Raw genomic sequence first — 71,446 nt, forward strand, 5'->3', positions numbered from 1 at the left:
GAACAGTATCAGATTTTTCTAACTCGATTCTTTTTTTGCATAAGACGGTATAAGTTTTGAAATGATTTTGCAGAGATCAAATAAGTGACAAGAGAGAAAACAATGTGAAGATGTTTGATCCATTTCTTACTCTCTTAATTATTCTATGACTAGTGGGTATTAAATGAACCGATATAACTAATAAAGATAAAAGAAAAATTAAGACGGAAAGCCTTTGATGAAAAGGGGCAACACATAAAGATAGAATTGTGCTATAATACAATTCATGTAAAAGGCATGTATTCGTGACATCAATAGCAAAAATGCAATAAGCGTAGATCAAACACACGACCTTTAGATTTTCAATCTGATAATATCCCAACTATGCTATCCAAGCTAGATTATCCATTTTATTTCAAGTATATAACAATATTACTAATACTCTCTTTTGGGGTAGGTTATACAACTAATAAAGATATAAAATGATGCGGTGAGTAACTTGATTCTTTTTTTGACAAATACAGAGGTAAAGCCTTTGATGACATATAAAGATAGAATTGTGCTATAATACAATTCATGTAAAAGGCATGTATTCGTGACATCAATAGCAAAAATGTAATAAGCGTAGATCAAACACACGACATTTAGATATTCAGTCTGATAATTTCCCAACTTTGCTATCCAAGCTAGATTATCCATTTTATTTCAAGTACATAACAATATTACTAATACTCTCTTTTGAGGTATGTTATACAACAAAAAGATTTTCTTGAATAATATTTGTGTCAAAAGTTAGTCGATACATGAGATTAATGACCTGATAATCGAGTATGATGCGACCAGATTAATGTGAAGATCGATGTATGAGATAACAGTATCATAGGGAATCATTTTTAATTAAAGTACATAACAATATAACTAATACACTCTTTTAAGATAAGTTATACAACAAATATAGATAAATAAAACAAAATAATATTTTTACTCAATAATGATAGTGTCTAAAGTCAGTCAATACAAGAGATTAATGACTTGATAATCGAGTATCATACGACTAGATTAATGTATGAAGGAGTCAGACACGAAAGAAGATGTCAATGTGGAGATAAAACTTTAACACGAAAATAACGAGCGATCGATGTACCTCTAAGGTACTCTTGAAGTACTTATAAGAGAGAACAGTATCAGATTTTTCTAACTCGATTCTTTTTTTGCATAAGACGGTATAAGTTTTGAAATGATTTTGCAGAGATCAAATAAGTGACAAGAGAGAAAACAATGTGAAGATTTTTGATCACTTTCTTACTCTCTTAATTATTCCATGACAGGTGGGTATTAAATGAACCGATATAACTAATAAAGATAAAAGAAAAATTAAGACGGAAAGCCTTTGATGAAAAGGGGCAACATATAAAGATAGAATTGTGCTATAATACAATTCATGTAAAAGGCATGTATTCGTGACATCGATAGCAAAAATGCAATAAGCATAGATCAAACACACGACCTTTAGATTTTCAATCTGATAATATCCCAACTATGCTATCCAAGCTAGATTATCTATTTTATTTCAAGTATATAACAATATTACTAATACTCTCTTTTGAGGTAGGTTATACAACTAATAAAGATAAATATAATAAAAAAAAGATTTTCTTGAATAATATTTGTGTCAAAAGTTAGTCGATACATGAGATTAATGACCTGATAATCGAGTATGATGCGACTAGATTAATGTGAAGATCAATGTATGAGAGAACAGTATCATATTTTTCAAACTAAAATGCAGTGAGCGTAGATCGAACACACGACCTTCAGATCTTCAGTCTAACGATTTCCCAACTGGGCTATCCCCGCAAGTAAATTATTTTTATTTAAAATACAGAACAATATAACTAATACACTCTTTTAAGATAAGTTATACAACAAATATAGATAAATAAAATAAGAAAATATTTTTACTCAATAATGTTAGAGTCTAAAGTTAGTCGATACAATAGATTAATGACTTAATAATCGATTATCATGCGACTAGATTAATGTGTGAAGGAGTCAGACACGAAAGAAGATGTAAATGTGGTGATAAAACTTCAAAACGAAAATCACGAGTGATCGATGTACTTCTAAGGTACTCTTGAAGTACCTATAAGAGAGAACAGTATCAGATTTTTCTAACTCGATTCTTTTTTTGCATAAGACGGTATAAGTTTTGAAATGATTTTGAAGAGATCAAATAAGTGACAAGAGAGAAAACAATGTGAAGATTTTTTATCCCTTTCTTACTCTCTCAATTATTCCATGGCTGGTGGGTATTAGATGAACCGATATAACTAATAAAGATAAATGAAAAATTTAGAGGTAAAGCATTTGATGAAAAGGGGCAACACATAAAGATAGAATTGTGCTATAATACAATTCATGTAAAAGGCATGTATTCGTGACATCAATACCAAAAATGCAATAAGCGTAGATCAAACACACGACTTTTAGATTTTCAATTTGATAATATCCCAACGATGCTATCCAAGTTAGATTATCCATTTTATTTCAAGTATATAACAATATTACTAATACTCTCTTTTGAGGTAGGTTATACAACTAAAAAATATAAATATAATAAAAAAAGATTTTCTTGAATAATATTTGTGTCAAAAGTTAGTCAATACATGAGATTAAATGTGAAGATCAATGTATGAGAGAACAGTATCATATTTTTCGAGGATCGAACACGCGACCTTCAGATCTTCACTCTGACGCTCTCCCAACTTCCCCGCAGGGCAATCATTTCTAATTAAATTTTAGAACAATAAAACTAATACACTCTTTCAAGACAAGTTATACAACAAATATAGATAAATAAAATAAAAAAAATATTTTTACTAAATAATGATAGTGTCTAAAGTTAGTCGATACAAGAGATTAATAACTTGATAATCGAGTATCATGCGACTAGATTAATGTATGTAGGAGTCAGACACGAAAGAAGATGTCAATGTGGAGATAAAACTTCAAAACGAAAATCACGAGCGATCGATGTACCTCTAAGGTACTCTTGAAGTACCTATAATAGAGAACAGTATCAGATTTTACTAACTCGATTCTTTTTTTGCATAAGACGGTATAAGTTTTGAAATGATTTTGCAGAGATCAAATAAGTGACAAGAGAGAAAACAATGTGAAGATTTTTTATCCCTTTCTTACTCTCTCAATTATTCCATGGCTGGTGGGTATTAGATGAACCGATATAACTAATAAAGATAAATGAAAAATTCAGAGGTAAAGCATTTGATTAAAAGGGGCAACACATAAAGATAGAATTGTGCTATAATACAATTCATGTAAAAGGCATGTATTCGTGACATCAACAGCAAAAATGCAATAAGCGTAGATCAAACACACGACCTTTAGATTTTCAATCTGATAATATCCCAACTATGCTATCCAAGTTAGATTATCCATTTTATTTCAAGTATATAACAATATTACTAATACTCTCTTTTGAGGTAGGTTATACAACTAAAAAATATAAATATAAAAAAAAAGATTTTCTAGAATTATATTTGTGTCAAAAGTTAGTCGATACATGAGATTAAATGTGAAGATCAATGTATGAGAGAACTAAAATTCGGTGAGCGTGGATCGAACACGCGACCTTTAGATTTTCAGTCTGACGCTCTCCCAACTGAGCTATCCCCGCAAAAAAATCATTTTTAATTAAAGTACAAAACAATATAACTAATACACTCTTTTAAGATAAGTTATACAACAAATATAGATAAATAAAATAAAAAAATATGTTTACTCAATAATGATAGTGTCTAAAGTCAGTCGATACAAGAGATTAATAACTTGATAATCGAGTATCATGCGACTAGATTAATGTATGTAGGAGTCAGACACTAAAGAAGATGTAAATGTGGAGATAAAACTTCAAAACGAAAATCACGAGCGATCGATGTACCTCTATGGTACTATTGAAGAACCTGTAAGAGAGAACAGTATCAGATTTTTCTAACTCGATTCTTTTTTTGCATAAGACGATATAAGTTTTGAAATGATTTTGCAGAGATCAAATAAGTGACAAGAGAGAAAACAATGTGAAGATTTTTTATCCCTTTCTTACTCTCTCAATTATTCCATGGCTGGTGGGTATTAGATGAATCGATATGACTAATAAAGATAAAGGAAAAATTCAGAGGTAAAGCCTTTGATGAAAAGGGGCAACACATAAAGATAGAATTGTGCTATAATACAATTCATGTAAAAGGCAAGTATTCGTGACATCAATAGAAAAATGCAATAAGCGTAGATCAAACACACGACCTCTCTTTTGAGGTAGGTTATACAACTAAAAAATATAAATATAATAAAAAAAGATTTTCTTGAATAATATTTGTGTCAAAAGTTAGTTGATACAAGAGATTAAATGTGAAGATCAATGTATGAGAGAACAGTATCATATTTTTCGAACTAAAATGCGGTGAGCGTGGATCGAACACAAGACATTCAGATCTTCAGTCTGACGCTCTCCCAACTGAGCTATCCCGGTAAGAGAATCATTTTTAATTAATGTACAGAACAATATAACTAATACACTCTTTTAAGATAAGTTATACAACAATTATAGATAAATAAAATAAAAAATATTTTTTTACTCAATAATGATAGTGTCTAAAGTCAGTCGTTACAAGAGATTAATAACTTGATAATAGAATAACATGCGACTAGATTAATGTATGTAGGAGTCAGACACGAAAGAAGATGTCAATGTGGAGATAAAACTTCAAAACGAAAATCACGAGCGATCGATGTACCTCTAAGGTACTCTTGAAGTACCTATAAGAGAGAACAGTATCAGATTTTTCTAACTCGATTCTTTTTTTGCATAAGACGGTATAAGTTTTGAAATGATTTTGCAAAGATCAAATAAGTGACAAGAGAGAAAACAATGTGAAGATTTTTTATCCCTTTCTTACTCTCTCAATTATTCCATGGCTGGTGGGTATTAGATGAACCGATATAACTAATAAAGATAAATGAAAAATTCAGAGGTAAAGCCTTTGATGAAAAGGGGCAACACATAAAGATAGAATTGTGCTATAATACAATTCATGTAAAAGGCATGTATTCGTGACATCAATAGCAAAAATGCAATAAGCGTAGATCAAACACACGACCTTTAGATTTTCAATCTGATAATATCCCAACGATGCTATCCAAGTTAGATTATCCATTTTATTTCAAGTATATAACAATATTACTAATACTCTATTTTGAGGTAGGTTATACAACTAAAAAATGTAAATATAATAAAAAAAGATTTTCTTGAATAATATTTGTGTCAAAAGTTAATCAATACATGAGATTAAATGTGAAGATCAATGTATGAGAGAACAGTATCATATTTTTCTAGGATCGAACACGCGACCTTCAGATCTTCAGTCTGACGCTCTCCCAACTTCCCCGCAGGGAAATCATTTCTAATTAAATTTTAGAACAATAAAACTAATACACTCTTTTAAGATAAGTTATACAACAAATATAGATAAATAAAATAAAAAATATATTTTTACTAAATAATGATAGTGTCTAAAGTTAGTCGATACAAGAGATTAATAACTTGATAATCGAGTATCATGCGACTAGATTAATGTATGTAGGAGTCAGACACGAAAGAAGATGTCAATGTGGAGATAAAACTTCAAAACGAAAATCACGAGCGATCGATGTACCTCTAAGGTACTCTTGAAGTACCTATAATAGAGAACAGTATCAGATTTTACTAACTCGATTCTTTTTTTGCATAAGACGGTAAAAGTTTTGAAATGATTTTGCAGAGATCAAATAAGTGACAAGAGAGAAAACAATGTATAGATTTTTTATCCCTTTCTTACTCTCTCAATTATTCCATGGCTGGTGGGTATTAGATGAACCGATATAACTAATAAAGATAAATGAAAAATTCAGAGGTAAAGCATTTGATGAAAAGGGGCAACACATAAAGATATAATTGTGCTATAATACAATTCATGTTAAAGGCATGTATTCGTGACATCAACAGCAAAAATGCAATAAGCGTAGATCAAACACACGACCTTTAGATTTTCAATCTGATAATATCCCAACTATGCTATCCAAGTTAGATTATCCATTTTATTTCAAGTATATAACAATATTACTAATACTCTCTTTTGAGGTAGGTTATACAACTAAAAAATATAAATATACTAAAAAAGATTTTCTAGAATTATATTTGTGTCAAAAGTTAGTCGATACATGAGATTAAATGTGAAGATCAATGTATGAGAGAACTAAAATACGGTGAGCGTGGATCGAACACGCGACCGAGCTATCCCCGCAAAAAAATCATTTTTAATTAAAGTACAAAACAATATAACTAATACACTCTTTTAAGATAAGTTATACAACAAATATAGATAAATAAAATAAAAAAATATGTTTACTCAATAATGATAGTGTCTAAAGTCAGTCGATACAAGAGATTAATAACTTGATAATCGAGTATCATGCGACTAGATTAATGTATGTAGGAGTCAAACACTAAAGAAGATGTAAATGTGGAGATAAAACTTCAAAACGAAAATCACGAGCGATCGATGTACCTCTAAGGTACTATTGAAGAACCTGTAAGAGAGAACAGTATCAGATTTTTCTAACTCGATTCTTTTTTTGCATAAGACGGTATAAGTTTTGAAATGATTTTGCAGAGATCAAATAAGTGACAAGAGAGAAAACAATGTGAAGATTTTTGATCCCTTTCTTACTCTCTCAATTATTCCATGGCTGGTGGGTATTAGATGAATCGATATGACTAATAAAGATAAAGGAAAAATTCAGAGGTAAAGCCTTTGATGAAAAGGGGCAACACATAAAGATAGAATTGTGCTATAATACAATTCATGTAAAAGGCAAGTATTCGTGACATCAATTAGAAAAATGCAATAAGCGTAGATCAAACACACGACCTCTCTTTTGAGGTAGGTTATACAACTAAAAAATATAAATATAATAAAAAAAGATTTTCTCGAATAATATTTGTGTCAAAAGTTAGTTGATACAAGAGATTAAATGTGAAGATCAATGTATGAGAGAACAGTATCATATTTTTCGAACTAAAATGCGGTGAGCGTGGATCGAACACAAGACCTTCAGATCTTCAGTCTGACGCTCTCCCAACTGAGCTATCCCCGTAAGAGAATTATTTTTAATTAAAGTACAGAACAATATAACTAATACACTCTTTTAAGATAAGTTATACAACAAATATAGATAAATAAAATAAAAAATATTTTTTTACTCAATAATGATAGTGTCTAAAGTCAGTCGTTACAAGAGATTAATAACTTGATAATCGAATATCATGCGACTAGATTAATGTATGTAGGAGTCAGACACGAAAGAAGATGTCAATGTGGAGATAAAACTTCAAAACGAAAATCACGAGCGATCGATGTACCTCTAAGGTACTCTTGAAGTACCTATAAGAGAGAACAGTATCAGATTTTTCTAACTCGATTCTTTTTTTGCATAAGACGGTATAAGTTTTGAAATGATTTTGCAGAGATCAAATAAGTGACAAGAGAGAAAACAATGTGAAGATTTTTTATCCCTTTCTTACTCTCTCAATTATTCCATGGCTGGTGGGTATTAGATGAACTGATATAACTAATAAAGATAAATGAAAAATTCAGAGGTAAAGCCTTTCATGAAAAGGGGCAACACATAAAGATAGAATTGTGCTATAATACAATTCATGTAAAAGGCATGTATTCGTGACATCAATAGCAAAAATGCAATAAGCGTAGATCAAACACACGACCTTTAGATTTTCAATCTGATAATTACCCAACTATGCTATCCAAGCTAGATTATCCATTTTATTTCAAGTACATAACAATATTACTAATACTCTCTTTTGAGGTAGGTTATACAACTAAAAAAGATAAATATAATAAAAAAAGATTTTCTTGAATAATATTTGTGTCAAAAGATAGTTGATACATGAGATTAAATGTGAAGATCAATGTATGAAAGAACAGTATCATATTTCGAACTAAAATGCGGTGAGCGTGGATCGAACACAAGACCTTCAGATCTTTAGTCTAACGCTCTCCCAACTAAGCTATCCCCGCAAGGAAATTATTTATAATTAAAGTACAGAACAATAAAACTAATACACTCTTTTAAGATAAGTTATACAACAAATATAGATAAATAAAATAAAAAAATATTTTTACTCAATAATGATAGTGTCTAAAGTCAGTCGATACAAGAGATTAATAACTTAATAATCGAGTATCATGCGACTAGATTAATGTATGTAGGAGTCAGACACGAAAGAAGATGTAAATGTGGAGATAAAACTTCAAAACGAAAATCACGAGCGATCGATGTACCTCTAAGGTACTATTGAAGAACCTGTAAGAGAGAACAGTATCAGATTTTTCTAACTCGATTCTTTTTTTGCATAAGACGGTATAAGTTTTGAAATGATTTTGCAGAGATCAAATAAGTGACAAGAGAGAAAACAATGTGAAGATTTTTTATCCCTTTCTTACTCTCTCAATTATTCCATGGCTGGTGGGTATTAGATGAACCGATATAACTAATAAAGATAAAGGAAAAATTCAGAGGTAAAGCCTTTGATGAAAAGGGGCAACACATAAAGATAGAATTGTGCTATAATACAATTCATGTAAAAGGCAAGTATTCGTGACATCAATAGAAAAATGCAATAAGCGTAGATCAAACACACGACCTCTCTTTTGAGGTAGGTTATACAACTAAAAAATATAAATATAATAAAAAAAGATTTTCTCGAATAATATTTGTGTCAAAAGTTAGTTGATACAAGAGATTAAATGTGAAGATCAATGTATGAGAGAACAGTATCATATTTTTCGAACTAAAATGCGGTGAGCGTGGATCGAACACAAGACCTTCAGATCTTCAGTCTGACGCTCTCCCAACTGAGCTATCCCCGTAAGAGAATCATTTTTATTTAAAGTACAGAACAATATAACTAATACACTCTTTTAAGATAAGTTATACAACAAATATTGATAAATAAAATAAAAAATATTTTTTTACTCAATAAAGATAGTGTCTAAAGTCAGTCGATACAAGAGATTAATAACTTGATAATCGAATATCATGCGACTAGATTAATGTATGTAGGAGTCGGACACGAAAGATGTAAATGTGGAGATAAAACTTCAAAACGAAAATCACGAGCGATCGATGTACCTCTAAGGTACTCTTGAAGTACCTATAAGAGAGAACAGTATCAGATTTCTAACTCGATTCTTTTTTTGCATAAGACGGTATAAGTTTTGAAATGATTTTGCAGAGATCAAATAAGTGACAAGAGAGAAAACAATGTGAAGATTTTTTATCCCTTTCTTACTCTCTCAATTATTCCATGGCTGGTGGGTATTAGATGAACCGATATAACTAATAAAGATAAATGAAAAATTCAGAGGTAAAGCCTTTGATGAAAAGGGGCAACACATAAAGATAGAATTGTGCTATAATACAATTCATGTAAAAGGCATGTATTCGTGACATCAATAGCAAAAATGCAATAAGCGTAGATCAAACACACGACCTTTAGATTTTCAATCTGATAATTACCCAACTATGCTATCCAAGCTAGATTATCCATTTTATTTCAAGTACATAACAATATTACTAATACTCTCTTTTGAGGTAGGTTATACAACTAAAAAAGATAAATATAATGAAAAAAGATTTTCTTGAATAATATTTGTGTCAAAAGTTAGTTGATACATGAGATTAAATGTGAAGATCAATGTATGACAGAACAGTATCATATTTTTCAAACTAAAATGCGGTGAGCGTGGATTGAACGCAAGACCTTCAGATTTTCAGTCTAACGCTCTACCAACTGAGCTATCCCCACAAGGGAATTATTTATAATTAAAATACAGAACAATAAAACTAATACACTCTTTTAAGATAAGTTATACAATAAATATAGATAAATAAAATAAAATAAAAAATTTTACTCAATAATGATAGTGTCTAAAGTCAGTCGATACAAGAGATTAATAACTTGATAATCGAGTATCATGTGACTAGATTAATGTATGTAGGAGTCAGACACGAAAGAAAATGTCAATGTGGAGATAAAACTTCAAAACGAAAATCACGAGCGATCGATGTACCTCTAAGGTACTCTTGAAGTACCTATAAGAGAGAACAGTATCAGATTTTTCTAACTCGATTCTTTTTTTGCATAAGACGGTATAAGTTTTGAAATGATTTTGCAGAGATCAAATAAGTGACAAGAGAGAAAACAATGTGAAGATTTTTGATCCCTTTCTTACTCTCTCAATTATTCCATGGCTGGTGGGTATCCGATAAACCGATATAACTAATAAAGATAAATGAAAAATTTAGAGGTAAAGCCTTTGATGAAAAGGGGCAACACATAAAGATAGAATTGTGCTATAATACAAATCATGTGAAAGGCATGTATTCGTGACATCAATAGCAAAAATTAAATAAGCGTAGATTAAACACACGACCTTTAGATTTTCAATCTGATAATTTCCCAACTATGCTATCAGATTTTCTTGAATAATATTTGTGTCAAAAGTTAGTCGATACATGAGATTAATGACCTGATAATCGAGTATGATGCGACCAGATTAATGTGAAGATCAATGTATGATAGAACAGTATCATATTTTTTGAACTAAAATGCGGTGAGCGTGGATCGAACACGCGACCTTCAGATCTTCAGTCTGACGCTCTCCCAACGGAGCTATACTCGCAGGGGAATCATTTCTAATTAAAGTACAGAACAATAAAACTAATACACTCTTTTAAGATAAGTTATACAACAAATATAGATAAATAAAATAAAATATATATTTTTACTCAATAATGATAGTGTCTAAAGTCAGTCGTTACAAGAGATTAATAACTTGATAATCGATTATCATGCGACTAGATTAATGTATGTAGGAGTGAGACACGAAAGAAGATGTCAATGTGGAGATAAAACTTCAAAACGAAAATCACGAGCGATCGATGTACCTCTAAGGTACTCTTGAAGTACCTATAAGAGAGAACAGTATCAGATTTTTCTAACTCGATTCTTTTTTTGCATAAGACGGTATAAGTTTTGAAATGATTTTGCAGAGATCAAATAAGTGACAAGAGAGAAAACAATGTGAAGATTTTTTATCCCTTTCTTACTCTCTCAATTATTCCATGGCTGGTGGGTATTAGATGAACCGATATAACTAATAAAGATAAATGAAAAATTCAGAGGTAAAGCCTTTGATGAAAAGGGGCAACACATAAAGATAGAATTGTGCTATAATACAATTCATGTAAAAGGCATGTATTCGTGACATCAATAGCAAAAATGCAATAAGCGTAGATCAAACACACGACCTTTAGATTTTCAATCTGATAATTACCCAACTATGCTATCCAAGCTAGATTATCCATTTTATTTCAAGTACATAACAATATTACTAATACTCTCTTTTGAGGTAGGTTATACAACTAAAAAAGATAAATATGATAAAAAAAGATTTTCTTGAATAATATTTGTGTCAAATGTTGGTTGATACATGAGATTAAATGTGAAGATCAATGAATGTATGAAAGAACAGTATCATATTTTTCGAACTAAAATGCGGTGAGCGTGGATCGAACACAAGACCTTCAGATCTTCAGTCTAACGCTCTCCCAACTAAGCTATCCCCGCAAGGGAATTATTTATAATTAAAGTACAGAACAATAAAACTAATACACTCTTTTAAGATAAGTTATACAACAAATATAGATAAATAAAATAAAAAAATATATTTTTACTCAATAATGATAGTGTCTAAAGTCAGTCGTTACAAGAGATTAATAACTTGATAATCGATTATCATGCGACTAGATTAATGTATGTAGGAGTGAGACACGAAAGAAGATGTCAATGTGGAGATAAAACTTCAAAACGAAAATCACGAGCGATCGATGTACCTCTAAGGTACTCTTGAAGTACCTATAAGAGAGAACAGTATCAGATTTTTCTAACTCGATTCTTTTTTTGCATAAGACGGTATAAGTTTTGAAATGATTTTGCAGAGATCAAATAAGTGACAAGAGAGAAAACAATGTGAAGATTTTTTATCCCTTTCTTACACTCTCAATTATTCCATGGCTGGTGGGTATTAGATGAACCGATATAACTAATAAAGACAAATGAAAAATTCAGAGGTAAAGCCTTTGATGAAAAGGGGCAACACATAATAATAGAATTTTGCTATAATACAATTCATGTAAAAGGCATGTATTCGTGACATCAATAGCAAAAATGCAATAAGAAGTTAGTCGATACATGAGATTAAATATGAAGATCATTGTATGAGAGAACAGTATCATATTTTTCGAACCAAAATGCGGTGAGCATGGATCGAATACCCGACCTTCATATCTTCAGTTTGACGCTCTTCCAACTAAGCTATCCACGCAGTGAAATCATTTCTAATTAAATTTTAGAACAATAAAACTAATACACTCTTTTAATTAAGTTATACAACAAATATAGATAAATAAAACAAAAAAAATATTTTTACTCAATAATGATAGTGTCTAAAGTCATTCGATACAAGAGATTAATAACTTGATAATCGAGTATCATGCGACTAGATTAATGTATGTAGGAGTCAGACACGAAAGAAGATGTCAATGTGGAGATAAAACTTCAAAACGAAAATCACGAGCGATCGATGTACCTCTAAGGTACTCTTGAACTACCTATTAGAGAGAACAGTATCAGATTTTTCTAACTCAATTCTTTTTTTGCATAAGACGGTATAAGTTTTGAAATGATTTTGCAGAGATCAAATAAGTGACAAGAGAGAAAACAATGTGAAGATTTTTTATCCCTTTCTTACTCTCTCAATTATTCCATGGCTGGTGGGTATTAGATGAACCGATATAACTAATAAAGATAAATGGAAAATTCAGAGGTAAAGCCTTTGATGAAAAGGGGCAACACATAAAGATAGAATTGTGCTATAATACAATTCATGTGAAAGGCATGTATTCGTGACATCAATAGCAAAAATTCAATAAACGTAGATTAAACACACGACCTTTAGATTTTCAATCTGATAATTTCCCAACTATGCTATCAGATTTTCTTGAATAATATTTGTGTCAAAAATTAGTCGATACATGAGATTAATGACCTGATAATCGAGTATGATGCGACCAGATTAATGTGAAGATCAATGTATGATAGAACAGTATCATATTTTTTGAACTAAAATGCGGTGAGCGTGGATCGAACACGCGACCTTCAGATCTTCAGTCTGACGCTCTCCCAGAGGAATCATTTCTAATTAAAGTACAGAACAATAAAACTAATACACTCTTTTAAGATAAGTTATACAACAAATATAGATAAATAAAATAAAAAATATATTTTTACTCAATAATGATAGTGTCTAAAGTCAGTCATTACAAGAGATTAATAACTTGATAATCGATTATCATGCGACTAGATTAATGTATGTAGGAGTGAGACACGAAAGAAGATGTCAATGTGGAGATAAAACTTCAAAACGAAAATCACGAGCGATCGATGTACCTCTAAGGTACTCTTGAAGTACCTATAAGAGAGAACAGTATCAGATTTTTCTAACTCGATTCTTTTTTTGCATAAGACGGTATAAGTTTTGAAATGATTTTGCAGAGATCAAATAAGTGACAAGAGAGAAAACAATGTGAAGATTTTTAATCCCTTTCTTACTCTCTCAATTATTCCATGGCTGGTGGGTATTAGATGAACCGATATAACTAATAAAGATAAATGAAAAATTCAGAGGTAAAGCCTTTGATGAAAAGGGGCAACACATAAAGATAGAATTGTGCTATAATACAATTCATGTAAAAGGCATGTATTCGTGACATCAATAGCAAAAATGCAATAAGCGTAGATCAAACACACGACCTTTAGATTTTCAATCTGATAATTACCCAACTATGCTATCCAAGCTAGATTATCCATTTTATTTCAAGTACATAACAATATTACTAATACTCTCTTTTGAGGTAGGTTATACGACTAAAAAAGATAAATATAATAAAAAAAGATTTTCTTGAATAATATTTGTGTCAAAAGTTAGTTGATACATGAGATTAAATGTGAAGATCAATGAATGTATGAAAGAACAATATCATATTTTTCGAACTAAAATGCGGTGAGCGTGGATCAAACACAAGACCTTCAGATCTTCAGTCTAACGCTCTCCCAACTAAGCTATCCCCGCAAGGGAATTATTTATAATTAAAGTACAGAACAATAAAACTAATACACTCTTTTAAGATAAGTTATACAACAAATATAGATAAATAAAATAAAATATATATTTTTACTCAATAATGATAGTGTCTAAAGTCAGTCGTTACAAGAGATTAATAACTTGATAATCGATTATCATGCGACTAGATTAATGTATGTAGGAGTGAGACACGAAAGAAGATGTCAATGTGGAGATAAAACTTCAAAACGAAAATCACAAGCGATCGATGTACCTCTAAGGTACTCTTGAAGTACCTATAAGAGAGAACAGTATCAGATTTTTCTAACTCGATTCTTTTTTTGCATAAGACGGTATAAGTTTTGAAATGATTTTGCAGAGATCAAATAAGTGACAAGAGAGAAAACAATGTGAAGATTTTTTATCCCTTTCTTACTCTCTCAATTATTCCATGGCTGGTGGGTATTAGATGAACCGATATAACTAATAAAGATAAATGAAAAATTCAGAGGTAAAGCCTTTGATGAAAAGGGGCAACACATAAAGATAGAATTGTGCTATAATACAATTCATGTAAAAGGCATGTATTCGTGACATCAATAGCAAAAATGCAATAAGCGTAGATCAAACACACGACCTTTAGATTTTCAATCTGATAATTTCCCAACTATGCTATCAGATTTTCTTGAATAATATTTGTGTCAAAAGTTTGTGTCAAAAGTTAGTCGATACATGAGATTAATGACCTGATAATCGAGTATGATGCGACCAGATTAATGTGAAGATCAATGTATGATAGAACAGTATCGTATTTTTTGAACTAAAATGCGATGAGCGTGGATCGAACACGCGACCTCCAGATCTTCAGTCTGACGCTCTCCCAACTGAGCTATCCCAGCAGGGCAATAATTTCTAATTAAAGTACAGAACAATAAAACTAATACACTCTTTTAAGATAAGTTATACAATAAATATAGATAAATAAAATAAAAAATATATTTTTACTCAATAATGATAGTGTCTAAAGTCAGTCGTTACAAGAGATTAATAACTTGATAATCGATTATCATGCGACTAGATTAATGTATGTAGGAGTGAGACACGAAAGAAGATGTCAATGTGGAGATAAAACTTAAAAACGAAAATCACGAGCGATCGATGTACCTCTAAGGTACTCTTGAAGTACCTATAAGAGAGAACAGTATCAGATTTTTCTAACTCGATTCTTTTTTTGCATAAGACGGTATAAGTTTTGAAATGATTTTGCAGAGATCAAATAAGTGACAAGAGAGAAAACAATGTGAAGATTTTTAATCCCTTTCTTACTCTCTCAATTATTCCATGGCTGGTGGGTATTAGATGAACCGATATAACTAATAAAGATAAATGAAAAATTCAGAGGTAAAGCCTTTGATGAAAAGGGGCAACACATAATGATAGAATTGTGCTACAATACAATTCATGTAAAAGGCATGTATTCGTGACATCAATAGCAAAAATGCAATAAGAAGTTAGTCGATACATGAGATTAAATATGAAGATCATTGTATGAGAGAACAGTATCATATTTTTCGAACTAAAATGCGGTGAGCATGGATCGAATACGCGACCTTCATATCTTCAGTCTGACGCTCTCCCAACTAAGCTATCCACGCAGTAAAATCATTTCTAATTAAATTTTAGAACAATAAAACTAATACACTCTTTTAATTAAGTTATACAACAAATATAGATAAATAAAACAAACAAAATATTTTTACTCAATAATGATAGTGTCTAAAGTCATTCGATACAAGAGATTAATAACTTGATAATCGAGTATCATGCGACTACATTAATGTATGTAGGAGTCAGACATGAAAGAAGATGTCAATGTGGAGATAAAACTTCAAAACGAAAATCACGAGCGATCGATGTACCTCTAAGGTACTCTTGAACTACCTATTAGAGAGAACAGTATCAGATTTTTCTAACTCGATTCTTTTTTTGTATAAGACGGTATAAGTTTTGAAATGATTTTGCAGAGATCAAATAAGTGACAAGAGAGAAAACAATGTGAAGATTTTTTATCCCTTTCTTACTCTCTCAATTATTCCATGGCTGGTGGGTATTAGATGAACCGATATAACTAATAAAGATAAATGAAAAATTCAGAGGTAAAGCCTTTGATGAAAAGGGGCAACACATAAAGATAGAATTGTGCTACAATACAATTCATGTAAAAGGCATGTATTCGTGACATCAATAGTAAAAATGCAATAAGCGTAGATCAAACACACGACCTTTAGATTTTCAATCTGATAATTTCCCAACTATGCTATCAGATTTTCTTGAATAATATTTGTGTCAAAAGTTTGTCGATACATGAGATTAATGACCTGATAATCGAGTATGATGCGACCAGATTAATGTGAAGATCAATGTATGATAGAACAGTATCATATTTTTTGAACTAAAATGCGGTGAGCGTGGATCGAACACGCGACCTTCAGATCTTCAGTCTGACGCTCTCCCAACTGAGCTATCCCCGCAGGGGAATAATTTCTAATTAAAGTACAGAACAATAAAACTAATACACTCTTTTAAGATAAGTTATGCAACAAATATAGATAAATAAAATAAAAAATATATTTTTACTCAATAATGATAGTGTCGAAAGTCAGTCGTTACAAGAGATTAATAACTTGATAATCGATTATCATGCGACTAGATTAATGTATGTAGGAGTGAGACACGAAAGAAGATGTCAATGTGGAGATAAAACTTCAAAACGAAAATCACGAGCGATCGATGTACCTCTAAGGTACTCTTGAAGTACCTATAAGAGAGAACAGTATCAGATTTTTCTAACTCGATTCTTTTTTTGCATAAGACGGTATAAGTTTTGAAATGATTTTGCAGAGATCAAATAAGTGACAAGAGAGAAAACAATGTGAAGATTTTTTATCCCTTTCTTACTCTCTCAATTATTCCATGGCTGGTGGGTATTAGATGAACCGATATAACTAATAAAGATAAATGAAAAATTCAGAGGTAAAGCCTTTGATGAAAAGGGGCAACACATAAAGATAGAATTGTGCTATAATACAATTCATGTAAAAGGCATGTATTCGTGACATCAATAGCAAAAATGCAATAAGCGTAGATCAAACACACGACCTTTAGATTTTCAATCTGATAATTACCCAACTATGCTATCCAAGCTAGATTATCCATTTTATTTCAAGTACATAACAATATTACTAATACTCTCTTTTGAGGTAGGTTATACAACTAAAAAAGATAAATATAATAAAAAAAGATTTTTTTGAATAATATTTGTGTCAAAAGATAGTTGATACATGAGATTAAATGTGAAGATCAATGTATGAAAGAACAGTATCATATTTCGAACTAAAATGCGGTGAGCGTGGATCGAACACAAGACCTTCAGATCTTTAGTCTAACGCTCTCCCAACTAAGCTATCCCCGCAAGGGAATTATTTATAATTAAAGTACAGAACAATAAAACTAATACACTCTTTTAAGATAAGTTATACAACAAATAAAGATAAATAAAATAAAAAATATATTTTTACTCAATAATGATAGTGTCTAAAGTCAGTCGTTACAAGAGATTAATAACTTGATAATCGATTATCATGTGACTAGATTAATGTATGTAGGAGTCAGACATGAAAGAAGATGTCAATGTGGAGATAAAACTTCAAAACGAAAATCACGAGCGATCGATGTACCTCTAAGGTACTCTTGAAGTACCTATAAGAGAGAACAGTATCAGATTTTTCTAATTCGATTCTTTTTTTGCATAAGACGGTATAAGTTTTGAAATGATTTTGCAGAGATCAAATAAGTGACAAGAGAGAAAACAATGTGAAGATTTTTAATCCCTTTCTTACTCTCTCAATTATTCCATGGCTGGTGGGTATTAGATGAACCGATATAACTAATAAAGATAAATGAAAAATTCAGAGGTAAAGCCTTTGATGAAAAGGGGCAACACATAATGATAGAATTGTGCTACAATACAATTCATGTAAAAGGCGTGTATTCGTGACATCAATAGCAAAAATGCAATAAGAAGTTAGTCGATACATGAGATTAAATATGAAGATCATTGTATGAGAGAACAGTATCATATTTTTCGAACTAAAATTCGATGAGCATGGATCGAATACGCGACCTTCATATCTTCAGTCTGACGCTCTCCCAACTAAGCTATCCACGCAGTGAAATCATTTCTAATTAAATTTTAGAACAATAAAACTAATACACTCTTTTAATTAAGTTATACAACAAATATAGATAAATAAAACAAACAAAATATTTTTACTCAATAATGATAGTGTCTAAAGTCATTCGATACAAGAGATTAATAACTTGATAATCGAGTATCATGCGACTAGATTAATGTATGTAGGAGTCAGACACGAAAGAAGATGTCAATGTGGAGATAAAACTTCAAAACGAAAATCACGAGCGATCGATGTACCTCTAAGGTACTCTTGAACTACCTATTAGAGAGAACAGTATCAGATTTTTCTAACTCGATTCTTTTTTTGCATAAGACGGTATAAGTTTTGAAATGATTTTGCAGAGATCAAATAAGTGACAAGAGAGAAAACAATGTGAAGATTTTTTATCCCTTTCTTACTCTCTCAATTATTCCATGGCTGGTGGGTATTAGATGAACCGATATAACTAATAAAAATAAATGAAAAATTCAGAGGTAAAGCCTTTGATGAAAAGGGGCAACACATAATGATAGAATTGTGCTACAATACAATTCATGTAAAAGGCATGTATTCGTGACATCAATAGCAAAAATGCAATAAGAAGTTAGTCGATACATGAGATTAAATATGAAGATCATTGTATGAGAGAACAGTATCATATTTTTCGAACTAAAATGCGATGAGCATGGATCGAATACGCGACCTTCATATCTTCAGTCTGACGCTCTCCCAACTAAGCTATCCACGCAGTGAAATCATTTCTAATTAAATTTTAGAACAATAAAACTAATACACTCTTTTAATTAAGTTATACAACAAATATAGATAAATAAAACAAACAAAATATTTTTACTCAATAATGATAGTGTCTAAAGTCATTCGATACAAGAGATTAATAACTTGATAATCGAGTATCATGCGACTAGATTAATGTATGTAGGAGTCAGACACGAAAGAAGATGTCAATGTGGAGATAAAACTTCAAAACGAAAATCACGAGCGATCGATGTACCTCTAAGGTACTCTTGAACTACCTATTAGAGAGAACAGTATCAGATTTTTCTAACTCGATTCTTTTTTTGTATAAGACGGTATAAGTTTTGAAATGATTTTGCAGAGATCAAATAAGTGACAAGAGAGAAAACAATGTGAAGATTTTTTATCCCTTTTTTACTCTCTCAATTATTCCATGGCTGGTGGGTATTAGATGAACCGATATAACTAATAAAGATAAATGAAAAATTCAGAGGTAAAGCCTTTGATGAAAAGGGGCAACACATAAAGATAGAATTGTGCTACAATACAATTTATGTAAAAGGCATGTATTCGTGACATCAATAGTAAAAATGCAATAAGCGTAGATCAAACACACGACCTTTAGATTTTCAATCTGATAATTTCCCAACTATGCTATCAGATTTTCTTGAATAATATTTGTGTCAAAAGTTTGTCGATACATGAGATTAATGACCTGATAATCGAGTATGATGCGACCAGATTAATGTGAAGATCAATGTATGATAGAACAGTATCATATTTTTTGAACTAAAATGCGGTGAGCGTGGATCGAACACGCGACCTTCAGATCTTCAGTCTGACGCTCTCCCAACTGAGCTATCCCCGCAGGGGAATAATTTCTAATTAAAGTACAGAACAATAAAACTAATACACTCTTTTAAGATAAGTTATGCAACAAATATAGATAAATAAAATAAAAAATATATTTTTACTCAATAATGATAGTGTCTAAAGTCAGTCGTTGCAAGAGATTAATAACTTGATAATCGATTATCATGCGACTAGATTAATGTATGTAGGAGTGAGACACGAAAGAAGATGTCAATGTGGAGATAAAACTTCAAAACGAAAATCACGAGCGATAGATGTACCTCTAAGGTACTCTTGAAGTACCTATAAGAGAGAACAGTATCAGATTTTTCTAACTCGATTATTTTTTTGCATAAGGCGGTATAAGTTTTGAAATGATTTTGCAGAGATCAAATAAGTGACAAGAGAGAAAACAATGTGAAGATTTTTTATCCCTTTCTTACTCTCTCAATTATTCCATGGCTGGTGGGTATTAGATGAACCGATATAACTAATAAAGATAAATGAAAAATTCAGAGGTAAAGCCTTTGATGAAAAGGGGCAACACATAAAGATAGAATTGTGCTATAATACAATTCATGTAAAAGGCATGTATTCGTGACATCAATAGCAAAAATGCAATAAGCGTAGATCAAACACACGACCTTTAGATTTTCTATCTGATAATTACCCAACTATGCTATCCAAGCTAGATTATCCATTTTATTTCAAGTACATAACAATATTACTAATACTCTCTTTTGAGGTAGGTTATACAACTAAAAAAGATAACTATAATAAAAAAAGATTTTCTTGAATAATATTTGTGTAAAAAGATAGTTGATACATGAGATTAAATGTGAAGATCAATGTATGAAAGAACAGTATCATATTTCGAACTAAAATGCGGTGAGCGTGGATCGAACACAAGACCTTCAGATCTTTAGTCTAACGCTCTCCCAACTAAGCTATCCCCGCAAGGGAATTATTTATAATTAATGTACAGAACAATAAAACTAATACACTCTTTTAAGATAAGTTATACAACAAATATAGATAAATAAAATAAAAAATATATTTTTACTCAATAATGATAGTGTCTAAAGTCAGTCGTTACAAGAGATTAATAACTTGATAATCGATTATCATGCGACTAGATTAATGTATGTAGGAGTCAGACATGAAAGAAGATGTCAATGTGGAGATAAAACTTCAAAACGAAAATCACGAGCGATCGATGTACCTCTAAGGTACTCTTGAAGTACCTATAAGAGAGAACAGTATCAGATTTTTCTAACTCGATTCTTTTTTTGCATAAGACGGTATAAGTTTTGAAATGATTTTGCAGAGATCAAATAAGTGACAAGAGAGAAAACAATGTGAAGATTTTTAATCCCTTTCTTACTCTCTCAATTATTCCATGGCTGGTGGGTATTAGATGAACCGATATAACTAATAAAGATAAATGAAAAATTCAGAGGTAAAGCCTTTGATGAAAAGGGGCAACACATAATGATAGAATTGTGCTACAATACAATTCATGTAAAAGGCATGTATTCGTGACATCAATAGCAAAAATGCAATAAGAAGTTAGTCGATACATGAGATTAAATATGAAGATCATTGTATGAGAGAACAGTATCATATTTTTCGAACTAAAATGCGATGAGCATGGATCGAATACGCAACCTTCATATCTTCAGTCTGACGCTCTCCCAACTAAGCTATCCACGCAGTGAAATCATTTCTAATTAAATTTTAGAACAATAAAACTAATACACTCTTTTAATTAAGTTATACAACAAATATAGATAAATAAAACAAACAAAATATTTTTACTCAATAATGATAGTGTCTAAAGTCATTCGATACAAGAGATTAATAACTTGATAATCGAGTATCATGCGACTAGATTAATGTATGTAGGAGTCAGACACGAAAGAAGATGTCAATGTGGAGATAAAACTTCAAAACGAAAATCACGAGCGATCGATGTACCTCTAAGGTACTCTTGAACTACCTATTAGAGAGAACAGTATCAGATTTTTCTAACTCGATTCTTTTTTTGTATAAGACGGTATAAGTTTTGAAATGATTTTGCAGAGATCAAATAAGTGACAAGAGAGAAAACAATGTGAAGATTTTTTATCCCTTTCTTACTCTCTCAATTATTCCATGGCTGGTGGGTATTAGATGAACAGATATAACTAATAAAGATAAATGAAAAATTCAGAGGTAAAGCCTTTGATGAAAAGGGGCAACACATAAAGATAGAATTGTGCTACAATACAATTTATGTAAAAGACATGTATTCGTGACATCAATAGTAAAAATGCAATAAGCGTAGATCAAACACACGACCTTTAGATTTTCAATCTGATAATTTCCCAACTATGCTATCAGATTTTCTTGAATAATATTTGTGTCAAAAGTTTGTCGATACATGAGATTAATGACCTGATAATCGAGTATGATGCGACCAGATTAATGTGAAGATCAATGTATGATAGAACAGTATCATATTTTTTGAACTAAAATGCGGTGAGCGTGGATCGAACACGCGACCTTCAGATCTTCAGTCTGACGCTCTCCCAACTGAGCTATCCCCGCAGGGGAATAATTTCTAATTAAAGTACAGAACAATAAAACTAATACACTCTTTTAAGATAAGTTATGCAACAAATATAGATAAATAAAATAAAAAATATATTTTTACTCAATAATGATAGTGTCTAAAGTCAGTCGTTGCAAGAGATTAATAACTTGATAATCGATTATCATGCGACTAGATTAATGTATGTAGGTGTGAGACACGAAAGAAGATGTCAATGTGGAGATAAAACTTCAAAACGAAAATCACGAGCGATCGATGTACCTCTAAGGTACTCTTGAAGTACCTATAAGAGAGAACAGTATCAGATTTTTCTAACTCGATTCTTTTTTTGCATAAGACGGTATAAGTTTTGAAATGATTTTGCAGAGATCAAATAAGTGACAAGAGAGAAAACAATGTGAAGATTTTTTATCCCTTTCTTACTCTCTCAATTATTCCATGGCTGGTGGGTATTAGATGAACCGATATAACTAATAAAGATAAATGAAAAATTCAGAGGTAAAGCCTTTGATGAAAAGGGGCAACACATAAAGATAGAATTGTGCTATAATACAATTCATGTAAAAGGCATGTATTCGTGACATCAATAGCAAAAATGCAATAAGCGTAGATCAAACACACGACCTTTAGATTTTCTATCTGATAATTACCCAACTATGCTATCCAAGCTAGATTATCCATTTTATTTCAAGTACATAACAATATTACTAATACTCTCTTTTGAGGTAGGTTATACAACTAAAAAAGATAACTATAATAAAAAAAGATTTTCTTGAATAATATTTGTGTAAAAAGATAGTTGATACATGAGATTAAATGTGAAGATCAATGTATGAAAGAACAGTATCATATTTCGAACTAAAATGCGGTGAGCGTGGATCGAACACAAGACCTTCAGATCTTTAGTCTAACGCTCTCCCAACTAAGCTATCCCCGCAAGGGAATTATTTATAATTAATGTACAGAACAATAAAACTAATACACTCTTTTAAGATAAGTTATACAACAAATATAGATAAATAAAATAAAAAATATATTTTTACTCAATAATGATAGTGTCTAAAGTCAGTCGTTACAAGAGATTAATAACTTGATAATCGATTATCATGCGACTAGATTAATGTATGTAGGAGTCAGACATGAAAGAAGATGTCAATGTGGAGATAAAACTTCAAAACGAAAATCACGAGCGATCGATGTACCTCTAAGGTACTCTTGAAGTACCTATAAGAGAGAACAGTATCAGATTTTTCTAACTCGATTCTTTTTTTGCATAAGACGGTATAAGTTTTGAAATGATTTTGCAGAGATCAAATAAGTGACAAGAGAGAAAACAATGTGAAGATTTTTAATCCCTTTCTTACTCTCTCAATTATTCCATGGCTGGTGGGTATTAGATGAACCGATATAACTAATAAAGATAAATGAAAAATTCAGAGGTAAAGCCTTTGATGAAAAGGGGCAACACATAATGATAGAATTGTGCTACAATACAATTCATGTAAAAGGCATGTATTCGTGACATCAATAGCAAAAATGCAATAAGAAGTTAGTCGATACATGAGATTAAATATGAAGATCATTGTATGAGAGAACAGTATCATATTTTTCGAACTAAAATGCGATGAGCATGGATCGAATACGCAACCTTCAGATCTTCAGTCTGACGCTCTCCCAACTAAGCTATCCACGCAGTGAAATCATTTCTAATTAAATTTTAGAACAATAAAACTAATACACTCTTTTAATTAAGTTATACAACAAATATAGATAAATAAAACAAACAAAATATTTTTACTCAATAATGATAGTGTCTAAAGTCATTCGATACAAGAGATTAATAACTTGATAATCGAGTATCATGCGACTAGATTAATGTATGTAGGAGTCAGACACGAAAGAAGATGTCAATGTGGAGATAAAACTTCAAAACGAAAATCACGAGCGATCGATGTACCTCTAAGGTACTCTTGAACTACCTATTAGAGAGAACAGTATCAGATTTTTCTAACTCGATTCTTTTTTTGCATAAGACGGTATAAGTTTTGAAATGATTTTGCAGAGATCAAATAAGTGACAAGAGAGAAAACAATGTGAAGATTTTTTATCCCTTTCTTACTCTCTCAATTATTCCATGGCTGGTGGGTATTAGATGAACCGATATAACTAATAAAGATAAATGAAAAATTCAGAGGTAAAGCCTTTGATGAAAAGGGGCAACACATAAAGATAGAATTGTGCTATAATACAATTCATGTAAAAGGCATGTATTCGTGACATCAATAGCAAAAATGCAATAAGCGTAGATCAAACACACGACCTTTAGATTTTCAATCTGATAATTACCCAACTATGCTATCCAAGCTAGATTATCCATTTTATTTCAAGTACATAACAATATTACTAATACTCTCTTTTGTGGTAGGTTATACAACTAAAAAAGATAAATATAATAAAAAAAGATTTTCTTGAATAATATTTTTGTCAAAAGTTAGTTGATAAATGAGATTAAATGTGAAGATCAATGTATGAAAGAACAGTATCATATTTTTCGAACTAAAATGCGGTGAGCGTGGATCGAACACAAGACCTTCAGATCTTCAGTCTAACGCACTCCCAACTAAGCTATCCACGCAAGGGAATTATTTATAATTAAAGTACAGAACAATAAAACTAATACACTCTTTTAAGATAAGTTATACAACAAATATAGATAAATAAAATAAAAAATATATTTTTACTCAATAATGATAGTGTCTAAGGTCAGTCATTACAAGAGATTAATAACTTGATAATCGATTATCATGCGACTACATTAATGTATGTAGGAGTTAGACACGAAAGAAGATGTCAATGTGGAGATAAAACTTCAAAACGAAAATCACGAGCGATCGATGTACCTCTAAGGTACTCTTGAAGTACCTATAAGAGAGAACAGTATCAGATTTTTCTAACTCGATTCTTTTTTTGCATAAGACGGTATAAGTTTTGAAATGATTTTGTAGAGATCAAATAAGTGACAAGAGAGAAAACAATGTGAAGATTTTTTATCCCTTTCTTACTCTCTCAATTATTCCATGGCTGGTGGGTATTAGATGAACCGATATAACTAATAAAGATAAATGAAAAATTCAGAGGTAAAGCCTTTGATGAAAAGGGGCAACACATAAAGATAGAATTGTGCTATAATACAATTCATGTAAAAGGCATGTATTCGTGACATCAATAGCAAAAATGCAATAAGCGTAGATCAAACACACGACCTTTAGATTTTCAATCTGATAATTACCCAACTATGCTATCCAAGCTAGATTATCCATTTTATTTCATGTACATAACAATATTACTAATACTCTCTTTTGAGGTAGGTTATACAACTAAAAAAGATAAATATAATAAAAAAAGATTTTCTTGAATAATATTTGTGTCAAAAGATAGTTGATACATGAGATTAAATGTGAAGATCAATGTATGAAAGAACAGTATCATATTTCGAACTAAAATGCGGTGAGCGTGGATCGAACACAAGACCTTCAGATCTTTAGTCTAACGCTCTCCCAACTAAGCTATCCCCGCAAGGGAATTATTTATAATTAAAGTACAGAACAATAAAACTAATACACTCTTTTAAGATAAGTTATACAACAAATATAGATAAATAAAATAAAAAATATATTTTTACTCAATAATGATAGTGTCTAAAGTCAGTCGTTACAAGAGATTAATAACTTGATAATCGATTATCATGCGACTAGATTAATGTATGTAGGAGTCAGACATGAAAGAAGATGTCAATGTGGAGATAAAACTTCAAAACGAAAATCACGAGCGATCGATGTACCTCTAAGGTACTCTTGAAGTACCTATAAGAGAGAACAGTATCAGATTTTTCTAACTCGATTCTTTTTTTGCATAAGACGGTATAAGTTTTGAAATGATTTTGCAGAGATCAAATAAGTGACAAGAGAGAAAACAATGTGACGATTTTTTATCCCTTTCTTACTCTCTCAATTATTCCATGGCTGGTGGGTATTAGATGAACCGATATAACTAATAAAGATAAATGAAAAATTCAGAGGTAAAGCCTTTGATGAAAAGGGGCAACACATAATGATAGAATTGTGCTACAATACAATTCATGTAAAAGGCATGTATTCGTGACATCAATAGCAAAAATGCAATAATAAGTTAGTCGATACATGAGATTAAATATGAAGATCATTGTATGAGAGAACAGTATCATATTTTTCGAACTAAAATGCGGTGAGCATGGATCGAATACGCGACCTTCATATCTTCAGTCTGACGCTCTCCCAACTAAGCTATCCACGCAATGAAAACATTTTTAATTAAATTTTAGAACAATAAAACTAATACACTCTTTTAATTAAGTTATACAACAAATATAGATAAATAAAACAAACAAAATATTTTTACTCAATAATGATAGTTTCTAAAGTCATTCGATACAAGAGATTAATAACTTGATAATCGAGTATCATGCGACTAGATTAATGTATGTAGGAGTCAGACACGACAGAAGATGTCAATGTGGAGATAAAACTTCAAAACGAAAATCACGAGCGATCGATGTACCTCTAAGGTACTCTTGAACTACCTATTAGAGAGAACAGTATCAGATTTTTCTAACTCGATTCTTTTTTTGCATAAGACGGTATAAGTTTTGAAATGATTTTGCAGAGATCAAATAAGTGACAAGAGAGAAAACAATGTGAAGATTTTTTATCCCTTTCTTACTCTCTCAATTATTCCATGGCTGGTGGGTATTAGATGAACCGATATAACTAATAAAGATAAATGAAAAATTCAGAGGTAAAGCCTTTGATGAAAAGGGGCAACACATAAAGATAGAATTGTGCTACAATACAATTCATGTAAAAGGCATTATTCGTGACATCAATAGCAAAAATGCAATAAGCGTAGATCAAACACACGACCTTTAGATTTTCAATCTGATAATTACCCAACTATGCTATCCAAGCTAGATTATCCATTTTTTTTCAAGTACATAACAATATTACTAATACTCTCTTTTGAGGTTGGTTATACAACTAAAAAAGATAAATATAATAAAAAAAGATTTTCTTGAATAATATTTGTGTCAAAAGTTAGTTGATACCTGAGATTAAATGTGAAGATCAATGTATGAAAGAACAGTATCAAATTTTTCGAACTAAAATGCGGTGAGCGTGGATCGAACACAAGACCTTCAGATCTTTAGTCTAACGCTCTCTCAACTAAGCTATCCCCACAAGGGAATTATTTATAATTAAAGTATAGAACAATAAAACTAATACACTCTTTTAAGATAAGTTATACAACAAATATAGATAAATAAAATAAAAAATATATTTTTACTCAATAATGATAGTGTCTAAAGTCAGTCGTTACAAGAGATTAATAACTTGATAATCGATTATCATGCGACTAGATTAATGTATGTAGGAGTCAGACACAAAAGAAGATGTTAATGTGGAGATAAAACTTCAAAACGAAAATCACGAGCGATCGATGTACCTCTAAGGTACTCTTGAAGTACCTATAAGAGAGAACAGTATCAGATTTTTCTAACTCGATTCTTTTTTTGCATAAGACGGTATAAGTTTTGAAATGATTTTGCAGAGATCAAATAAGTGACAAGAGAGAAAACAATGTGAAGATTTTTTATCCCTTTCTTACTCTCTCAATTATTCCATGGCTGGTGGGTATTAGATGAACCGATATAACTAATAAAGATAAATGAAAAATTCAGAGGTAAAGCCTTTGATGAAAAGGGGCAACACATAAAGATAGAATTGTGCTATAATACAATTCATGTGAAAGGCATGTATTCGTGACATCAATAGCAAAAATTCAATAAGCGTAGATTAAACACGACCTTTAGATTTTCAATCTGATAATTTCCCAACTATGCTATGATAATCGAGTATGATGCGACCAGATTAATGTGAAGATCAATGTATGATAGAACAGTATCATATTTTTTGAACTAAAATGCGGTGAGCGTGGATCGAACACGCGACCTTCAGATTTTCAGTCTGACGCTCTCCCAACTGAGCTATCCCCGTAGGGGAATCATTTCTAATTAAAGTACAGAACAATAAAACTAATACACTCTTTTAAGATAAGTTATACAACAAATATAGATAAATAAAATAAAAAATATATTTTTACTCAATAATGATAGTGTCTAAAGTCAGTCGTTACAAGAGATTAATAACTTGATAATCGATTATCATGCGACTAGATTAATGTATGTAGGAGTCAGACACGAAAGAAGATGTCAATTTGGAGATAAAACTTCAAAACAAAAATCACGAGCGATCGATGTACCTCTAAGGTACTCTTGAAGTACCTATAAGAGAGAACAGTATCAGATTTTTCTAACTCGATTCTTTTTCTGCATAAGACGGTATAAGTTTTGAAATGATTTTGCAGAGATCAAATAAGTGACAAGAGAGAAAACAATGTGAAGATTTTTTATCCCTTTCTTACTCTCTCAATTATTCCATGGCTGGTGGGTATTAGATGAACCGATATAACTAATAAAGATAAATGAAAAATTCAGAGGTAAAGCCTTTGATGAAAAGGGGCAACACATAAAGATAGAATTGTGCTATAATACAATTCATGTAAAAGGCATGTATTCGTGACATCAATAGCAAAAATGCAATAAGCGTAGATCAAACACACGACCTTTAGATTTTCAATCTGATAATTACCCAACTATGCTATCCAAGCTAGATTATCCATTTTATTTCAAGTACATAACAATATTACTAATACTCTCTTTTGTGGTAGGTTATACAACTAAAAAAGATAAATATAATAAAAAAAGATTTTCTTGAATAATATTTTTGTCAAAAGTTAGTTGATAAATGAGATTAAATGTGAAGATCAATGTATGAAAGAACAGTATCATATTTTTCGAACTAAAATGCGGTGAGCGTGGATCGAACACAAGACCTTCAGATCTTCAGTCTAACGCACTCCCAACTAAGCTATCCACGCAAGGGAATTATTTATAATTAAAGTACAGAACAATAAAACTAATACACTCTTTTAAGATAAGTTATACAACAAATATAGATAAATAAAATAAAAAATATATTTTTACTCAATAATGATAGTGTCTAAGGTCAGTCATTACAAGAGATTAATAACTTGATAATCGATTATCATGCGACTACATTAATGTATGTAGGAGTTAGACACGAAAGAAGATGTCAATGTGGAGATAAAACTTCAAAACGAAAATCACGAGCGATCGATGTACCTCTAAGGTACTCTTGAAGTACCTATAATAGAGAACAGTATCAGATTTTTCTAACTCGATTCTTTTTTTGCATAAGACGGTATAAGTTTTGAAATGATTTTGCAGAGATCAAATAAGTGACAAGAGAGAAAACAATGTGAAGATTTTTTATCCCTTTCTTACTCTCTCAATTATTCCATGGCTGGTGGGTATTAGATGAACCGATATAACTAATAAAGATAAATGAAAAATTCAGAGGTAAAGCCTTTGATGAAAAGGGGCAACACATAATGATAGAATTGTGCTATAATACAATTCATGTAAAAGGCATGTATTCGTGACATCAATAGCAAAAATGCAATAAGAAGTTAGTCGATACATGAGATTAAATATGAAGATCATTGTATGAGAGAACAGTATCATATTTTTCGAACTAAAATGCGGTGAGCATGGATCGAATACGCAACCTTCATATCTTCAGTCTGACGCTCTCCCAACTAAGCTATCCACGCAGTGAAATCATTTCTAATTAAATTTTAGAACAATAAAACTAATACACTCTTTTAATATAAGTTATACAACAAATATAGATAAATAAAACAAAAAAAATATTTTTACTCAACAATGATAGTGTCTAAAGTCATTCGATACAAGAGATTAATAACTTGATAATCGAGTATCATGCGACTAGATTAATGTATGTAGGAGTCAGACACGAAAGAAGATGTCAATGTGGAGATAAAACTTCAAAACGAAAATCACGAGCGATCGATGTACCTCTAAGGTACTCTTGAACTACCTATTAGAGAGAACAGTATCAGATTTTTCTAACTCGATTCTTTTTTTGCATAAGACGGTATAAGTTTTGAAATGATTTTGCAGAGATCAAATAAGTGACAAGAGAGAAAACAATGTGAAGATTTTTTATCCCTTTCTTACTCTCTCAATTATTCCATGGCTGGTGGGTATTAGATGAACCGATATAACTAATAAAGATAAATGAAAAATTCAGAGGTAAAGCCTTTGATGAAAAGGGGCAACACATAAAGATAGAATTGTGCTATAATACAATTCATGTAAAAGGTATGTATTCGTGACATCAATAGCAAAAATGCAATAAGCGTAGATCAAACACACGACATTTAGATTTTCAATCTGATAATTACCCAACTATGCTATCCAAGCTAGATTATCCATTTTATTTCAAGTACATAACAATATTACTAATACTCTCTTTTGAGGTAGGTTATACAACTAAAAAAGATAAATATAATAAAAAAAGATTTTCTTGAATAATATTTGTGTCAAAAGTTAGTTGATACATGAGATTAAATGTGAAGATCAATGTATGAAAGAACAGTATTATATTTTTCGAACTAAAATGCGGTGAGCGTGGATCGAACACAAGACCTTCAGATCTTCAGTCTAACGCTCTCCCAACTAAGCTATCCCCGCAAGGTAATTATTTATAATTAATGTACAGAACAATAAAACTAATACACTCTTTTAAGATAAGTTATACAACAAATATAGATAAATAAAATAAAATAAAAAATTTTACTCAATAATGATAGTGTCTAAAGTCAGTCGATACAAGAGATTAATAACTTGAAAATCGAGTATCATACGACTAGATTAATGTATGTAGGAGTCAGACACAAAAGAAGATGTCAATGTGGAGATAAAACTTCAAAACGAAAATCACGAGCGATCGATGTACCTCTAAGGTACTCTTGAAGTACCTATAAGAGAGAACAGTATCAGATTTTTCTAACTCGATTCTTTTTTTGCATAAGACGGTATAAGTTTTGAAATGATTTTGCAGAGATCAAATAAGTGACAAGAGAGAAAACAATGTGAAGATTTTTTATCCCTTTCTTACTCTCTCAATTATTCCATGGCTGGTGGGTATTAGATGAACCGATATAACTAATAAAGATAAATGAAAAATTCAGAGGTAAAGCCTTTGATGAAAAGGGGCAACACATAAAGATAGAATTGTGCTATAATACAATTCATGTGAAAGGCATGTATTCGTGACATCAATAGCAAAAATTCAATAAGCGTAGATTAAACACGACCTTTAGATTTTCAATCTGATAATTTCCCAACTATGCTATGATAATCGAGTATGATGCGACCAGATTAATGTGAAGATCAATGTATGATAGAACAGTATCATATTTTTTGAACTAAAATGCGGTGAGCGTGGATCGAACACGCGACCTTCAGATTTTCAGTCTGACGCTCTCCCAACTGAGCTATCCCCGTAGGGGAATCATTTCTAATTAAAGTACAGAACAATAAAACTAATACACTCTTTTAAGATAAGTTATACAACAAATATAGATAAATAAAATAAAAAATATATTTTTACTCAATAATGATAGTGTCTAAAGTCAGTCGTTACAAGAGATTAATAACTTGATAATCGATTATCATGCGACTAGATTAATGTATGTAGGAGTCAGACACGAAAGAAGATGTCAATTTGGAGATAAAACTTCAAAACAAAAATCACGAGCGATCGATGTACCTCTAAGGTACTCTTGAAGTACCTATAAGAGAGAACAGTATCAGATTTTTCTAACTCGATTCTTTTTCTGCATAAGACGGTATAAGTTTTGAAATGATTTTGCAGAGATCAAATAAGTGACAAGAGAGAAAACAATGTGAAGATTTTTTATCCCTTTCTTACTCTCTCAATTATTCCATGGCTGGTGGGTATTAGATGAACCGATATAACTAATAAAGATAAATGAAAAATTCAGAGGTAAAGCCTTTGATGAAAAGGGGCAACACATAAAGATAGAATTGTGCTATAATACAATTCATGTAAAAGGCATGTATTCGTGACATCAATAGCAAAAATGCAATAAGCGTAGATCAAACACACGACCTTTAGATTTTCAATCTGATAATTACCCAACTATGCTATCCAAGCTAGATTATCCATTTTATTTCAAGTACATAACAATATTACTAATACTCTCTTTTGTGGTAGGTTATACAACTAAAAAAGATAAATATAATAAAAAAAGATTTTCTTGAATAATATTTTTGTCAAAAGTTAGTTGATAAATGAGATTAAATGTGAAGATCAATGTATGAAAGAACAGTATCATATTTTTCGAACTAAAATGCGGTGAGCGTGGATCGAACACAAGACCTTCAGATCTTCAGTCTAACGCACTCCCAACTAAGCTATCCACGCAAGGGAATTATTTATAATTAAAGTACAGAACAATAAAACTAATACACTCTTTTAAGATAAGTTATACAACAAATATAGATAAATAAAATAAAAAATATATTTTTACTCAATAATGATAGTGTCTAAGGTCAGTCATTACAAGAGATTAATAACTTGATAATCGATTATCATGCGACTACATTAATGTATGTAGGAGTTAGACACGAAAGAAGATGTCAATGTGGAGATAAAACTTCAAAACGAAAATCACGAGCGATCGATGTACCTCTAAGGTACTCTTGAAGTACCTATAATAGAGAACAGTATCAGATTTTTCTAACTCGATTCTTTTTTTGCATAAGACGGTATAAGTTTTGAAATGATTTTGCAGAGATCAAATAAGTGACAAGAGAGAAAACAATGTGAAGATTTTTTATCCCTTTCTTACTCTCTCAATTATTCCATGGCTGGTGGGTATTAGATGAACCGATATAACTAATAAAGATAAATGAAAAATTCAGAGGTAAAGCCTTTGATGAAAAGGGGCAACACATAATGATAGAATTGTGCTATAATACAATTCATGTAAAAGGCATGTATTCGTGACATCAATAGCAAAAATGCAATAAGAAGTTAGTCGATACATGAGATTAAATATGAAGATCATTGTATGAGAGAACAGTATCATATTTTTCGAACTAAAATGCGGTGAGCATGGATCGAATACGCAACCTTCATATCTTCAGTCTGACGCTCTCCCAACTAAGCTATCCACGCAGTGAAATCATTTCTAATTAAATTTTAGAACAATAAAACTAATACACTCTTTTAATATAAGTTATACAACAAATATAGATAAATAAAACAAAAAAAATATTTTTACTCAACAATGATAGTGTCTAAAGTCATTCGATACAAGAGATTAATAACTTGATAATCGAGTATCATGCGACTAGATTAATGTATGTAGGAGTCAGACACGAAAGAAGATGTCAATGTGGAGATAAAACTTCAAAACGAAAATCACGAGCGATCGATGTACCTCTAAGGTACTCTTGAACTACCTATTAGAGAGAACAGTATCAGATTTTTCTAACTCGATTCTTTTTTTGCATAAGACGGTATAAGTTTTGAAATGATTTTGCAGAGATCAAATAAGTGACAAGAGAGAAAACAATGTGAAGATTTTTTATCCCTTTCTTACTCTCTCAATTATTCCATGGCTGGTGGGTATTAGATGAACCGATATAACTAATAAAGATAAATGAAAAATTCAGAGGTAAAGCCTTTGATGAAAAGGGGCAACACATAAAGATAGAATTGTGCTATAATACAATTCATGTAAAAGGTATGTATTCGTGACATCAATAGCAAAAATGCAATAAGCGTAGATCAAACACACGACATTTAGATTTTCAATCTGATAATTACCCAACTATGCTATCCAAGCTAGATTATCCATTTTATTTCAAGTACATAACAATATTACTAATACTCTCTTTTGAGGTAGGTTATACAACTAAAAAAGATAAATATAATAAAAAAAGATTTTCTTGAATAATATTTGTGTCAAAAGTTAGTTGATACATGAGATTAAATGTGAAGATCAATGTATGAAAGAACAGTATTATATTTTTCGAACTAAAATGCGGTGAGCGTGGATCGAACACAAGACCTTCAGATCTTCAGTCTAACGCTCTCCCAACTAAGCTATCCCCGCAAGGTAATTATTTATAATTAATGTACAGAACAATAAAACTAATACACTCTTTTAAGATAAGTTATACAACAAATATAGATAAATAAAATAAAATAAAAAATTTTACTCAATAATGATAGTGTCTAAAGTCAGTCGATACAAGAGATTAATAACTTGAAAATCGAGTATCATACGACTAGATTAATGTATGTAGGAGTCAGACACAAAAGAAGATGTCAATGTGGAGATAAAACTTCAAAACGAAAATCACGAGCGATCGATGTACCTCTAAGGTACTCTTGAAGTACCTATAAGAGAGAACAGTATCAGATTTTTCTAACTCGATTCTTTTTTTGCATAAGACGGTATAAGTTTTGAAATGATTTTGCAGAGATCAAATAAGTGACAAGAGAGAAAACAATGTGAAGATTTTTTATCCCTTTCTTACTCTCTCAATTATTCCATGGCTGGTGGGTATTAGATGAACCGATATAACTAATAAAGATAAATGAAAAATTCAGAGGTAAAGCCTTTGATGAAAAGGGGCAACACATAAAGATAGAATTGTGCTATAATACAATTCATGTGAAAGGCATGTATTCGTGACATCAATAGCAAAAATGCAATAAGCGTAGATTAAACACACGACCTTTAGATTTTCAATCTGATAATTTCCCAACTATGCTATCAGATTTTCTTGAATAATATTTGTGTCAAAAGTTAGTCGATACATGAGATTAATGACCTGATAATCGAGTATAATGCGACCAGATTAATGTGAAGATCAATGTATGATAGAACAGTATCATATTTTTTGAACTAAAATGCGGTGAGCGTGGTTCGAACACGCGACCTTCAGATCTTCAGTCTGACGCTCTCCCAACTGAGCTATCCCCGCAGGGGAATCATTTCTAATTAAAGTACAGAACAATAAAACTAATACACTCTTTTAAGATAAGTTATACAACAAATATAGATAAATAAAATAAAAAATATATTTTTACTCAATAATGATAGTGTCTAAAGTCAGTCATTACAAGAGATTAATAACTTGATAATCGAGTATCATGCGACTAGATTAATGTATGTAGGAGTCAGACACGAAAGAAGATGTCAATGTGGAGATAAAACTTCAAAACGAAAATCACGAGCGATCGATGTACCTCTAAGGTACTCTTGAACTACCTATTAGAGAGAACAGTATCAGATTTTTCTAACTCGATTCTTTTTTTGCATAAGACGGTATAAGTTTTGAAATGATTTTGCAGAGATCAAATAAGTGACAAGAGAGAAAACAATGTGAAGATTTTTTATCCCTTTCTTACTCTCTCAATTATTCCATGGCTGGTGGGTATTAGATGAACCGATATAACTAATAAAGATAAATGAAAAATTCAGAGGTAAAGCCTTTGATGAAAAGGGGCAACACATAAAGATAGAATTGTGCTATAATACAATTCATGTAAAAGGTATGTATTCGTGACATCAATAGCAAAAATGCAATAAGCGTAGATCAAACACACGACATTTAGATTTTCAATCTGATAATTACCCAACTATGCTATCCAAGCTAGATTATCCATTTTATTTCAAGTACATAACAATATTACTAATACTCTCTTTTGAGGTAGGTTATACAACTAAAAAAGATAAATATAATAAAAAAAGATTTTCTTGAATAATATTTGTGTCAAAAGTTAGTTGATACATGAGATTAAATGTGAAGATCAATGTATGAAAGAACAGTATTATATTTTTCGAACTAAAATGCGGTGAGCGTGGATCGAACACAAGACCTTCAGATCTTCAGTCTAACGCTCTCCCAACTAAGCTATCCCCGCAAGGTAATTATTTATAATTAATGTACAGAACAATAAAACTAATACACTCTTTTAAGATAAGTTATACAACAAATATAGATAAATAAAATAAAATAAAAAATTTTACTCAATAATGATAGTGTCTAAAGTCAGTCGATACAAGAGATTAATAACTTGAAAATCGAGTATCATACGACTAGATTAATGTATGTAGGAGTCAGACACAAAAGAAGATGTCAATGTGGAGATAAAACTTCAAAACGAAAATCACGAGCGATCGATGTACCTCTAAGGTACTCTTGAAGTACCTATAAGAGAGAACAGTATCAGATTTTTCTAACTCGATTCTTTTTTTGCATAAGACGGTATAAGTTTTGAAATGATTTTGCAGAGATCAAATAAGTGACAAGAGAGAAAACAATGTGAAGATTTTTTATCCCTTTCTTACTCTCTCAATTATTCCATGGCTGGTGGGTATTAGATGAACCGATATAACTAATAAAGATAAATGGAAAATTCAGAGGTAAAGCCTTTGATGAAAAGGGGCAACACATAAAGATAGAATTGTGTTATAATACAATTCATGTGAAAGGCATGTATTCGTGACATCAATAGCAAAAATGCAATAAGCGTAGATTAAACACACGACCTTTAGATTTTCAATCTGATAATTTCCCAACTATGCTATCAGATTTTCTTGAATAATATTTGTGTCAAAAGTTAGTCGATACATGAGATTAATGACCTGATAATCGAGTATGATGCGACCAGATTAATGTGAAGATCAATGTATGATAGAACAGTATCATATTTTTTGAACTAAAATGCGGTGAGCGTGGATCGAACACGCGACCTTCAGATCTTCAGTCTGACGCTCTCCCAACTGAGCTATCCCCGCAGGGGAATCATTTCTAATTAAAGTATAGAACAATAAAACTAATACACTCTTTTAAGATAAGTTATACAACAAATATAGATAAATAAAATAAAAAATATATTTTTACTCAATAATGATAGTGTCTAAAGTCAGTCATTACAAGAGATTAATAACTTGATAATCGATTATCATGCGACTAGATTAATGTATGTAGGAGTCAGACACGAAAGAAGATGTCAATGTGGAGATAAAACTTCAAAACGAAAATCACGAGCGATCGATGTACCTCTAAGGTACTCTTGAAGTACCTATAAGAGAGAACAGTATCAGATTTTTCTAACTCGATTCTTTTTCTGCATAAGACGGTATAAGTTTTGAAATGATTTTGCAGAGATCAAATAAGTGACAAGAGAGAAAACAATGTGAAGATTTTTTATCCCTTTCTTACTCTCTCAATTATTCCATGGCTGGTGGGTATTACATAAACCGATATAACTAATAAAGATAAATGAAAAATTCAGAGGTAAAGCCTTTGATGAAAAGGGGCAACACATAAAGATAGAATTGTGCTATAATACAATTCATGTAAAAGGCATGTATTCGTGACATCAATAGCAAAAATGCAATAAGCGTAGATCAAACACACGACCTTTAGATTTTCAATCTGATAATTACCCAACTATGCTATCCAAGCTAGATTATCCATTTTATTTCAAGTACATAACAATATTACTAATACTCTCTTTTGTGGTAGGTTATACAACTAAAAAAGATAAATATAATAAAAAAAGATTTTCTTGAATAATATTTTTGTCAAAAGTTAGTTGATACATGAGATTAAATGTGAAGATCAATGTATGAAAGAACAGTATCATATTTTTCGAACTAAAATGCGGTGAGCGTGGATCGAACACAAGACCTTCAGATCTTCAGTCTAACGCACTCCCAACTAAGCTATCCCCGCAAGGAAATTATTTATAATTAAAGTACAGAACAATAAAACTAATACACTCTTTTAAGATAAGTTATACAACAAATATAGATAAATAAAATAAAAAATATATTTTTACTCAATAATGATAGTGTCTAAAGTCAGTCGTTACAAGAGATTAATAACTTGATAATCGATTATCATGCGACTACATTAATGTATGTAGGAGTTAGACACGAAAGAAGATGTCAATGTGGAGATAAAACTTCAAAACGAAAATCACGAGCGATCGATGTACCTCTAAGGTACTCTTGAAGTACCTATAAGAGAGAACAGTATCAGATTTTTCTAACTCGATTCTTTTTTTGCATAAGACGGTATAAGTTTTGAAATGATTTTGCAGAGATCAAATAAGTGACAAGAGAGAAAACAATGTGAAGATTTTTTATCCCTTTCTTACTCTCTCAATTATTCCATGGCTGGTGGGTATTAGATGAACCGATATAACTAATAAAGATAAATGGAAAATTCAGAGGTAAAGCCTTTGATGAAAAGGGGCAACACATAAAGATAGAATTGTGTTATAATACAATTCATGTGAAAGGCATGTATTCGTGACATCAATAGCAAAAATGCAATAAGCGTAGATTAAACACACGACCTTTAGATTTTCAATCTGATAATTTCCCAACTATGCTATCAGATTTTCTTGAATAATATTTGTGTCAAAAGTTAGTCGATACATGAGATTAATGACCTGATAATCGAGTATGATGCGACCAGATTAATGTGAAGATCAATGTATGATAGAACAGTATCATATTTTTTGAACTAAAATGCGGTGAGCGTGGATCGAACACGCGACCTTCAGATCTTCAGTCTGACGCTCTCCCAACTGAGCTATCCCCGCAGGGGAATCATTTCTAATTAAAGTATAGAACAATAAAACTAATACACTCTTTTAAGATAAGTTATACAACAAATATAGATAAATAAAATAAAAAATATATTTTTACTCAATAATGATAGTGTCTAAAGTCAGTCATTACAAGAGATTAATAACTTGATAATCGATTATCATGCGACTAGATTAATGTATGTAGGAGTCAGACACGAAAGAAGATGTCAATGTGGAGATAAAACTTCAAAACGAAAATCACGAGCGATCGATGTACCTCTAAGGTACTCTTGAAGTACCTATAAGAGAGAACAGTATCAGATTTTTCTAACTCGATTCTTTTTCTGCATAAGACGGTATAAGTTTTGAAATGATTTTGCAGAGATCAAATAAGTGACAAGAGAGAAAACAATGTGAAGATTTTTTATCCCTTTCTTACTCTCTCAATTATTCCATGGCTGGTGGGTATTACATAAACCGATATAACTAATAAAGATAAATGAAAAATTCAGAGGTAAAGCCTTTGATGAAAAGGGGCAACACATAAAGATAGAATTGTGCTATAATACAATTCATGTAAAAGGCATGTATTCGTGACATCAATAGCAAAAATGCAATAAGCGTAGATCAAACACACGACCTTTAGATTTTCAATCTGATAATTACCCAACTATGCTATCCAAGCTAGATTATCCATTTTATTTCAAGTACATAACAATATTACTAATACTCTCTTTTGTGGTAGGTTATACAACTAAAAAAGATAAATATAATAAAAAAAGATTTTCTTGAATAATATTTTTGTCAAAAGTTAGTTGATACATGAGATTAAATGTGAAGATCAATGTATGAAAGAACAGTATCATATTTTTCGAACTAAAATGCGGTGAGCGTGGATCGAACACAAGACCTTCAGATCTTCAGTCTAACGCACTCCCAACTAAGCTATCCCCGCAAGGAAATTATTTATAATTAAAGTACAGAACAATAAAACTAATACACTCTTTTAAGATAAGTTATACAACAAATATAGATAAATAAAATAAAAAATATATTTTTACTCAATAATGATAGTGTCTAAAGTCAGTCGTTACAAGAGATTAATAACTTGATAATCGATTATCATGCGACTACATTAATGTATGTAGGAGTTAGACACGAAAGAAGATGTCAATGTGGAGATAAAACTTCAAAACGAAAATCACGAGCGATCGATGTACCTCTAAGGTACTCTTGAAGTACCTATAATAGAGAACAGTATCAGATTTTTCTAACTCGATTCTTTTTTTGCATAAGACGGTATAAGTTTTGAAATGATTTTGCAGAGATCAAATAAGTGACAAGAGAGAAAACAATGTGAAGATTTTTTATCCCTTTCTTACTCTCTCAATTATTCCATGGCTGGTGGGTATTAGATGAACCGATATAACTAATAAAGATAAATGAAAAATTCAGAGGTAAAGCCTTTGATGAAAAGGGGCAACACATAATGATAGAATTGTGCTATAATACAATTCATGTAAAAGGCATGTATTCGTGACATCAATAGAAAAAATGCAATAAGAAGTTAGTCGATACATGAGATTAAATATGAAGATCATTGTATGAGAGAACAGTATCATATTTTTCGAACTAAAATGCGGTGAGCATGGATCAAATACGCAACCTTCATATCTTCAGTCTGACGCTCTCCCAACTAAGCTATCCACGCAGTGAAATCATTTCTAATTAAATTTTAGAACAATAAAACTAATACACTCTTTTAATATAAGTTATACAACAAATATAGATAAATAAAACAAAAAAAATATTTTTACTCAACAATGATAGTGTCTAAAGTCATTCGATACAAGAGATTAATAACTTGATAATCGAGTATCATGCGACTAGATTAATGTATGTAGGAGTCAGACACGAAAGAAGATGTCAATGTGGAGATAAAACTTCAAAACGAAAATCACGAGCGATCGATGTACCTCTAAGGTACTCTTGAACTACCTATTAGAGAGAACAGTATCAGATTTTTCTAACTCGATTCTTTTTTTGCATAAGACGGTATAAGTTTTGAAATGATTTTGCAGAGATCAAATAAGTGACAAGAGAGAAAACAATGTGAAGATTTTTTATCCCTTTCTTACTCTCTCAATTATTCCATGGCTGGTGGGTATTAGATGAACCGATATAACTAATAAAGATAAATGAAAAATTCAGAGTTAAAGCCTTTGATGAAAAGGGGCAACACATAAAGATAGAATTGTGCTATAATACAATTCATGTAAAAGGTATGTATTCGTGACATCAATAGCAAAAATGCAATAAGCGTAGATCAAACACACGACATTTAGATTTTCAATCTGATAATTACCCAACTATGCTATCCAAGCTAGATTATCCATTTTATTTCAAGTACATAACAATATTACTAATACTCTCTTTTGAGGTAGGTTATACAACTAAAAAAGATAAATATAATAAAAAAAGATTTTCTTGAATAATATTTGTGTCAAAAGTTAGTTGATACATGAGATTAAATGTGAAGATCAATGTATGAAAGAACAGTATTATATTTTTCGAACTAAAATGCGGTGAGCGTGGATCGAACACAAGACCTTCAGATCTTCAGTCTAACGCTCTCCCAACTAAGCTATCACCGCAAGGTAATTATTTATAATTAATGTACAGAACAATAAAACTAATACACTCTTTTAAGATAAGTTATACAACAAATATAGATAAATAAAATAAAATAAAAAATTTTACTCAATAATGATAGTGTCTAAAGTCAGTCGATACAAGAGATTAATAACTTGATAATCGAGTATCATACGACTAGATTAATGTATGTAGGAGTCAGACACGAAAGAAGATGTCAATGTGGAGATAAAACTTCAAAACGAAAATCACGAGCGATCGATGTACCTCTAAGGTACTCTTGAAGTACCTATAAGAGAGAACAGTATCAGATTTTTCTAACTCGATTCTTTTTTTGCATAAGACGGTATAAGTTTTGAAATGATTTTGCAGAGATCAAATAAGTGACAAGAGAGAAAACAATGTGAAGATTTTTTATCCCTTTCTTACTCTCTCAATTATTCCATGGCTGGTGGGTATTAGATGAACCGATATAACTAATAAAGATAAATGAAAAATTCAGAGGTAAAGCCTTTGATGAAAAGGGGCAACACATAAAGATAGAATTGTGCTATAATACAATTCATGTGAAAGGCATGTATTCGTGACATCAATAGCAAAAATGCAATAAGCGTAGATTAAACACGACCTTTAGATTTTCAATCTGATAATTTCCCAACTATGCTATCAGATTTTCTTGAATAATATTTGTGTCAAAAGTTAGTCGATACATGAGATTAATGACCTGATAATCGAGTATAATGCGACCAGATTAATGTGAAGATCAATGTATGATAGAACAGTATCATATTTTTTGAACTAAAATGCGGTGAGCGTGGTTCGAACACGCGACCTTCAGATCTTCAGTCTGACGCTCTCCCAACTGAGCTATCCCCGCAGGGGAATCATTTCTAATTAAAGTACAGAACAATAAAACTAATACACTCTTTTAAGATAAGTTATACAACAAATATAGATAAATAAAATAAAAAATATATTTTTACTCAATAATGATAGTGTCTAAAGTCAGTCATTACAAGAGATTAATAACTTGATAATCGAGTATCATGCGACTAGATTAATGTATGTAGGAGTCAGACACGAAAGAAGATGTCAATGTGGAGATAAAACTTCAAAACGAAAATCACGAGCGATCGATGTACCTCTAAGGTACTCTTGAACTACCTATTAGAGAGAACAGTATCAGATTTTTCTAACTCGATTCTTTTTTTGCATAAGACGGTATAAGTTTTGAAATGATTTTGCAGAGATCAAATAAGTGACAAGAGAGAAAACAATGTGAAGATTTTTTATCCCTTTCTTACTCTCTCAATTATTCCATGGCTGGTGGGTATTAGATGAACCGATATAACTAATAAAGATAAATGAAAAATTCAGAGGTAAAGCCTTTGATGAAAAGGGGCAACACATAAAGATAGAATTGTGCTATAATACAATTCATGTAAAAGGTATGTATTCGTGACATCAATAGCAAAAATGCAATAAGCGTAGATCAAACACACGACATTTAGATTTTCAATCTGATAATTACCCAACTATGCTATCCAAGCTAGATTATCCATTTTATTTCAAGTACATAACAATATTACTAATACTCTCTTTTGAGGTAGGTTATACAACTAAAAAAGATAAATATAATAAAAAAAGATTTTCTTGAATAATATTTGTGTCAAAAGTTAGTTGATACATGAGATTAAATGTGAAGATCAATGTATGAAAGAACAGTATTATATTTTTCGAACTAAAATACGGTGAGCGTGGATCGAACACAAGACCTTCAGATCTTCAGTCTAACGCTCTCCCAACTAAGCTATCCCCGCAAGGTAATTATTTATAATTAATGTACAGAACAATAAAACTAATACACTCTTTTAAGATAAGTTATACAACAAATATAGATAAATAAAATAAAATAAAAAATTTTACTCAATAATGATAGTGTCTAAAGTCAGTCGATACAAGAGATTAATAACTTGATAATCGAGTATCATACGACTAGATTAATGTATGTAGGAGTCAGACACGAAAGAAGATGTCAATGTGGAGATAAAACTTCAAAACGAAAATCACGAGCGATCGATGTACCTCTAAGGTACTCTTGAAGTACCTATAAGAGAGAACAGTATCAGATTTTTCTAACTCGATTCTTTTTTTGCATAAGACGGTATAAGTTTTGAAATGATTTTGCAGAGATCAAATAAGTGACAAGAGAGAAAACAATGTGAAGATTTTTTATCCCTTTCTTACTCTCTCAATTATTCCATGGCTGGTGGGTATTAGATGAACCGATATAACTAATAAAGATAAATGAAAAATTCAGAGGTAAAGCCTTTGATGAAAAGGGGCAACACATAAAGATAGAATTGTGCTATAATACAATTCATGTGAAAGGCATGTATTCGTGACATCAATAGCAAAAATGCAATAAGCGTAGATTAAACACACGACCTTTAGATTTTCAATCTGATAATTTCCCAACTATGCTATCAGATTTTCTTGAATAATATTTGTGTCAAAAGTTAGTCGATACATGAGATTAATGACCTGATAATCGAGTATAATGCGACCAGATTAATGTGAAGATCAATGTATGATAGAACAGTATCATATTTTTTGAACTAAAATGCGGTGAGCGTGGATCGAACACGCGACCTTCAGATCTTCAGTCTGACGCTCTCCCAACTGAGCTATCCCCGCAGGGGAATCATTTCTAATTAAAGTACAGAACAATAAAACTAATACACTCTTTTAAGATAAGTTATACAACAAATATAGATAAATAAAATAAAAAATATATTTTTACTCAATAATGATAGTGTCTAAAGTCAGTCATTACAAGAGATTAATAACTTGATAATCGATTATCATGCGACTAGATTAATGTATGTAGGAGTCAGACACGAAAGAAGATGTCAATGTGGAGATAAAACTTCAAAACGAAAATCACGAGCGATCGATGTACCTCTAAGGTACTCTTGAAGTACCTATAAGACAGAACAGTATCAGATTTTTCTAACTCGATTCTTTTTTTGCATAAGACGGTATAAGTTTTGAAATGATTTTGCAGAGATCAAATAAGTGACAAGAGAGAAACAATGTGAAGATTTTTGATCCCTTTCTTACTCTCTCAATTATTCCATGGTTGGTGGGTATTAGATGAACCGATATAACTAATAAAGATAAATGAAAAATTCAGAGGTAAAGCCTTTGATGAAAAGGGGCAACACATAAAGATAGAATTGTGCTATAATACAATTCATGTAAAAGGCATGTATTCGTGACATCAATAGCAAAAATGCAATAAGCGTAGATCAAACACACGACCCTTAGATTTTCAATCTGATAATTTCCCAACTATGCTATCCAAGCTAGATTATCCATTTTATTTCAAGTACATAACAATATTACTAATACTCTCTTTTGAGGTAGGTTATACAACTAATAAATATAAATATAATAAAAAAAAAGATTTTCTTGTTGCTTAAGACGGTATAAGGGCATGTATTTGTGACATCGATAGCAAAAATACGATGAACATGGATCGAACACGCGACCTTCAGATCTTCAATCTAACGCTTTCCCAACTAAACTATCCCCGCAAACAAATTATTTTTATTTAAAATACAGAACAATATAACTAATACACTCTTTTAAGATAAGTTATACAACAAATTGACAAGAGAGAAAAGTGACAAGAGAGAAAACAATGTGAAGATTTTTTATCCCTTTCTTACTCTCTCAATTATTCCTGTGCTGGAGTGTTTTAGATGAACCGATATAACTAATAAAGATAAAAGAAAAATTAAGAGGCAAAGCCTTTGATGAAAAGGGACAAAACATAAAGATAGAATTGTGCTATAATACAATTCATGTAAAAGGCATGTATTCGTGACATCAATAGCAAAAATGCAATAAGCGTAGATCAAACACACGACCTTTAGATCTTCAGTCTGATAATTTCCCAACTAAGCTATCCAAGCTAGATTATCCATTTTATTTAAAGTACATAACAATATTACTAATACTCTCTTTTGAGGTAGGTTATACAACTAATAAAGATAAATTTATTAAAAAAAGATTTTCCTAAATAATATTTGTGTCGAAAGTTAGTCGATACATGAGATTAATGACCTGATAATCGAGTATAATGCGACCAGATTAATGTGTGAAGGAGTCAAACAAGAAGAAAGATGTCAATGTGGAGATAAAACATCGAAATGAAAATCACGAGCGATCTATGTACTACTAAGGTACTATTGAATTTTCGATGTACGAGAGAACAGTATCACATTTTTCAAACGAGAAGGGAGAAAACAATGTGAAGATTTTTTATCCCTTTCTTACTCTCTCAATTATTACATGGCTGGTGGGTATTAGATGAACCGATAAAGTGAAAAGAAAAATTAAGAGGGAAAGCCTTTGATAAATAGGGGCATAACTTAACATACTTCATTAAACCTATTGACAGTATTCTTCTATAATACATTTCACATAAAGGGCATGTATTTGTGACATCGATAGTAAAAATGTGGTGAGCGTGGATCAAATACGCGACCTTCAGATCTTTGGTCTGACGCTCTCCCAACTGAGCTATCCACACAAGGGAATCATTTTTATTTAAAGTATAGAACAATATAACTAATACACTCTTTTAATATAAGTTATACAACGAATATAGATAAATAAAATAAAATAAGATTTTTACTCAATAATGTTAATGTCTAAAGTTAATCGATACATGAGATTAATGACTTGATAATCGAGTATCATGCGACTAGATTAATGTGTGAAGGAGTCAAACACGAAAGACGATGTCAATATGGAGATAAAACTTCGAAACGAAAATCACGAGCGATCGATGTGCTACTAAGGTACTCTTGAAGTACCTATAAGAGAGAACAGTATCAGATTTTTCTAACTCGATTCTTTTGTTGCATAAGACGATATAAGTTTTGAAATGATTTTGCAGAGATCAAATAAGTGACAAGAGAGAAAACAATGTGAAGATTTTTTATCTCTTTCTTACTCTCTCAATTATTTCATGGCTGGTGGGTATTAGATGAACCGATATAACTAATAAAGATAAAAGAAAAATTAAGAGCGTAAGCCTTTGATGAAAGGGGCAAAACATAAAGACATAAAGATAGAATTGTGCTATAATACAATTCACGTAAAAGGCATATATTCGTGACATCAATAGCAAAAATGCAATAAACATAGATTGAACACGCGACCTTTAGATCTTCAGTATGATAATTTCCCAACTAAGCTATCCAAGCTAAATTATCTATTTTATTTAAAGTACATAACAATATTACTAATACTCTCTTTTGAGATAGGTTATACAACTAATAAAAATAAATATAATAAAAAAAGATTTTCCTGAATAATGTTTGTGTCGAAAGTTAGTCAATACATGAGATTAATGACCTAATAATCTAGTATGATGCGACCAAATTAATGTGTGAAGGAGTCAAACAAGAAGAAAGATATCAATGTGGAGATAAAACATCGAAATGAAAATCACGAGTGATCGATACACTACTAAGGTACTCTGGAATTAATCGAGAGACATTTTCTTAAGTTGAAATATTAATTTGAGATTTATATCGTGAGATTCAATCGTTATTATTCCTCCTAAAATAATTTAACTAACCAACAGATACAATTGAGGAAGAAATATAAAAGGGGAGAAATTATTTAGTTATTTCTTAATTCAGTAGATTAGGATTGTTTTGGACTAACTTAAAAGTACTTTAAAAGTTATCCTGAAATGTTATATTTCCAAAGACATGTCCTTTAATCATGTAAACACAAAAAAAAAAAAATTTAAAAAAATTTTGGTTTAAAAATTAACTCCAACAATCCCCATAAAATTTAAAATTTTCATACATTAAAATTAAAATAATTAATAAAAAAATAAGAAAGTGATTGCTCAATGCTTATATTATGCATATGAAGTACTTTATAAAATTTGAACTTCACTTAGTGTAAATAATTTTCATCCGAAGGAAACTAAGTAAATTAGGTCTTGAATTATGTTTTTCTATTCAGATTTCTACTATTGCACATCATACATATAATTAGTCTTGATGTTATGCATTAATGATCATTCATAAATTTTAATTTTTCATAACAACTTTTAGAGATTGTCCAATTCCCTATCTATTGTTATATAGAGATTATCACATCTCACATAAAATTTTACTTCAAGTCTTTTTTAGAGTTAAAAACTTTTTATTCACCACTACATAAGAGTAATTAAAATTCACCATAAGCAATTAAAATTCACCATAAGATAAAGATCGGAGTTAAACTTCATTTATGCATTATTGTATTTTTTTTATTTTTCAATATACTCCTTGATCGATCAATCAGTTTATTATTATCACATTGAATATCTTTCAAATGATCAAGTTTTCATTGGTAGAAAACGTATTATAAATTAACATATTCTTCTCAATGATATCAGGACAATAGTCTTTTTATTTTTATGTCATAATAAATTATATAGTCGAATGTCAATTTTTTTAATTTCTTATCATCCACATGTAATCATAAATCATACATTTAATTAATTGATATATATACTCAAAATATTGTCAATAAGCATGCAAATAACAAAGTAAACAAATTCATATATAGAAATAAGATAGGTAAGACCCCCACAATTCTAATAAAATTTAACATGAAGAAATTAATAATTTGCTCATGATATTGCATATGCAATTTGACATAATCTTACTTATCCTAATAGTTTCAATTGTTTATAACATTTTTCATTATATAAAATACCAATATTTTTTTTCATAATTACAAAAGAAAATAACCAAGTGAATGACCAGCCAGTTTTTTTGTTCCTTTTCTTTTCCCCAATGAGCAAAAGTTAGTGATTCAAGTAGCCAAAATATATACAGTCCAAACAAACCTGTAGTCCTCATTAGAAGAACAAGTTGGTGCATGATTATTCACAATTTGTATAAAAGTTGATGCACTGCAACTGTAAAGAAAGGAAACTCTTCTGCTTTTCTGCCTATTGGAGCTTCAGAATAGCAAATTAAGTACATGCTGATCTATTTTGGAACTCTGATCACAAACTTTTCCCCAGCTTGATTCCTTTGATCGGGTTGTCGCCTTCTTGCTGTATCAGGCGGCAATTCTTGGAGGTTGCTTGGCCTCCACAGACAATGAAGATAACTGCATCCTGAAAGTTGAGGTGAAAACCTGTTTATGCATATATTAAACAGTAGGATTAATGCAGGGTCCGCTCGTAACACATCGAAGGTCCCCTTTGAGCTATAGGAAACTGGAACAAGGTGGGGCTTGACATGAAAGGACCCTTCTCGATTCCTTGATTCATGAAACTGGAATTGGCACTTGAATATACATTGGGAAGCAACGGTCTCGGATAATCTCTAATTTGTTGTTGTAGTGGATAACAGGTGACTGGTCTCTCTGATGGAGTCAGAGGCAGAGTGCTTGCTGAAGCTGATAAGGAGACTTCTGCATCAGTCTGATGCTTCGGAGAGTCATCGATCACAATCACCTTGTCCATTATACTATGAGATGACTTGAGCTTTTTATGTGAGTTCCTCTGCTGAGTCTGTTGATCAGGTTTTGCTGGATAACCATTCTGGAGTGGAGTCCATGCAAAGCCACTGAACGGGGTGACATGTAAATTTAGGGACATGTGGTGATCGCTCATTAGTAAAGCTGGGCCAAAGGATGGAGACCCACTTGAAAGCTGACCGTGCTGGTATAGAAAATTCTCCTGCTTCAAGCGATTGTTGGTGGAAGTACATCCATTTCTATGAAGATTCACCTGTTGTGTGCAATCCAATGCAGTAGTTTGAGGTTGCACAAGGTCTTTATGATTCATCACCACTAAGTTTTTACCCATCAATCTTAGTGTAGGACTGGAAACAGATTGAGTCTGAGGCAATGTACTGTCACAAGTTGGATCTAGTGAACTCTTCGCGGAAGCGAACTGATTAGGCGGTCCACTTTTTGAGTTCACCACTGCATTGCTTGTATGATTTTCGTAGATACTGAAAGAGGAAGAATTTCTGGGGCCGATGCACAAGTTGGGTACACACTTCAACTTGGTAGTCCTGGCAATGCTATTTTCTAAGCATATTTCGGAATCTCTGCTAAGACTCTCCTTACATGAGTAGAAGAAACACTTATCATCCAAACACCGATCAGGTTCTTTATCTGGCACACTTCCCCTTTTTTCTTGTTTTCTCTTCTCCATGTTTAAATATCGAGTTGCTTCAGCCCTTCCTGCAGATGGAATTGCTAAATGTAGATTATCTTGGTCACTAATGGCTCTGGACGTTGGTTCTGTCTCGAAGTTTTGAGATTTGGAATCCGTCGGTGATGGTAAAGAGACAGCTGAAACAGTTGAAACAGATGATCCGGATGGTTCCCCTTTGCTATCCAAATTCTCGATATGACTTGCTGCTATTCTAACAGAGTTTATAGATGAGCCCTTTTCAGCGAGTTCGAGGTCCACATCACCATGACTTGTCAAACAATCACTAGATTCTTGAACTGAACTAGAATCAGTGTGGCATTCTTTAGGCTGAATTGCACAAGAATCTTTTGTCCCTCGGACATCGGCCATTGGAATCTCTTGGTTTCCAATTTCATTGGAGGATCCATTGCCAAGAAACTTCTGCTGATCATCGCATATTTGCTTCGGTTGTTCTGCACCGGCTTCACTTTCAGATATAGGCTGTACATCTTCTTCACATGAACAAGAATGTGATTGGGTACTCAAACGTGGTTCGGTCTTTTCTGAGTTCACATTGTCATAAGCAGTAGGATCACAAACAGCTTCTTCCACACAAGTTTTAGTCACATAATCTCCAGAGTCAACGATCGCTACTTGCGTTCCTGAAGTTTCAATTTCAGTATCAAGACTTTGAGCTCCTGAAGTCGTGTTTTCTAAACTATTATTTACCTGCTGTTCCATTATGCTTGAATATTCTCTAATATTTTCTCTGCTTGGCAACACTTCATTCATGACCTCTCCTTCTCCGATCTTTGTAATACTCCCTGGCGTATAAGATTGATGAGATCTCAGCGTCCTTTTTACCTTTTTTCTGAGAAGGTGAGTATTATCAGTAGGACTACACACTCCTGCATTGTTAGATTGTGGGAGTCCTTTCTGACCAGTCCTCAAAATAGTTCTGTGCTTATGAAACTTTTTGAAAATAGATTGTTTTTCAATTGCCCTGACTTTCCTTGCTTCCAAACAAAATGGTCTCTTAACCATGTCATTCTTCTTTAAAGTTGGACTTCTTCGGTCCCTCAGCATTGAACAGCTCTTCGAAATAACCATTTTCCTTTTAGAAGTGTTATCAAAGTGTTCTTGAGTCCCAGTGTTAGTCTCTTTTGATTTCATTATTGATGAACATGTGAAGTGACCCGACGATCTTGATAATTTCAAGATAAGTCCATTTGCTGAACCAGCACCTTTGGAAGGCCATCTGGAACTTGAGGAAGGCAGCTCTGGTGACTCTCTCTTCCTTTCATCCATGCTGCAGACTGCATTATGCAGGAAACCAACTCTATTTGTCTTTGGAGAACCAGTCATGTTTTCAGACAACCTAGGGAGTTTCAGGGGCTGTGTTTTCATATCAGTAGATCTGCCCGAATCTGGTTGGACACTGGTGATCTGCGTGCTCCTAGTAATGGGTATCATATCATCCAATTTACTACAGTTGCCTTTTCTGGTCCGTTTTTGCAGGATATCTGAGCGCCTAGAGCGTGCCCACTGTTTTATAGTTGCAGATGCAATGCTCTTGTCATGGACTCTTGAATCTGATACATGAGATGGGGATTTGGCATTCTTTTGATGACTCTCTGTTCTGCAATCTTTTTCAGCTGCAGCTTGAATCTGATTATCATCATAGAACTCACGCTATCAAATTGCAATATGGCTACGACATGGAATTCAGGATTAACAAAAAATCATATGTTGTATGCAAAATCATAGACAGATTAAGCTTACGATATTTATAACTTGTTAGACAGGAAAAGTAAGTGTGAAGAAGATCTTATATCAGTTCTAGAAAAGCACGCTAAATTTATAGCAAGTAATTACTTGTTGCTACATAAAATGCACATCATTTGCAACTCCAAATAAATCAAAAGAGTGCCTTGAGCAATACTAAAGACCACTGAATTAGATGGTTTTGAAATTACACTGGATTGATGTTGCCTCAGAGTTTAATAGATCTATAATTTGATCATGTGAAAAATTGTTTACCATGATAAAGATATAGAAATTCATATATCCGAGATTCTTCAGAATTTAGTGACATAGTTTTTCTTTTCTTTTCTTTTGCTGATAAAAAACATGAACAATGGCAAGTGCTGATACAAGAACTTAAATGCAACAGATATTTCTCCATGGAGAAAACACATACCTGTTTCGGCAACATATCGAATGAGATCAATTGCTCTTTTTGTGCCTCTGAATTCATACTTTTCAAGTGCTCTGGTGCAAAATTATTTTTCTTGCTGGCCAAAAATCCCATGCTTTCCTTTGACTCCTTTGCATGATTCCTCAGCTCAAAGTTCTCGCTTGATAATGTTTGTTCATTAAACATAGATAAAACACTAAGTTTTCCACCACATGAATCAACATGAACTGTTCCATTTCCATCATGTGTAGAATTAGTTGGTGACACCTCTGTTCTTTTGCTGTGAGTACCAACCTTGTTAATTGGTGCTGCTATTAGAGCCAATTCAGAAGCCCAGTTTGTACCATTCCTTTTATCAAGATCCTCAAGAGTACAGCAGGGAGCAGTGGCATAGATATCCACCATCAACCTCTTCTTCCTCGGCTTTACTGTATATTTGGCAACATGATTCACCACCTCCTTACAATTAGACCCCATCGAGAGACACTGGTCTATGTGAGCATTCAAAGTGGTGATTGAAGTGAAAGAAAATGTCTTACAAACAGGGCAAACCTTTGAAGCCATAGGATGCATAATCATGCCAGGATTATTTACAAGGTGGTCTGCCTGGCTAGTCTCCAAAATGGTACCCAATTGGGGTACCAACCTGTTCTTTTCCAAAGGTTCACCAAACTTTTCAAGGTTATGGCTAGGATCACTAAACTCTGGCTGAAACTGTGTTTTGACAGAATTTCCACTTTGAGATATTGAACAAGGAAGGATGTCGATCTGACTTGAAATCACTTCGGCTTGTTGAGATGTTCTTGCTGTCAAGGCAATTCCGACATCACTATGGCTCAGTTTATTCGCTTTAAATCCTTCATAAAATGTAGACTTCGCATCTTTAGGTGACGAATGTATAGTTGGATCCAGACAGTCTAAAACCAGTTCCTGTAAGGTCGAGACCGACTCCTGCTGGATGGTAACAAGCTCTCCGTCAGAAGGAACAGGATCTGTAGGCTCAAGAACATAAGAATGTATTGCAAGTTTTTCAGGCTTTGAACATGCAGCAGATTGGACAGATTCTTCTACCTCGCCAATACTCTGGGTTCTCACTATATCAGGGTGTTCAAAGGGTGGCAATAGATCATTGACGCCATGCTTCAAGCAAAGTTGCAAGAACTGTGGTGCAAATGGCCAAGAAGCTTCAATCCCTTTGCTCCGTGATGTAAAAACATAATCTCTGAATCAATCACATCAGATAAACTTAATATTTTTCTCCTAAGTCACAAATTTCCATGACTGAGAAGCAATCAGAATTCTAAACTTCATGTTTCAGAATGAAGCACAAGCAGACCAAATAATGAGATTGAGACCTGTTCTTGTTGACAAAGCTTCTCGATGAACTTATTCTAATATACAAATCCTAACCCCGCTGTTTAGCTTCCTTGTAATCAAGGAATTAGGCACAGAGCTCACAAGTTATGCATGTTCAATATGGGTCACTCGTAACAAAAAAAGGATAGCTTTTTCATCAGATATCATGACATGTTTAGCCCACATCATAGACAAACTGTATTATGAATAAAAAATTATAAGCGTTGTCATCCTCAAATTCAGATAGCATTACACTGTTTAAAACACATTTTAGAGAGTTAAGAGATCACAAAAGAGAATCCAATAATCATACGCTTGATAAATCTCCAGAGGCCGAACGAATAAAGCAGAACAATTTACATGCCCACCAAAAGCAACTTCCAAAGAAAGAACAATATGGAAAAGAGCTAATTCACAACTTAAGAAACACAAATGATGTTTGTAATTGAAGTATTAAGAGGAGTGTTTCTTTGAAGAAAGAAGGGTATGAAACACCAACAACATCTTCGCAGAAAGCAATTTTACCTGATAGAGAAATTGGGGGCTGTTCTCTCTTCGAGGACTACAGGATCTTCCTCTTGGGAGGGAAGGCTTGTGTAAGAAGATCTCGCATTAGTTCTCACTGCTGAAAGCTTGGAGGAACATGCAGGGTCTGGAGGGTTCTCAGTGGATAACATCTGAAGAAGGGCCTCTCAATTGTCTCCGGATCTTTCAGCAGGAGTACTCTCCCAAAAGCTGTACTGCCACAGGGTCTTCTCCTATGCTTAGGCGTAGTCTCCAGCATAACAAAGGGTTTCAGCTCCCAAATAACCCCTCAAAGGAAAAAAGGGAGAATTAACACACAACAGGAGACCGACCACCCTTTTTATCCTCTCTTCAGCTAATTTGATGCCTGCAAAACGATAGGAATAGATATCAATCAAGCTAAGAGGAAAGACATGAACTTATAAGTGAAGAAAATATGAACCCACAGTACAAGATGGAGACTTGTGGACCATTATTTCATGTACACATGAGACCAGATTCATGGGTTTGAAATCAGCGAAGTTAGATCAGGCTACATAAAGGCCTCCTATACACAGAGGAATCCAAGGTCAAATGAAAGTTGGAACTTACACAAGTGTCATTTTATGTGATGAAAGAAGTGAACACATAAAAGCCCTTCAAAAAGCTGTGCAGCAGAATCAACACGATCGAATCAGGCAGAGGAGAAGGATGGAGGAGGAAACGAGACTTTGTCAAAGACCCATCACATGAAATGATGAGGACATAAACAGGGATGGGAAGGTATTCTTCAAGTCAAGCAGGTGTCATACACCAGCACAAACCACAAGGAGAAGCAAAAGCTCAAGAGAAGCTCCTCGTGTGCGAAGAAAAACTTCGAAAGAAGTAATAAGGGAGTTCACGGAGAAGTATGAAGAATAGAGAGGGACGGGATTTCACACAGATCTCGTCAAGGGTGTTTCTTTGATGGATCTCAGAATGACATGAGAGATCCGGAGGAGCAGATATTGAAAGCAAAACGATGCGAGAAAGATGAGAAGCTCACCATAAATCTTTGACGGATGGCAACAGTAAATCTGAAGAAACGATTCCTATATTAGATCTCTCCCTTCAGTCGGAGGAAATACGACCCATTACAAAGCGAGGAAAGGGAGAGAGATTGAAAGAAATTGCAGGAAATAGCATACACCGGAGAATCCTCAGAAGATACCTATGGGATTAGAGAGCAACAACAATCAGCCCTTTAACAGCAGAAGAAAAAATGCACGACATCGCATCTCAGCTTTCACCAGCAAGCCATACCTTTTCATGGATACCGAAGGATGTTAAGCGGATCTAGCTGGGTCGAGCTGGGTGGGCGAGTGGACTGCCAAGAAGCCGCAGAGATGGAAACTGAGATGACAGTAGAGAGAGACTTTCTTCCTCCCTTTCAATGTTCACAATTAATGGATAGGAAGAAATAGAAGATCACAAAGCACCACCCACTCGCACATCCAAGGCATCCGGTCCTCCACCCAAAGCAGTCTCGTATAACGACTAAGAGAGAGAGAGAGAGAGAGAGAGAGAGACGAAGCAAAGGAAATGGGGATTTCAAGGAGCTGTCCTTTCCTATACCTACTCTACTAGCATTCCTGTTGTCCGTCCCCACTCTCTCTCCATCCTCTGCATCCTAACGTTACGAGAGACTTCAGAGTCCATGGCCTTTTTATTAACCCTCTCTTTTTTTTCTCTCAGTCATCCTCTCCTCATTTTGCTTTTAACTCTGCCTTCACATTTTGAACTCTAGAGAGAGATATTAATGTGAGGTATTAATTTACTGTGTCTTTACCTATTACTTTACTGATCTAAAGAACTGTTGGCCTCTCAATTTTATAGTACTTGTGGGAAATTTCTGTACAAATTACAGACTATGAATGTAAGGTCTTAATTTATGCAGGTTAAGACTCAGGTCAACCCATTCACACACCAATTTCTTAGCAGATCCCACATCTTTCTAGAATGCTGTTTCTTCTTTATATTTTAGGACTGCAGAAATGTCTGGTATGAAATGTAGCATACACTCCTGCAGTCATGCTTACTTTGTTGGTGAAATTAGTAAGAATTTATCGATTATTAGAATGTCTGGGAAATGACCAAACTATCCTATTTGCATAAATAGGATATTTTTATTCTTTAGAGTGTTACCTTCGAGACTAAGGAATCAAACCATAACCTCCTAAATGTCACAGATTATACTTCTTTTAGTGATTTATAATTTTATAAAATTATATTTTTTTTAGATTAAAGATGCAGTCAGATCAATTTGATTCACATAACTTAAACTTTAGATAGTATTTGAAATTGAAGTTGGATTTAGAATGCTGGTAGAGTGGAGAAACATTGATGCAATCAATAGCTTGCAAGGCACATGCACTGCCTTCTTGGAAGACATACCGAGGACAATAAACTTTCTTGCCTTTGCCTGCGAGTCGAAGAGGAATCAGGTGGCTTTGTATCTCCATTGAGACAAAAGGTGGAAGATGTCAAGCACTCTCATACAGCACAAACGCCAGGTTGACTATAGGGTTTGGCAGCTTCCTTCGCTGATCTCAAGCTTTCAACAAGCAAGATTAGATTTCCTCCGGAGAACTATTCTGTAACTTATGCATATATTTAATATTTTTGAAATTAATCATTCGATTCTTACGCTCTTAAAAATTATATCGAGATTCCTATACGTGAAATATTGAGATATCGGTTAAAAAGATAATTTTATAAGATTAAAATTAAAAAAATATTTAAGATTTTATATAATTTTAAAAAATATAAAGTTCGAAATATTAAGAATAACTAATTATATAAAAAAATAATTTATAATTAATACTGTGATCCATCGATTATGTATTGGTTAATCATGTGTCAGATCATAGGTAAATAATATGATGTCTTCATATGTCAGAACAACAAGTTTCTCATGCATTGCTCATCCCAACCCCTTTTTGCTTTGGGCCACACCGCATCATGGGGTTGAAATGGAGATGCCACCTTCATTCATGTGGGGCCCAATGTTTTGGGGATTCCCATCCCTTCCCCTTCCCTTTTTATCGGATATATGTTCAAAGTACCACCGCCTCAGCTGTCATAAAGAAAAATATGGCCGCCACAAAGGCCCTCCTAATTGGTTATATTTACACGAAACGCCACTACAAAGCCATCCTGACTTGGACCGTCCCCGTGCCTCCAAGTGGGCTCCATTTAATGCAAACTCGAGAAGATTAATCTAATATTAGATTGACTAATGTGCGCGTGTGATGTACGCCACGGAGCGACAACAACTCGTGGGGAGGGGGGCTCATAAAGAAACCCCAACGGTACATGCATGCACCATGCACGTGAGGTAACAGTAGGAGACGGCGACCTTGGACAGTGCCTCACGTCTCTTCTTGACGTGCCGAATGCCAACAATAGGAACATGCAAGCGTGTTTGATGCAACGATCACAGCACGAATCAAGTCGGCACTAAGGCACAGCATCATCTGCTGTTCCACCGAGAGGGACGGATGATGAACGGGGCATGATGTGGATCTGACCCTGCGACAGCAAACACTGCTGTAATTAGTCGGCCATTGAGCGACCTAGACGTGGCTCGGCCTGACGCGACGGAGACGGAGAGTGATGGAGGACCACCGGGACCAGATTGGCGCAGGGCATTAATTGGATTCAGGACCACTGGAATCCACGACCAGTCCAAATTCGACATTGATAGGGATCCATAATGGTTGGACTCACCGCCCCGCCATCTTAATAATTGGGTTCAGAATGGACCAGTACGAAGGGCTCGTCGTTGGCATTCCCACAGGCATTCTACTCGACGTTATAATCCAATTCGTCATTGTAAAGGTGTTTTTCCTGCGGGGAATCTGATATCTGAGTTTTAAGGATAGATAGATAAACATGAACCAAATTGGCGTACATGGGGAGCAAGCACCACATTATGGTTTAAGTAAATGTCATTCATATCACACATCATTCGAAACCATCTTCTACTGCCAAACTAGCTCGGCTCATTTTGCAATATCTGTTCATAGGCCTGTGGACTTTGATGAATTGATGAAGCCCAAGAACTGACTTTAGGTTTCTTTGAAACATGATCTAACTCTTAATGAATCTATGTAAATATTTTAGAACATGCAGGTGTTAAGGGCCTTTAGCATAATATGTCACATATAACACTCCAGTTTTAATTATCCCCAAGTTGTATTTTTTAAAACAAATAATTATTTCTATTACATTTAGACTGTGCATAATTCAAATTCCAGAACAATCAAGCAATAATATAACAATACGTAAAATATTTTCAATGAAAGGAGTTTAGCAATCAAAACTTTTCCTGTATGTCTGTATGTCATTGTATATATTGGGGATTTGTCACTGAACAAGCTAATGTTGATTGTCTATGCTTTCATGTTTTCTTTTCCTTATAAATGATAAATAATGAAGATGAAATTTGAACTTAAAATCTTACGATAAATTATCAAAAAATTTAATAATTAACCTAACTGACATATTCTTCTATATATTTTTTAGGCGTTAGAAAAAGAAGTATGCAAATTGAGCAGCTAATGTGTCAGTCAGCTGCCGTTCACAACAATGGAGAGCCATGGGATCTCATGTTCAAAATCCTAGGGATGTGTCTAATACAAAGAACGTTCAACCTATTGCGAAGGGCAATAGTTTGTCGATGCTTGCCATGTTAATGATCACTTTGCTGTAGCAGTTTCATTTCCAGATTAATCAAAGCCAAAAACATGTTCCTGGTGACTTGTAATTCCAGCGGCACCATTTGTGCTCATGTTGATGTACTTCTTCTGATAATAAAATATAGGAGGAAGAAGAGAGACTCCATGTTTCATTAGAGATATGGAGTTAGAACACAGAAGATCATAGCAATATCACAGGGATTTTGAAAGATCCACAAGCAGGTCTGTGGATGATTTTTATTTTTCAATTAAAGAGGTTTATCAATCAAAGCTTTTCCTGTATGTCATATATAAACATTGTCTATAAATGTATCCATATATGAATATACTCATCTTGTGTCGTATGTTCTGATTTGTGACTCAGAAAGTTGATTTTATTAGGTAAATTATAATTCATATCCATTTGATAATGCCATCATGAATTATTTATACTTATCGGTCAGACTTTGTCTGATCTTAGTAAGGCTGACATTTACATATCATCCATATCTGTGTCGGTGATCTGTCACGTTGGCTACTGTCAGTTGTTCATGCTTCCATGTCCTTTTGTTGCTACAGAGAAAGGAAATCTATTGAGAGTCGAAGACAAATTGGGCAGCTGTTTTGCCAGCTGCAGTTCACAGCAATGGAGGCATGGGATCTCCCAAAAACAGCAAGTTTACAAGGTACCATGTTAAAAATGCTAGGGATACGACTGATAGAAAGAACATTCAACCTATTGCTTGCATGTTAATGATCACTTTTCTGTAGCATTTTCTTTTCCAGATTAATCATAGCCAGAAACATGTTCCCGGTGACTTGTAATTCCATAAACACCTTTCTGTGCTCATGGTGATATACTTCTTCTCATCATAAAATATAGAAGGAGAAAGAAGAGAGACTCATGTCAACTGGCTGTAGTTGTATTAGATTATTTGATCATTTATAATTGGATAAGATATATAATAAAATTAATTAAATTTTAATAATAAATATGGATTAATAGAAAAGAAGTTCATGGTATAAGAGAAATCTTTGGGGAGGTGAGGAACTCACCTAATAATTTATCTTAGACTCTCTATTCTCGTCTATAAATAGACTGGACATTTAAGGACTATCAATTTCTTTTTATAGATTGATAGTAGGTTTTTGATCTAAAGATGATGCTAAGATCATACAGAGATTTTTTTTAGATGACATCGAAAGGTACATATCGTAAAAACCAATCCAATGTTATTTGATTTCAATCCTAACATAAAAGTTTTTCTATATTTCATATAGCATGTCATATATTTTATGCTTACAATTGATATCAGATCCTAGGTTTTTGAAATCAAATATCTTAGATCTATTGTTTTCTGATTTACGATGTTTGAATGATTCATGTATTATCGATTTATCTTTCTATCAATCTCGTGAGATTCTTTATATAATTGTCTTCCACGATTGTGAGGCAACGATGGTTGCACTGGTTGCATGACGAGATCATATTATAGTATGATTCCTTATATGATATTCTTGACGAGAAGAACTCTTATAATAACTTATTCTAGATCCTCTACTCTCATCTATAAATAAACAAGACCTCCAGAACTATACGATGCATATCATAAAGACACAATTGAAATATTAGAGTTTCTCATTCAATCTTAGAACGAGAGTTTAGTTCTTTATGGAGATTCACAATAGTTTTTTGATATAAATACGATACCCAAATTACATGAAGATCTTTTTTAGATAACATCAAAACATAAGTATTATAAAAATCAATCTAATATTATTTGATTTCAATACTAACGTACAATTTTTTTCACGTTACATATAAACATTTTACATCACTGTATCGATAAGTGCTGGACCACGTTACGCAACAACCAAACGAAGATAAACACGGACATGCCACTCCACGTGCTCCGGACAGGATGACTGATGACACGATAAAGTATACTATTATTGACGCCGAAAGAGATGGTGAGAGAAATATTGTTATCACGGCCTATTTAGATGTTCTGATCCGGTAGCATGGAGCTCAGCGGATGCCAAAGCAAGACAAGCTCTTAAAAGACAGATACGTAGATGGCCTTGAAGGTAGAGCAAGCCCTTCATATGGTTGGAGGAGCCGGAGAAACCAGCTACGCCACTAATTCCAGACTTCAAGTTAGTCGTCTTCCTTGAAGTAGTGTTATTAGTTGAGTCAATCTTCGGATTGCTGAGTTGCTTACTGTGTTTGTATTCAGGAGAAAGCGATTTATAGAACAAAGCCCATATTGGAGACCGCCATAGCAGAGATGTACGGGACGCTGCTCCCTGAGAGGATGATCGTCGTCGACCTCGGTTGTTCGTCGGGTCCGAACACCTTTCTTGTGGTCTCTGAGGTGCTTGGCATCGTCGGTGACCTACGTCGAAGGCTGGAACAGAAGCCACCGGAGATCCAGTTCTTCTTGAACGACCTCCCGGGAAATGACTTCAATAATGTCTTCCGGTCTTTGGAAAGATACGAGAAGAAGATGGAGGAGGAGAAGGGGGACCTGCTCGTGCCTCATTACGTTGTGGGCATGCCCGGCTCCTTCTACGGGAGGCTTTTCCCGCGTAACACTGTTCACTTCTTCCACTCTAACTACTGTCTCATGTGGCTCTCTCAGGTCGATCACGACTGTGCTTTCTCATGTCATGCGTGCGGTGTTGCACTGCGTTGATGTTCTACTATTGATCATGAATTATGTGTCTTAGGTTCCTCAAGGTCTCGAGAGTGAGCAGGGTGTTCCGCTGAACAAGGGCAACATCTATATTGCAGAGAACAGCCCACCCCAGGTCGTGAAAGCATACCAAGAACAACACCGGAGGGACTTCTCCACGTTTCTCAAATCTCGTTACGTGGAACTAAGCATCGGAGGGGGAATGGTATTAACATTCCTAGGAAGAAAAAGCAAACACCCAGCCAATGGCGAGTTAAGCTCTCTATATGGACTACTCGCAGAGGCCCTTAATGCCATGGTCTCACAGGTACCTCAAATCTTCACCTTAAGGAATAGTGAGAACACTGTTTTTCCTTCGCAAGGTTAAAGAAGAGAGCTGACACGAGTCATTGTTTATTGAGTTCAGGGAATCATATCACAAGACAACGTGGACACCTTCAATTTGCCGATTTATGGGGCATCAATGCAGGAAGTGAAGGCAGTGATCCACGACGAAGGTTTATTTTATTTGGAACAAGCACAGATTTTTGAATCCAACTGGGACCCGTTTGATGGCACCGACGACGACGATACTGTATCAGACAATATACTGAACGGGAAGAACGTGGCGAAGTGTATACGGGCTGTATTTGAATCCTTGATTGCACATCAGTTTGGCGCCGCCATACTGGATGAGTTATTCGTACGATATGCCGAGAAGGTTGCGAGGCATCTCCTCAAAGAGAAAACCAAGTACACCGTTTTAGTCATTGCCCTGAAGAAAAAAGCTTGAGAGTGAACAAGCATGCATGCACGCAAAACTTGATGCAAATTCATATGTAGAAAAGTATGCATCCGTTAATGCAATAAAAATACGTACATTGTGAATCACCACGTTTGGTCTGCTGCACATTTGACTGTTCATTATGCTGGCATGTATGGGTAACATTATGGCCAATAAAACTTAGCTCTGCACCTGATTAACATGTGGTGTTGATTTGCTGAAGAAATGTCAGGCAAAATCCTGCTTATTCGTGAAAGGTCATTAGATTTAGGCATCCATGACCACCTAAAGCTGGATGATTTGTAGTCCACATGACGGACTTTGCCTCTTCGTCCACATGCCATAACTTAAGAGGAATAGACAATCCAACTCTTAGTCTCCTAACTCTATCTATAGATAATCTTTTTATTCATGAAAAATTATCTTTATAAATTTAGATTTAGGCATCTATGACCACCTAGTTGATTTGTAGTCCTCACCATAAACTTTACCTTAGCCACATACCATCACACGAGAGGAATTGGTAATCCAATTCTAATGTATGAATATGCTGAATTTTGAGAGCTATTCAATTGAGTATAGCCGAGATCAAATCTTAGAATGATGAATATAAAGCATAACCTAATGGTAGTTTTATATTGTGATAATCCTTCAACTCAATCTAGAGATACTATTTTTTTACTTGAGTTTTCTCATCATGCCTAAGTATTAGATTGATTCTGATATCAAATATTATGATCCGAACTTGATGAGCTAAATAATTATTTAAGATAGTAATCAAAGCCGTGGGTGTAATGCTCAATTAACATATCTAAATGATAAGATGTTTGATGGAGCATGACATATGGAATGGCATGGTTCAATTTCAAATTTTAATTGATAAATATTTTTACTATAGTAACTAAAACCTCCATTAGCGACAACACGTACTTTATCACTAATATATATATATATATATATATATATATATATATATATATATATATATATAATAGGGATTATTATTTGCACCGTACGATTACAAATGATCAATATCATCTAATTCTACGGTAAAGATCAATTAGATTCAACTCAACCTCATAGAAGGAAACATCGACTGTTTCTTGGATAGGATGTGCGACGTTGGTGAACCCTATCGGGGGAATCATGCTGCCATTGGAGAAATCTCCAAAGATAATAACAGAAATCATCCTCTCTCGCGGGCACGACGCTGATCTCCCTATTTATGTTTGACGGCGGGCAAACGACTACGGTCGACACAGGTGATGAATGACGGTGAGGGGGTGAGTGAACCACGACATCCTGGTATGAGGCTAAATCTTCCTCGTCTCTCTCTCCCTCATCCTTCCTGTCGCAGAAGCTGAATTCTTCCTTCTCCATCGCTTATAAGATTTCCTCTTTGAAACCCTAAATCGAATTCTGGATGTCTTTTAGTTTGGCCATGAAAAGGTGGATTGTAGTCCTGAAGCAATATAATCTCCACTAGACTACTAACAAAGTAGTGTTTAGGAAGGATTTGAATCCACTTACTTCTTTTTCTAGTCCTTCCGTTCATGGAAAGATGGCTTCCACCGCTGCTAACCCATGGTTGATGCCTAAACTAAAATAACGAAGACTTGGAAGGCTCAAATCATAAAGGCAGAGAACCTCCCAACGCAGCAATTCATCATCGGATCATCCATGCTTCTAGTCAAACATATTACTGAAGGAAGAGCAACCCAATTTGAAGTATGTTCACAAGATTTATCAAAGGGATAAATATGAGCGAGATGATTTTTGTTTCGAATAGAGGATGTAAATTAAATATATATTGAATTGAACCTTAAATATTAGATGCCTTCAAATTGTGCTTCTGCTTTGTGCTTCAAATCTTTCGATTTAGAATCTTCGTTTTTCCACTTCTTTTTCACATTTCTTTAAATGCACTCTTAATCGTCTTGCACTTGTATTTTCAGATATATTTATTTTTAAATTGGGGTCTCAATACTTCATATATATTTTCTAATATTTTTTCCAGGGCAAATTATGTCTAATTGTCAATAAAATTTAGATGTAGCGATGTTATGGAAACTTATGCTCGTGTACACTATACATAATGGATGATTCAACTTTAGGATGTGGAAATTGATTGATATTGGCATATAAAAAACTATATAGTAGTATTGAAGCATATGATATTTCTGTCCTGCTAAATCTTTTCATGATGATATGCTATTTATTCTGATATGCTTTGGAGCACCTATAGTCCATGCATAATCTGGTCATTAATCATAGGACCACTGGCATCCTGTCATGGACAAAGAATGTAATTGTTTTTTTGGTTATCCTACCTGCTCATGTCTACACATACAAGGACTAGATATGCTACTTCAATTTTTTCTTCAATTTCTATTTTCAACATGTCTTAAAGGTTTTGTTAAGCATGATGGAATAGTGTGAGCAGTGCAATCAAACATCAGCATGCACTTGAGTCATAGAGATCTTACAACTTGATGAGGATAAAGTACCAAGTTCTATTGCAAAAGTGATAACTGCCTACCAACATATTTTTATTTATTATATGAATTGATCAAAATCTTAGTTGGATATATCAACCTTCACTAGGGAGGAAGAATTAAAGCATGTATTTTGGTTCTTCATTCTAAAATGTGTGTGTGTGTGTGTGTGTGTGTGTGTATATATATATATATATATATATATATATATATAAGGGATTCGAAATTTTACTTCTTTCTTTATGGTCTTGTGGGTTTTTGAAATATTTTTTCTTGATGCATATTCAGGTTTCCTTGAATTTCTCTACTAGTCATCTGATATGCAAGTTTCTTTGATTGCAGTACATAGAAGAAAATGGTTCCTACATCCATTTTGAGTACATCATAAGGCTGGTTCATTGCTTACCTTCTCTTTTTATGTCTTTGTACAATCCATCACATACATTCTCGTTTAATATTTTCTGTATTTTTTCTTAAATTTAGTGAATTTGTTCACGGATGATGTTATTTCTCTTTTGGATGGGGATAAGGCCAAATGCAAGTAATTTTGATCAGTGTTTAAAAGAATAGTATGTAATATTGTCAACACAGTTGTTTCTTCCAAAAGAGTTGCTTGTTTTGTCTTTAAAGTCTTTCAGGTTGAATAATGAGATTTTTTTTGTTGACAAGTTGATTCGCCTTGCTTGTATATCTTAGATACATGTAGGTCTTCGGAAGAAGATCTTGGAAATTGTTGAGGTAGAAATATTGATTCACTTGATTGATACCTGCATTTCTGCATATGCCTGGAGTGAAATAATGGACCACTTTAATGTATAGTTAGTTCTTAGCTATTTTCTGAATTGTGAACTGCAAACTATAGCGAGTCTTAATCTGTTGGGGCAAGGTGTATTTTCTACTGGATATGATGGTCAAGAAGAAGACAGATGAAGCAATCATTTTTGTTGTTAGCTGCCAGCCTAAGAGCCTTGAACATGGGGGTACTCTGGTTGATCAAGAAGTTGAAATTTCATAAAAAATACCAGACAATTCTTTGATGTTGAAATCTATTTTATGCAATCCGGATTTAAGAAAATATTGTGATTTTGATGAAGTTATAGAAGCTTGATTCACTACTTCATTTTATCCTCATCATCCTCTCTTGTCGTTATACTTGTCACCTGTTTCATTATATTATAAAAAATATATTTATAATGCCATCTAAATATATTATAATTTTAATATGTATGTTTTTTTTATTTACCTTTTTAATGTAAATATTAAAAACAGATTCGATTAGTTGATCACCATCGAGTAACCCAAGACTTATGTGATGTTCGATCGTGTTATCATGACTATGATGTTGAGTTTGTGGAGCTTTTGTGCTTTTATTCTTTGCAGGTCATATAATTTTGCTTGTATTTGATGGCGAGCTTTGGTGCAAAAGTAAGGTTAGTCATTTGCAACCTGGTTGTGGTTGATTTGATTTGAGCATGAATCAAAATGGGGTGATTCGGTTTATCTTTTGAAACAATTTTTTTTCTTTTAAAGCCCGGATGCCTTTGGGACTCACTGAGCTGTCTTTCTCTCCCTTTTTTGTCTTAGATTTGCTTAGTTTGTCTCCATAAGATATGTTGTGCCATGATGTTGGTCGAGATCAAGCTGCAGACGAGCCTCTTTTACGGACTGTGTTGCATAGCTATATAGTCATATGCAACTTAATTATTTTGCCTTGACTGCTCTTGTTTGTCTCATAACAAGTCATGATGAGATTGTTTAGCCCTCGTAAAACAAATTACTATTTGTTATACGTGACAAAACCAAGATGCAATTTTATTTGTTCTTACATTTCATATATGTAATTGACGTTCTTTTGTTTCAGCCACCTAGATATTCCAAAGGTGCTCGTTACCCTCTGCATTTGTTTCTCTAGTTTAATTACTCGCTGTCAAATGGATTATTCGTTCCGATGTTTATCTTACTTTATCTGATATTGTGTAACCATCAAAATCCTTTTTTTTTTTGGGATGAGGATGCCCTGTTGATGGTACCATCCTATCTTTACCTTTTTTTTTTTTTTATGTTTTGCTCACAAGTTCATCATCTGGATGGTGTTCTTCATAAGATTAACTCAAATAGTTAGGAGATAAGATTTAATGGGATATCTTTTGACTAATATAAATAGGTTTTCTTGGATGAATGGAAAGCACTACAAATTAGAAATATTCTTTAATTTTTTACTATTTTCTTTCTTTTCATTCAAATTTTAAGAGCGCATGCATGCATAGCAGTTCTTTTTCCTACATTTAGATTTTTCTGCACCGCACCCAATTTTCCTACATTTAGGACTTCCCAGTGCTGATTTGTTCTTCTTTTATTAGCTAATGTTTTTTCTCCTCTAATTTGTCAACTGAATTACTATTGAATAAAAAATTTAGTGGAATAACTAAGACCATGTTATTTCTTTTTCCAATGTGATTATTAAGGAGGAAGATTATGGAGCTTGTGCGACACTTTCATTTTTGTGCATTTTATTTTATTAACTTAACAATTTGTCTTTATGTAATTGTGACCCCTTGCATGATGTAGGAGAGTACCGAAGAATGAAGACATGTAAATCTCTTTTCTATGTTTCATGCCGGTTGCATTGTTTTTTATTTTCGATATGACAGGGAGCTTTTTTATTGTATTATCTTTGAATAATAATGTGGATTTTTTATTATTAAAAGTTTTGGTATTATTTTAAAATTATTAAATATTGATATGTTGTTAAGAAAATTATTATTGATAATATATATATATATATTTTTTTTTTGTTGATAGTCTGTCGCTAATGTAATTGTCGCTCATATTGTTTTCGTCTAAATACGCATTAGTAACAAATTCAAGTAATTGTCACTAATTTTTTTTATCAAACATTTTAGTGATAGGCAAATTATCATCACTCTTTTTGTTTAATCAGAAATCGCCAAGTTGTCACTAAAACTTTTCGTCAAGACATTTAGTCACAGAATTATTCATCACCAAATAGTATGGACGAAATATTATTTCATCAGTTTATTTCATTTTAGTGACAGAATTTTAATAGAATAAGCTATCATTAAAATCCATAATTTAGTGACAATAGTGTCTTTTCAAGACACAAAAACTTTTAACCATGGGACCTCATAACATTACTAATTCTTTTAGTGATATACTTTTTTATTTTTTGATGATAACTTTTGTTGGTTACTGATTTTTTTTTTTTTTCCTTGTAGAGCATGTCCTTTTTGCTTTAACAAGAAAGGAATAACGCTAATGTGTGGGCTGCAGTTCACAACAATGGAGAGCCATGGGATCTTCCAATAGCAGCAAGTTTATGAGATACCACGTGAATAACGCTAGGGATACGACTGAGAGAACGAACGTTCAAACCTCTATTGCGACGGGCAAGAATTTGTCTACGCTTGCCATGTTAATGTCAACTTTTCTGCAGCATTTTCTTTTCCACATTAATCATAGTAAAAAAACGTGTTCCTCGTGTGACTTAGTAATTCCAGTAACACGTTTTGTGCTCATGCTGACGTACTTCTTCTGATCATACAATACATGGGAGGAAGAAGAGTGACCCCATGTCCGACTGGCTGAAGCCGACGGTATATCAATTGTGGCGGTAAGTGCTGCACCACAACACGAGAAATCACGGTCTATATATATGTTTTGGCCCTGTGGCTTGGAGCTCAGCGGCTGCCAAGCACGAGAAGCTCTTAAAAGACAGAGATAAGAAGATGGTCATCAAGGTAGAGCAAGCCCTTCACATGGTTGGAGGAGCCGGAGAAACCAGCTATGCCACTAATTCCAGACTTCAAGTTAGTCGTCTTCCTCGAAGTAGTGTTGTTAGTTTAATCAATCTTCGGTTTACTGAGTTGCTTACTGTGTTTGTATTCAGGAGAAAGCGCTTTATAGAACAAAGCCCATATTGGAGACCGCCATAGCTGAGCTGTACCAGACGCTGCTCCCTGAGAGGATGGTCGTCATCGACCTCGGTTGTTCGTCGGGTCCGAACACCTTTCTTGTGGTCTCTGAGGTGCTTGGCATCGTCGGTGACCTATGTCGAAGGCTGGAACAGAAGCCACCGGAGATCCAGTTCTTCTTGAACGACCTCCCGGGAAATGACTTCAATAATGTCTTCCGGTCTTTGGAAAGATACGAGAAGAAGATGGAGGAGGAGAAGGGGGACCTGCTCGTGCCTCATTACGTTGTGGGCATGCCCGGCTCCTTCTACGGGAGGCTTTTCCCGCGTAACACTGTTCACATCTTCCACTCTAACTACTGTCTCATGTGGCTCTCTCAGGTCGATCACGACTGTGCTTTCTCACGTCCTGCGTGCGGTGTTGCACTGTGTTGATGTTCTACTACTGATCATGAACTATGTGTCTTAGGTTCCACAAGGTCTCGAGAGTGAGAAGGGTGTTCCGCTGAACAAGGGCAACATCTATATTGCGGAGAACAGCCCACCCCAGGTCGTGAAAGCATACCAAGAACAACACCGGAGGGACTTCTCCACGTTTCTCAAATCTCGTTACGTAGAACTAAGCATCGGAGGGGGAATGGTATTAACATTCCTAGGTAGAAAAAGCAAACACCCAGCCACTGGCGAGTTAAGTTCTCTATATGGACTACTCGCAGAGGCCCTTAACGAAATGGTCTCGCAGGTACGTATACCTCCAATCTTCAACTCGAACTCCTCAGCGTCGTCAAATCCGATCTTTTCTGTCCCACTATGAAGCGGCAAGAACAAAACTGACCACCCCGAGTCTTGTGTCTATTGAATTCAGGGAATCGTATCAGAAGATAAACTGGACGCCTTCAATCTGCCAATATATACACCCTCAATGCAGGAAGTGAAGGCAGTGATCCATGACGAAGGTTTATTTGATCTGGAACAAGCACAGATTTTTGAGTGCAACTGGGACCCGTTCGATGACACCGACGACGACGATATCGTATTCGACAATGTACTGAACGGGAAGAACGTGGCGAAGTGTGTACGGGCTGTGTCGGAATCCTTGATCGCACATCATTTCGGGGATGCCATACTCGATGAGCTATTCTCACGGTATGCCGACAAGGTTGCGAGGCATCTCCTCAAAGAGAAAACCAAGCACACCGTTATGGTCATTGCCTTGAAGAAAAAAGCTTGAGAGCGATGAACGAGCATGCACGCAAATGAATACAAGTATGTATGTATCCTTTAATGCAATAAAAATGCGTACGTGGTGAATCACCGCATTTGGTCTGCTGCCAGTATGCTGGCATGTATCGATAACATTGTCGCCAATAAAACTTAGCTCTGCACCTAATTAATTTGTGGTGGCGATTTGCTTCGGAAATGGCAGGCAAAGTTGTAACTTCAGATTGATGACAGACTTTGCCTCACCTCACCTAAATCTGATTGATGGCAGACTTTGCCTCGACCACATGCCATCACTCAGGAGGAGGATAGCAGAAGGGCATGCTGTAGACAATCAAATTCTTACGTATGAACGCGTTGAACTGAATTCACCACACCACGACGGAACTCTCAATCTACATATCAGTGTACGTATGAACACGCTGAATCAACTTATCAGAATGACAAGACGTTTGACGGAAAGTGACATGATTGGATCGTCTATGTCTCAAAATCATTTTACAGTAGTTCAATATCTCGAGTCATTTCCAGAGAGGTTTAAAAGCCGCTTTTTTATGATTATATTAACTCATATTTTTATAAAATAATTTTAGATTAAGGTATTAATTTAGACTATGTTTGAGAATACATTTGAGATATATATTAAGGATCGAATATTTACTTTAAATACTTTACGGTACTAATTTTTTTTATTTTATTTGAGAGTGTCATGCCACTTTATCTAAAATTATAATATTATCAAAATGATTTAGCGAGAGATCAATATAATTTATATTTTATAAAAGATATTATTTATTTATTTATATAAATTTTATATTTTTATTTATTATATATTTGGGCCATATGAATTTTTTTTGGTAGGATTACATGCATTCATTTATTTATTTTATTTATTTACTTATTAACTTAAATAATATATATATATATATATATATATATTAGAATGATAAATCCTATCACAAAATATTCTATACAGTTTTCCCAAATACAGCTTTCATCTAATATTTATCAAACATAAATTTCTTTCTCCGACTACATATTAAAACCATAAATGTGTTCTTAAACATAACCGGATGTTTTGACCGTAACTCTAAGAAATCCTGATTGGGAGACCCATATCCTATCTGAGATCCAATTAAATCCATCTGAGATCCAATTATATACTCTCTCATTCCAGATGTGTTACGATCATGATTGACACACGTCGAGCTCTGTCGCGAATACTTAAAAGCCATGGATAAGGACAT

The 71,446-nt window shown here is 33.2% G+C and overlaps 3 protein-coding genes and 15 non-coding genes across 21 annotated transcripts; 2 read left to right on the plus strand and 16 right to left on the minus strand.

Annotated features, from left to right (window-relative positions):
- Nucleotides 1–8,059: 8,059 nt before the first annotated feature.
- TRNAF-AAA (transfer RNA phenylalanine (anticodon AAA)) lies at nt 8,060–8,132 on the minus strand. Its single transcript has one exon. It is a non-coding gene; the product is annotated as a tRNA-Phe (tRNA).
- Nucleotides 8,133–16,758: 8,626 nt separating this feature from the next.
- On the minus strand, nt 16,759–16,831 carry TRNAF-GAA (transfer RNA phenylalanine (anticodon GAA)). The gene has a single exon. It is a non-coding gene; the product is annotated as a tRNA-Phe (tRNA).
- An 868-nt stretch (nt 16,832–17,699) lies between these two features.
- Nucleotides 17,700–17,772, minus strand: TRNAF-AAA (transfer RNA phenylalanine (anticodon AAA)). Its single transcript has one exon. It is a non-coding gene; the product is annotated as a tRNA-Phe (tRNA).
- Nucleotides 17,773–20,086: 2,314 nt separating this feature from the next.
- TRNAF-GAA (transfer RNA phenylalanine (anticodon GAA)) lies at nt 20,087–20,159 on the minus strand. The gene has a single exon. It is a non-coding gene; the product is annotated as a tRNA-Phe (tRNA).
- Nucleotides 20,160–21,027: 868 nt separating this feature from the next.
- TRNAF-AAA (transfer RNA phenylalanine (anticodon AAA)) lies at nt 21,028–21,100 on the minus strand. The gene has a single exon. It is a non-coding gene; the product is annotated as a tRNA-Phe (tRNA).
- Nucleotides 21,101–22,659: 1,559 nt separating this feature from the next.
- On the minus strand, nt 22,660–22,732 carry TRNAF-GAA (transfer RNA phenylalanine (anticodon GAA)). The gene has a single exon. It is a non-coding gene; the product is annotated as a tRNA-Phe (tRNA).
- Nucleotides 22,733–23,600: 868 nt separating this feature from the next.
- On the minus strand, nt 23,601–23,673 carry TRNAF-AAA (transfer RNA phenylalanine (anticodon AAA)). Its single transcript has one exon. It is a non-coding gene; the product is annotated as a tRNA-Phe (tRNA).
- A 2,566-nt stretch (nt 23,674–26,239) lies between these two features.
- TRNAF-AAA (transfer RNA phenylalanine (anticodon AAA)) lies at nt 26,240–26,312 on the minus strand. Its single transcript has one exon. It is a non-coding gene; the product is annotated as a tRNA-Phe (tRNA).
- Nucleotides 26,313–28,752: 2,440 nt separating this feature from the next.
- TRNAF-GAA (transfer RNA phenylalanine (anticodon GAA)) lies at nt 28,753–28,825 on the minus strand. The gene has a single exon. It is a non-coding gene; the product is annotated as a tRNA-Phe (tRNA).
- Nucleotides 28,826–32,210: 3,385 nt separating this feature from the next.
- On the minus strand, nt 32,211–32,283 carry TRNAF-GAA (transfer RNA phenylalanine (anticodon GAA)). Its single transcript has one exon. It is a non-coding gene; the product is annotated as a tRNA-Phe (tRNA).
- A 3,446-nt stretch (nt 32,284–35,729) lies between these two features.
- Nucleotides 35,730–35,802, minus strand: TRNAF-GAA (transfer RNA phenylalanine (anticodon GAA)). The gene has a single exon. It is a non-coding gene; the product is annotated as a tRNA-Phe (tRNA).
- Nucleotides 35,803–37,549: 1,747 nt separating this feature from the next.
- On the minus strand, nt 37,550–37,622 carry TRNAF-GAA (transfer RNA phenylalanine (anticodon GAA)). Its single transcript has one exon. It is a non-coding gene; the product is annotated as a tRNA-Phe (tRNA).
- A 1,747-nt stretch (nt 37,623–39,369) lies between these two features.
- Nucleotides 39,370–39,442, minus strand: TRNAF-GAA (transfer RNA phenylalanine (anticodon GAA)). Its single transcript has one exon. It is a non-coding gene; the product is annotated as a tRNA-Phe (tRNA).
- Nucleotides 39,443–42,886: 3,444 nt separating this feature from the next.
- On the minus strand, nt 42,887–42,959 carry TRNAF-GAA (transfer RNA phenylalanine (anticodon GAA)). Its single transcript has one exon. It is a non-coding gene; the product is annotated as a tRNA-Phe (tRNA).
- A 1,747-nt stretch (nt 42,960–44,706) lies between these two features.
- Nucleotides 44,707–44,779, minus strand: TRNAF-GAA (transfer RNA phenylalanine (anticodon GAA)). Its single transcript has one exon. It is a non-coding gene; the product is annotated as a tRNA-Phe (tRNA).
- Nucleotides 44,780–48,994: 4,215 nt separating this feature from the next.
- On the minus strand, nt 48,995–55,963 carry LOC135586514 (uncharacterized). Of its 4 annotated transcripts, XM_065192772.1 has the most exons (6): nt 55,678–55,963; nt 55,421–55,585; nt 54,397–54,763; nt 53,587–53,737; nt 52,519–53,466; nt 48,995–51,986 (listed from the first exon to the last, which is right to left on the minus strand). In XM_065192772.1, exons 3-6 carry the CDS (start codon nt 54,546–54,548, stop codon nt 49,335–49,337), a joined length of 3,903 nt encoding a protein of 1,300 aa, XP_065048844.1. In that variant the 5' UTR covers nt 54,549–54,763; nt 55,421–55,585; nt 55,678–55,963; the 3' UTR covers nt 48,995–49,334. The 4 variants fall into 4 exon arrangements, with proteins under 4 accessions (XP_065048844.1, XP_065048841.1, XP_065048842.1 ...); XM_065192769.1 differs by having other exon boundaries at nt 52,519–53,737; nt 55,678–55,961; XM_065192770.1 differs by lacking the exon at nt 55,421–55,585 and having other exon boundaries at nt 52,519–53,737; nt 55,678–55,961.
- A 5,151-nt stretch (nt 55,964–61,114) lies between these two features.
- Nucleotides 61,115–62,626, plus strand: LOC135679247 (anthranilate O-methyltransferase 3-like). The gene is made up of 4 exons (XM_065192774.1): nt 61,115–61,250; nt 61,331–61,735; nt 61,824–62,096; nt 62,196–62,626. Exons 1-4 carry the CDS (start codon nt 61,170–61,172, stop codon nt 62,559–62,561), a joined length of 1,125 nt encoding a protein of 374 aa, XP_065048846.1. The 5' UTR covers nt 61,115–61,169; the 3' UTR covers nt 62,562–62,626.
- Nucleotides 62,627–63,628: 1,002 nt separating this feature from the next.
- Nucleotides 63,629–70,301, plus strand: LOC135679248 (anthranilate O-methyltransferase 3-like). The gene is made up of 5 exons (XM_065192775.1): nt 63,629–66,477; nt 68,284–68,874; nt 68,955–69,359; nt 69,448–69,720; nt 69,844–70,301. The coding sequence occupies exons 2-5, from the start codon at nt 68,794–68,796 to the stop codon at nt 70,207–70,209; spliced, it is 1,125 nt and encodes a 374-aa protein (XP_065048847.1). The 5' UTR covers nt 63,629–66,477; nt 68,284–68,793; the 3' UTR covers nt 70,210–70,301.
- Nucleotides 70,302–71,446: the final 1,145 nt, after the last annotated feature.

This window comes from Musa acuminata, chromosome BXJ1-7 (genome assembly GCF_036884655.1).
Source record: "Musa acuminata AAA Group cultivar baxijiao chromosome BXJ1-7, Cavendish_Baxijiao_AAA, whole genome shotgun sequence".
In the NCBI taxonomy this organism is placed as follows: Eukaryota; Viridiplantae; Streptophyta; class Magnoliopsida; order Zingiberales; family Musaceae; genus Musa; species Musa acuminata.

Coding starts and splice junctions, on each gene's coding strand:
- LOC135586514 (XM_065192770.1), bottom strand. CDS start 54,548: ATGTTATCCACTGAGAACCCTCCAGACCCTGCATGTTCCTCCAAGCTT. Junction 53,738..54,396: donor GCCCCCAATTTCTCTATCAG/GTAAAATTGCTT, acceptor TGATTGATTCAG/AGATTATGTTTTTACATCAC. Junction 51,987..52,518: donor TCGATATGTTGCCGAAACAG/GTATGTGTTTTC, acceptor GATGATAATCAG/ATTCAAGCTGCAGCTGAAAA.
- LOC135679247 (XM_065192774.1), top strand. CDS start 61,170: ATGGCCTTGAAGGTAGAGCAAGCCCTTCATATGGTTGGAGGAGCCGGA. Junction 61,736..61,823: donor GTCTCATGTGGCTCTCTCAG/GTCGATCACGAC, acceptor TATGTGTCTTAG/GTTCCTCAAGGTCTCGAGAG. Junction 62,097..62,195: donor TTAATGCCATGGTCTCACAG/GTACCTCAAATC, acceptor TATTGAGTTCAG/GGAATCATATCACAAGACAA.
- LOC135679248 (XM_065192775.1), top strand. CDS start 68,794: ATGGTCATCAAGGTAGAGCAAGCCCTTCACATGGTTGGAGGAGCCGGA. Junction 68,875..68,954: donor CCACTAATTCCAGACTTCAA/GTTAGTCGTCTT, acceptor GTTTGTATTCAG/GAGAAAGCGCTTTATAGAAC. Junction 69,721..69,843: donor TTAACGAAATGGTCTCGCAG/GTACGTATACCT, acceptor TATTGAATTCAG/GGAATCGTATCAGAAGATAA.